The sequence below is a fragment of the Melanostigma gelatinosum genome (genome assembly GCF_949748355.1).
Source record: "Melanostigma gelatinosum genome assembly, chromosome: 8".
NCBI classification, from domain to species: domain Eukaryota; kingdom Metazoa; phylum Chordata; class Actinopteri; order Perciformes; family Zoarcidae; genus Melanostigma; species Melanostigma gelatinosum.
The window spans coordinates 7,306,831-7,378,919 of record NC_136641.1 but is presented as its reverse complement, the minus strand read 5'-3'; the positions used below and the strand labels follow the sequence as shown (position 1 = coordinate 7,378,919).

Genomic DNA, 72,089 nt, shown 5'->3' with positions numbered 1-72,089 from the left:
TGATGAAGATACTCTGGTGATGAGGATACTCTGGTGATGAAGATACTCTGGTGATGAGGATACTCTGGTGGTGAGGATACTCTGGTGATGAGGATACTCTGATGATGTGGATACTCTGATGATGAGGATCATCTGGTGATGAAGATACTCTGGTGATGAGGATACTCTGGTGATAAGGATACTCTGGTGGTGAGGATACTCTGGTGACGAGGATACTCTGGTGATGAAGATACTCTGGTGATGAGGATAGTCTGGTGGTGAGGATACTCTGGTGATGAGGATACTCTGATGATGAGGATACTCTGATGATGAGGATCATCTGGTGATGAGGATAGTCTGTTGATGAAGATACTCTGGTGATGAGGATACTCTGGTGATGAAGATACTGTGGTGATGAGGATACTCTGGTGGCGAGGATACTCTGGTGACGAGGATACTCTGGTGATGAAGATACTCTGTTGATGAGGATACTCTGGTGATGAAGATACTCTGGTGATGATGATACTCTGGTGATGAGGATACTCTGGTGATGAAGATACTCTGGTGATGAGGATACTCTGGTGGTGAGGATACTCTGTTGATGAGGATACTCTGGTGATAAAGATACTCTTGTGGTGAGGATACTCTGGTGATGAGGATACTCTGTTGATGAGGATACTCTGGTGATGAGGATACTCTGGTGATGAGGATACTCTGGTGATGATGATAATCTGGTGATGAGGATAATCTGGTGATAAAGAAATTCTGGTGATGAGGATACTCTGGTGATGAAGATACTCTGGTGAAGAGGATACTCTGGTGATGGGGATACTCTGGTGAAGAGGATACTCTGTTGATAAGGATACTGTGGTGATGAGGATACTCTGGTGATAAGGATACTCTGTTGATGAGGATACTCAGGTGATGAGGATACTCTGGTGATGAGGCTACTCTGGTGGTGAGGATACTCTGGTGATAAGGATACTCTGCTGAAAAGGATACTCTGGTGGCGATGATACTCTGGTGAAGAGGATACTCTGGTGGTGAGGATACTCTGGTGGTTAGGATACTCTGGTGGCGAGGATACTCTGGTGGTGAGGATACTCTGGTGATGAGGATACTCTGGTGGTGAGGATACTCTGGTGGTGAGGATACTGTGTGATGAAGATACTCTGGTGATGAAGATACTCTGGTGATGTAGATACTCTGGTGATGTAGATACTCTGGTGATGAGGATACTCTGGTGATGAAGATATTCTGGTGATGAGGATACTCTGGTGATGAAGATACTCTGGTGGTGAGGATACTCTGGTGGTGAGGATACTCTGGTGACGAGGATACTCTGGTGATGAAGATACTCTGGTGCTGAAGATACTCTGTTGATGAGGATACTCTGGTGAAGAGGATACTCTCTTGATGAGGATCCTCTGGTGATGAGGATACTCTGATGATGTGGATACTCTGATGATGAGGATCATCTAGTGATGAAGATACTCTGGTGATGAGGATACTCTGGTGATGAAGATACTCTGGTGATGAGGATACTCTGGTGATGAGGATACTCTGGTGATGAAGATACTCTGGTGATGAGGATACTCTGGTGATGAGGATACTCTGGTGATGAGGATTGTCTGGTGATGAGGATACTCTGTTGATGAAGATACTCTGGTGATAAGGATACTCTGGTGATGAAGAGACTCAGGTGATGAGGATACTCTGGTGATGTAGATACTCTGGTGATGAGGATACTCTGGTGATGAAGATACTCTGGTGATGAGGATACTCTGGTGGTGAGGATACTCTGGTGATGAAGACACTCTGTTGATGAAGATACTCTGGTGATGAGGATACTCTGGTGATGAAGATACTCTGGTGATGAGGATACTCTGGTGGTGAGGATACTCTGGTGACGAGGATGCTCTGGTGATGAAGATACTCTGTTGATGAGGATACGCTGCTGAAGAGGATACTCTGGTGGTGAGGATACTCTGGTGGTGAGGATACTCTGGTGATGAAGATACTCTGGTGATAAGGATACTCTGCTGATGAGGATACTCTGGTGATGAAGATACTCTGGTGATGAGGATACTCTGGTGATGAGGATACTCTGGTGATGAAGATACTCTGGTGATGAGGATACTCTGGTGATGAAGATACTCTTGTGGTGAGGATACTCTGTTGATGAAGATACTCTGGTGATGAAGATACTCTGGTGATGAGGATACTCTGTTGATGAAGATACTCTGGTGATTAGGATAATCTGGTGATAAAAGTATTATGGTGATGAGGATACTCTGGTGATGAAGATACTCTGGTGATGAGGATACTCTGGTGGTGAGGATACTGTGGTGATGAAGATACTCTGGTGATGAAGATACTCTGGTGATGTAGATACTCTGGTGATGAGGATACTCTGGTGATGAAGATATTCTGGTGATGAGGATACTCTGGTGATGAAGATACTCTGGTGGTGAGGATACTCTGGTGGTGAGGATACTCTGGTGACGAGGATACTCTGGTGATGAAGATACTCTGGTGCTGAAGATACTCTGTTGATGAGGATACTCTGGTGAAGAGGATACTCTCTTGATGAGGATACTCTGGTGAAGAGGATACTCTCTTGATGAGGATCCTCTGGTGATGAGGATACTCTGATGATGTGGATACTCTGGTGATGAGGATACTCTGGTGATGAAGATACTCTGGTGATGAGGATACTCTGGTGGTGAGGATACTCTGGTGATGAGGATACTCTGATGATGTGGATACTCTGATGATGAGGATCATCTGGTGATGAAGATACTCTGGTGATGAGGATACTCTGGTGATGAAGATACTCTGGTGATGAGGATACTCTGGTGGTGAGGATACTCTGGTGATGAAGATACTCTGGTGATGAGGATACTCTGGTGATAAGGATACTCTGTTGATGAGGATACTCTGGTGATAAGGATACACTGGTGATGAAGATACCCTGGTGATGAGGATACTCTGGTGGTGAGGATACTCTGGTGACGAGGATACTCTGGTGATGAAGATACTCTGTTGATGAGGATACTCTGGTGATGAAGATACTCTGTTAATAAGGATACTCTGGTGATGTCGATACTCTGGTGATGTAGATACTCTGGTCATGAGGATACTCTGGTGATGAGGATACTCTGGTGATGTCGATACTCTGGTGATGAAGATACTCTGGTGATGAGGATACTCTGGTGATGAAGATACTCTGGTGATTAGGATCATCTGGTGATACAAATATTATGGTGATGAGGATACTCTGGTGATAAAGATACTCTGGTGATGAGGATACTCTGGTGATGAGGATACTCTGGTGATGAAGATACTCTGGTGATGAGGATACTCTGGTGGTGAGGATACTCTGGTGATGAGGATACTCTGATGATGTGGATTCTCTGATGATGAGGATCATCTGGTGATGAAGATACTCTGGTGATGAGGATACTCTGGTGATGAAGATACTCTGGTGATGAGGATACTCTGGTGGTGAGGATACTCTGGTGATGAAGATACTCTGGTGATGAGGATACTCTGGTGATAAGGATACTCTGTTGATGAGGATACTCAGGTGATGAGGATACTCTGGTGATGAGGCTACTCTGGTGGTGAGGATACTCTGGTGATGAGGATACTCTGGTGATGAGGATACTCTGATGATGAGGATCATCTGGTGATGAGGATACTCTGTTGATGAAGATACTCTGGTGATAAGGATACTCTGCTGAAAAGGATACTCTGGTGGCGATGATACTCTGGTGAAGAGGATACTCTGGTGGTGAGGATACTCTGGTGGTTAGGATACTCTGGTGGCGAGGATACTCTGGTGGTGAGGATACTCTGGTGATGAGGATACTCTGGTGGTGAGGATACTCTGGTGATGAGGATACTCTGGTGGTGAGGATACTCTGATGATGAGGATACTCTGGTGGTGAGGATAATCTGGTGGTGAGGATAATCTGGTGATGAAGATACTCTGTTGATGAAGATACTCTGTTGATGAGGATACTCTGGTGATTTAGATACTCTGGTGATGTGGATACTCTGGTGATAAGGATACACTGGTGATGAAGATACCCTGGTGATGAGGATACTCTGGTGGTGAGGATACTCTGGTGACGAGGATACTCTGGTGATGAAGATACTCTGTTGATGAGGATACTCTGGTGATGAAGATACTCTGTTAATAAGGATACTCTGGTGATGTCGATACTCTGGTGATGTAGATACTCTGGTCATGAGGATACTCTGGTGATGAGGATACTCTGGTGATGTCGATACTCTGGTGATGAAGATACTCTGGTGATGAGGATACTCTGGTGATGAAGATACTCTGGTGATTAGGATCATCTGGTGATACAAATATTATGGTGATGAGGATACTCTGGTGATAAAGATACTCTGGTGATGAGGATACTCTGGTGATGAGGATACTCTGGTGATGAAGATACTCTGGTGATGAGGATACTCTGGTGGTGAGGATACTCTGGTGATGAGGATACTCTGATGATGTGGATTCTCTGATGATGAGGATCATCTGGTGATGAAGATACTCTGGTGATGAGGATACTCTGGTGATGAAGATACTCTGGTGATGAGGATACTCTGGTGGTGAGGATACTCTGGTGATGAAGATACTCTGGTGATGAGGATACTCTGGTGATAAGGATACTCTGTTGATGAGGATACTCAGGTGATGAGGATACTCTGGTGATGAGGCTACTCTGGTGGTGAGGATACTCTGGTGATGAGGATACTCTGGTGATGAGGATACTCTGATGATGAGGATCATCTGGTGATGAGGATACTCTGTTGATGAAGATACTCTGGTGATAAGGATACTCTGCTGAAAAGGATACTCTGGTGGCGATGATACTCTGGTGAAGAGGATACTCTGGTGGTGAGGATACTCTGGTGGTTAGGATACTCTGGTGGCGAGGATACTCTGGTGGTGAGGATACTCTGGTGATGAGGATACTCTGGTGGTGAGGATACTCTGGCGATGAGGATACTCTGGTGGTGAGGATACTCTGATGATGAAGATACTCTGTTGATGAAGATACTCTGTTGATGAGGATACTCTGGTGATTTAGATACTCTGGTGATGTGGATACTCTGGTGATGAGGATACTCTGGTGATGAGGATACTCTGATGATGAGGATCATCTGGTGATGAGGATACTCTGTTGATGAAGATACTCTGGTGATAAGGATACTCTGGTGATGAAGATACTCTGGTGATGAGGATACTCTGGTGGTGAGGATACTCTGGTGACGAGGATACTCTGGTGATGAAGATACTCTGTTGATGAGGATACTCTGGTGATGAAGATACTCTGTTAATAAGGATACTCTGGTGATGTCGATACTCTGGTGATGTACATAATCTGGTCATGAGGATACTCTGGTGATGAGGATACTCTGGTGATGAAGATACTCTGGTGATTAGGATCATCTGGTGATACAAATATTATGGTGATGAGAATACTCTGGTGATAAAGATACTCTGGTGATGAGGATACTCTGGTGATGAGGATACTCTGGTGATGAATATACTCTGGTGATGAGGATACTCTGGTGGTGAGGATACTCTGGTGATGAAGATACTCTGGTGATGTAGATACTCTGGTGATGTAGATACTCTGGTGATGAGGATAGTCTGGTGATGAAGATATTCTGGTGATGAGGATACTCTGGTGATGAAGATACTCTGGTGGTGAGGATACTCTGGTGGTGAGGATACTCTGGTGACGAGGATACTCTGGTGATGAAGATACTCTGGTGCTGAAGATACTCTGTTGATGAGGATACTCTGGTGAAGAGGATACTCTCTTGATGAGGATCCTCTGGTGATGAGGATACTCTGATGATGTGGATACTCTGATGATGAGGATCATCTGGTGATGAAGATACTCTGGTGATGAGGATACTCTGGTGATGAAGATACTCTGGTGATGAGGATACTCTGGTGATGAGGATACTCTGGTGATGAAGATACTCTGGTGATGAGGATACTCTGGTGATGAGGATACTCTGGTGATGAGGATTGTCTGGTGATGAGGATACTCTGTTGATGAAGATACTCTTGTGATAAGGATACTCTGGTGATGAAGAGACTCAGGTGATGAGGATACTCTGGTGATGTAGATACTCTGGTGATGAGGATACTCTGGTGATGAAGATACTCTGGTGATGAGGATACTCTGGTGGTGAGGATACTCTGGTGATGAAGACACTCTGTTGATGAAGATACTCTGGTGATGAGGATACTCTGGTGATGAAGATACTCTGGTGATGAGGATACTCTGGTGGTGAGGATACTCTGGTGACGAGGATGCTCTGGTGATGAAGATACTCTGTTGATGAGGATACACTGCTGAAGAGGATACTCTGGTGGTGAGGATACTCTGGTGGTGAGGATACTCTGGTGATGAAGATACTCTGGTGATAAGGATACTCTGCTGATGAGGATACTCTGGTGATGAAGATACTCTGGTGATGAGGATACTCTGGTGATGAGGATACTCTGGTGATGAAGATACTCTGGTGATGAGGATACTCTGGTGATGAAGATACTCTTGTGGTGAGGATACTCTGTTGATGAAGATACTCTGGTGATGAAGATACTCTGGTGATGAGGATACTCTGTTGATGAAGATACTCTGGTGATTAGGATAATCTGGTGATAAAAGTATTATGGTGATGAGGATACTCTGGTGATGAAGATACTCTGGTGATGAGGATACTCTGGTGGTGAGGATACTGTGGTGATGAAGATACTCTGGTGATGAAGATACTCTGGTGATGTAGATACTCTGGTGATGAGGATACTCTGGTGATGAAGATATTCTGGTGATGAGGATACTCTGGTGATGAAGATACTCTGGTGGTGAGGATACTCTGGTGGTGAGGATACTCTGGTGACGAGGATACTCTGGTGATGAAGATACTCTGGTGCTGAAGATACTCTGTTGATGAGGATACTCTGGTGAAGAGGATACTCTCTTGATGAGGATCCTCTGGTGATGAGGATACTCTGATGATGTGGATACTCTGGTGATGAGGATACTCTGGTGATGAAGATACTCTGGTGATGAGGATACTCTGGTGGTGAGGATACTCTGGTGATGAGGATACTCTGATGATGTGGATACTCTGATGATGAGGATCATCTGGTGATGAAGATACTCTGGTGATGAGGATACTCTGGTGATGAAGATACTCTGGTGATGAGGATACTCTGGTGGTGAGGATACTCTGGTGATGAAGATACTCTGGTGATGAGGATACTCTGGTGATAAGGATACTCTGTTGATGAGGATACTCAGGTGATGAGGATACTCTGGTGATGAGGCTACTCTGGTGGTGAGGATACTCTGGTGATGAGGATACTCTGATGATGAGGATCATCTGGTGATGAGGATACTCTGTTGATGAAGATACTCTGGTGATAAGGATACTCTGCTGAAAAGGATACTCTGGTGGCGATGATACTCTGGTGAAGAGGATACTCTGGTGGTGAGGATACTCTGGTGGTTAGGATACTCTGGTGGCGAGGATACTCTGGTGGTGAGGATACTCTGGTGATGAGGATACTCTGGTAATGAGGATACTCTGGTGATGAGGATCATCTGGTGATGAGGATACTCTGTTGATGAAGATACTCTGGTGATAAGGATACACTGGTGATGAAGATACCCTGGTGATGAGGATACTCTGGTGGTGAGGATACTCTGGTGACGAGGATACTCTGGTGATGAAGATACTCTGTTGATGAGGATACTCTGGTGATGAAGATACTCTGTTAATAAGGATACTCTGGTGATGTCGATACTCTGGTGATGTAGATACTCTGGTCATGAGGATACTCTGGTGATGAGGATACTCTGGTGATGTCGATACTCTGGTGATGAAGATACTCTGGTGATGAGGATACTCTGGTGATGAAGATACTCTGGTGATTAGGATCATCTGGTGATACAAATATTATGGTGATGAGGATACTCTGGTGATAAAGATACTCTGGTGATGAGGATACTCTGGTGATGAGGATACTCTGGTGATGAAGATACTCTGGTGATGAGGATACTCTGGTGGTGAGGATACTCTGGTGATGAGGATACTCTGATGATGTGGATACTCTGATGATGAGGATCATCTGGTGATGAAGATACTCTGGTGATGAGGATACTCTGGTGATAAGGATACTCTGGTGACGAGGATACTCTGGTGATGAAGATACTCTGGTGATGAGGATAGTCTGGTGGTGAGGATACTCTGGTGATGAGGATACTCTGATGATGAGGATACTCTGATGATGAGGATCATCTGGTGATGAGGATAGTCTGTTGATGAAGATACTCTGGTGATGAGGATACTCTGGTGATGAGCATACTCTGGTGATGAGGATACTCTGGTGGTGAGGATACTCTGGTGACGAGGATACTCTGGTGATGAAGATACTCTGTTGATGAGGATACTCTGGTGATGAAGATACTCTGGTGATGATGATACTCTGGTGATGAGGATACTCTGGTGATGAAGATACTCTGGTGATGAGGATACTCTGGTGATAAAGATACTCTTGTGGTGAGGATACTCTGGTGATGAGGATACTCTGTTGATGAGGATACTCTGGTGATGAGGATACTCTGGTGATGAGGATACTCTGGTGATGATGATAATCTGGTGATGAGGATAATCTGGTGATAAAGAAATTCTGGTGATGAGGATACTCTGGTGATGAAGATACTCTGGTGACGAGGATACTCTGGTGATGGGGATACTCTGGTGAAGAGGATACTCTGTTGATAAGGATACTCTGGTGGTGAGGATACTCTGGTGACGAGGATACTCTGGTGATGAAGATACTCTGGTGATGAGGATAGTCTGGTGGTGAGGATACTCTGGTGATGAGGATACTCTGATGATGAGGATACTCTGATGATGAGGATCATCTGGTGATGAGGATAGTCTGTTGATGAAGATACTGTGGTGATGAGGATACTCTGGTGATGAAGATACTCTGGTGATGAGGATACTCTGGTGGTGAGGATACTCTGGTGACGAGGATACTCTGGTGATGAAGATACTCTGTTGATGAGGATACTCTGGTGATGAAGATACTCTGGTGATGATGATACTCTGGTGATGAGGATACTTTGGTGATGAAGATACTCTGGTGATGAGGATACTCTGGTGGTGAGGATACTCTGTTGATGAGGATACTCTGGTGATAAAGATACTCTTGTGGTGAGGATACTCTGGTGATGAGGATACTCTGTTGATGAGGATACTCTGGTGATGAGGATACTCTGGTGATGAAGATACTCTGGTGATGAGGATACTCTGGTGATGATGATAATCTGGTGATGAGGATAATCTGGTGATAAAGAAATTCTGGTGATGAGGATACTCTGGTGATGAAGATACTCTGGTGAAGAGGATACTCTGGTGATGGGGATACTCTGGTGAAGAGGATACTCTGTTGATGAGGATACTCTGTTGATGAAGATACTCTGGTGATGAGGATACTCTGATGATGAGGATACTCTGATGATGAGGATCATCTGGTGATGAGGATAGTCTGTTGATGAAGATACTCTGGTGATGAGGATACTCTGGTGATGAAGATACTGTGGTGATGAGGATACTCTGGTGGTGAGGATACTCTGGTGACGAGGATACTCTGGTGATGAAGATACTCTGTTGATGAGGATACTCTGATGATGAGGATCATCTGGTGATGAGGATAGTCTGTTGATGAAGATACTCTGGTGATGAGGATACTCTGGTGATGAAGATACTGTGGTGATGAGGATACTCTGGTGGTGAGGATACTCTGGTGACGAGGATACTCTGGTGATGAAGATACTCTGGTGATGATGATACTCTGGTGATGAGGATACTCTGGTGATGAAGATACTCTGGTGATGAGGATACTCTGGTGGTGAGGATACTCTGTTGATGAGGATACTCTGGTGATAAAGATACTCTTGTGGTGAGGATACTCTGGTGATGAGGATACTCTGTTGATGAGGATACTCTGGTGATGAGGATACTCTGGTGATGAGGATACTCTGGTGATGAGGATACTCTGGTGATGATGATAATCTGGTGATGAGGATAATCTGGTGATAAAGAAATTCTGGTGATGAGGATACTCTGGTGATGAAGATACTCTGGTGATAAGGATACTCTGTTGATGAGGATACTCAGGTGATGAGGATACTCTGGTGATGAGGCTACTCTGGTGGTGAGGATACTCTGGTGATGAGGATACTCTGGTGATAAGGATACTCTGATGATGAGGATCATCTGGTGATGAGGATACTCTGTTGATGAAGATACTCTGGTGATAAGGATACTCTGCTGAAAAGGATACTCTGGTGGCGATGATACTCTGGTGAAGAGGATACTCTGGTGGTGAGGATACTCTGGTGGTTAGGATACTCTGGTGGCGAGGATACTCTGGTGGTGAGGATACTCTGGTGATGAGGATACTCTGGTGGTGAGGATACTCTGGTGGTGAGGATACTGTGGTGATGAAGATACTCTGGTGATGAAGATACTCTGGTGATGTAGATACTCTGGTGATGTAGATACTCTGGTGATGAGGATACTCTGGTGATGAAGATATTCTGGTGATGAGGATACTCTGGTGATGAAGATACTCTGGTGGTGAGGATACTCTGGTGGTGAGGATACTCTGGTGACGAGGATACTCTGGTGATGAAGATACTCTGGTGCTGAAGATACTCTGTTGATGAGGATACTCTGGTGAAGAGGATACTCTCTTGATGAGGATCCTCTGGTGATGAGGATACTCTGATGATGTGGATACTCTGATGATGAGGATCATCTGGTGATGAAGATACTCTGGTGATGAGGATACTCTGGTGATGAGGATACTCTGGTGATGAAGATACTCTGGTGATGAGGATACTCTGGTGATGAGGATACTCTGGTGATGAGGATTGTCTGGTGATGAGGATACTCTGTTGATGAAGATACTCTGGTGATAAGGATACTCTGGTGATGAAGAGACTCAGGTGATGAGGATACTCTGGTGATGTAGATACTCTGGTGATGAGGATACTCTGGTGATGAAGATACTCTGGTGATGAGGATACTCTGGTGGTGAGGATACTCTGGTGATGAAGACACTCTGTTGATGAAGATACTCTGGTGATGAGGATACTCTGGTGATGAAGATACTCTGGTGATGAGGATACTCTCGTGGTGAGGATACTCTGGTGACGAGGATGCTCTGGTGATGAAGATACTCTGTTGATGAGGATACGCTGCTGAAGAGGATACTCTGGTGAAGAGGATACTCTGGTGGCGAGGATACTCTGGTGAAGAGGATACTCTGGTGGTGAGGATACTCTGGTGGTGAGGATACTCTGGTGATGAAGATACTCTGGTGATAAGGATACTCTGCTGATGAGGATACTCTGGTGATGAAGATACTCTGGTGATGAGGATACTCTGGTGATGAGGATACTCTGGTGATGAAGATACTCTGGTGATGAGGATACTCTGGTGATGAAGATACTCTTGTGGTGAGGATACTCTGTTGATGAAGATACTCTGGTGATGAAGATACTCTGGTGATGAGGATACTCTGTTGATGAAGATACTCTGGTGATTAGGATAATCTGGTGATAAAAGTATTATGGTGATGAGGATGCTCTGGTGATGAAGATACTCTGGTGATGAGGATACTCTGGTGGTGAGGATACTGTGGTGATGAAGATACTCTGGTGATGAAGATACTCTGGTGATGTAGATACTCTGGTGATGAGGATACTCTGGTGATGAAGATATTCTGGTGATGAGGATACTCTGGTGATGAAGATACTCTGGTGGTGAGGATACTCTGGTGGTGAGGATACTCTGGTGACGAGGATACTCTGGTGATGAAGATACTCTGGTGCTGAAGATACTCTGTTGATGAGGATACTCTGGTGAAGAGGATACTCTCTTGATGAGGATCCTCTGGTGATGAGGATACTCTGATGATGTGGATACTCTGGTGATGAGGATACTCTGGTGATGAAGATACTCTGGTGATGAGGATACTCTGGTGGTGAGGATACTCTGGTGATGAGGATACTCTGATGATGTGGATACTCTGATGATGAGGATCATCTGGTGATGAAGATACTCTGGTGATGAGGATACTCTGGTGATGAAGATACTCTGGTGATGAGGATACTCTGGTGGTGAGGATACTCTGGTGATGAAGATACTCTGGTGATGAGGATACTCTGGTGATAAGGATACTCTGTTGATGAGGATACTCAGGTGATGAGGATACTCTGGTGATGAGGCTACTCTGGTGGTGAGGATACTCTGGTGATGAGGATACTCTGGTGATGAGGATACTCTGATGATGAGGATCATCTGGTGATGAGGATACTCTGTTGATGAAGATACTCTGGTGATAAGGATACTCTGCTGAAAAGGATACTCTGGTGGCGATGATACTCTGGTGAAGAGGATACTCTGGTGGTGAGGATACTCTGGTGGTTAGGATACTCTGGTGGCGAGGATACTCTGGTGGTGAGGATACTCTGGTGGCGAGGATACTCTGGTGGTGAGGATACTCTGGTGATGAGGATACTCTGGTAATGAGGATACTCTGGTGGTGAGGATACTCTGGTGATGAGGATACTCTGGTGATGAAGATACTCTGTTGATGAGGATACTCTGGTGATGAAGATACTCTGTTAATAAGGATACTCTGGTGATGTCGATACTCTGGTGATGTAGATACTCTGGTCATGAGGATACTCTGGTGATGAGGATACTCTGGTGATGTCGATACTCTGGTGATGTAGATACTCTGGTCATGAGGATACTCTGGTGATGAGGATACTCTGGTGATGAAGATACTCTGGTGATGAGGATACTCTGGTGATGAAGATACTCTGGTGATTAGGATCATCTGGTGATACAAATATTATGGTGATGAGGATACTCTGGTGATAAAGATACTCTGGTGATGAGGATACTCTGGTGATGAGGATACTCTGGTGATGAAGATACTCTGGTGATGAGGATACTCTGGTGGTGAGGATACTCTGGTGATGAGGATACTCTGATGATGTGGATACTCTGATGATGAGGATCATCTGGTGATGAAGATACTCTGGTGATGAGGATACTCTGGTGATGAAGATACTCTGGTGATGAGGATACTCTGGTGGTGAGGATACTCTGGTGATGAAGATACTCTGGTGATGAGGATACTCTGGTGATAAGGATACTCTGTTGATGAGGATACTCAGGTGATGAGGATACTCTGGTGATGAGGCTACTCTGGTGGTGAGGATACTCTGGTGATGAGGATACTCTGGTGATGAGGATACTCTGATGATGAGGATCATCTGGTGATGAGGATACTCTGTTGATGAAGATACTCTGGTGATAAGGATACTCTGCTGAAAAGGATACTCTGGTGGCGATGATACTCTGGTGAAGAGGATACTCTGGTGGTGAGGATACTCTGGTGGTTGGGATACTCTGGTGGCGAGGATACTCTGGTGGTGAGGATACTCTGGTGACGAGGATACTCTGGTGATGAAGATACTCTGGTGATGAGGATAGTCTGGTGGTGAGGATACTCTGGTGATGAGGATACTCTGATGATGAGGATACTCTGATGATGAGGATCATCTGGTGATGAGGATAGTCTGTTGATGAAGATACTGTGGTGATGAGGATACTCTGGTGATGAAGATACTCTGGTGATGAGGATACTCTGGTGGTGAGGATACTCTGGTGACGAGGATACTCTGGTGATGAAGATACTCTGTTGATGAGGATACTCTGGTGATGAAGATACTCTGGTGATGATGATACTCTGGTCATGAGGATACTTTGGTGATGAAGATACTCTGGTGATGAGGATACTCTGGTGGTGAGGATACTCTGTTGATGAGGATACTCTGGTGATAAAGATACTCTTGTGGTGAGGATACTCTGGTGATGAGGATAGTCTGTTGATGAGGATACTCTGGTGATGAGGATACTCTGGTGATGAAGATACTCTGGTGATGAGGATACTCTGGTGATGATGATAATCTGGTGATGAGGATAATCTGGTGATAAAGAAATTCTGGTGATGAGGATACTCTGGTGATGAAGATACTCTGGTGAAGAGGATACTCTGGTGATGGGGATACTCTGGTGAAGAGGATACTCTGTTGATGAGGATACTCTGTTGATGAAGATACTCTGGTGATGAGGATACTCTGATGATGAGGATACTCTGATGATGAGGATCATCTGGTGATGAGGATAGTCTGTTGATGAAGATACTCTGGTGATGAGGATACTCTGGTGATGAAGATACTGTGGTGATGAGGATACTCTGGTGGTGAGGATACTCTGGTGACGAGGATACTCTGGTGATGAAGATACTCTGTTGATGAGGATACTCTGGTGATGAAGATACTCTGGTGATGATGATACTCTGGTGATGAGGATACTCTGGTGATGAAGATACTCTGGTGATGAGGATACTCTGGTGGTGAGGATACTCTGTTGATGAGGATACTCTGGTGATAAAGATACTCTTGTGGTGAGGATACTCTGGTGATGAGGATACTCTGTTGATGAGGATACTCTGGTGATGAGGATACTCTGGTGATGAGGATACTCTGGTGATGAGGATACTCTGGTGATGATGATAATCTGGTGATGAGGATAATCTGGTGATAAAGAAATTCTGGTGATGAGGATACTCTGGTGATGAAGATACTCTGGTGATAAGGATACTCTGTTGATGAGGATACTCAGGTGATGAGGATACTCTGGTGATGAGGCTACTCTGGTGGTGAGGATACTCTGGTGATGAGGATACTCTGGTGATGAGGATACTCTGATGATGAGGATCATCTGGTGATGAGGATACTCTGTTGATGAAGATACTCTGGTGATAAGGATACTCTGCTGAAAAGGATACTCTGGTGGCGATGATACTCTGGTGAAGAGGATACTCTGGTGGTGAGGATACTCTGGTGGTTAGGATACTCTGGTGGCGAGGATACTCTGGTGGTGAGGATACTCTGGTGATGAGGATACTCTGGTGGTGAGGATACTCTGGTGGTGAGGATACTGTGGTGATGAAGATACTCTGGTGATGAAGATACTCTGGTGATGTAGATACTCTGGTGATGTAGATACTCTGGTGATGAGGATACTCTGGTGATGAAGATATTCTGGTGATGAGGATACTCTGGTGATGAAGATACTCTGGTGGTGAGGATACTCTGGTGGTGAGGATACTCTGGTGACGAGGATACTCTGGTGATGAAGATACTCTGGTGCTGAAGATACTCTGTTGATGAGGATACTCTGGTGAAGAGGATACTCTCTTGATGAGGATCCTCTGGTGATGAGGATACTCTGATGATGTGGATACTCTGATGATGAGGATCATCTGGTGATGAAGATACTCTGGTGATGAGGATACTCTGGTGATGAAGATACTCTGGTGATGAGGATACTCTGGTGATGAGGATACTCTGGTGATGAAGATACTCTGGTGATGAGGATACTCTGGTGATGAGGATACTCTGGTGATGAGGATTGTCTGGTGATGAGGATACTCTGTTGATGAAGATACTCTGGTGATAAGGATACTCTGGTGATGAAGAGACTCAGGTGATGAGGATACTCTGGTGATGTAGATACTCTGGTGATGAGGATACTCTGGTGATGAAGATACTCTGGTGATGAGGATACTCTGGTGGTGAGGATACTCTGGTGATGAAGACACTCTGTTGATGAAGATACTCTGGTGATGAGGATACTCTGGTGATGAAGATACTCTGGTGATGAGGATACTCTCGTGGTGAGGATACTCTGGTGACGAGGATGCTCTGGTGATGAAGATACTCTGTTGATGAGGATACGCTGCTGAAGAGGATACTCTGGTGAAGAGGATACTCTGGTGGCGAGGATACTCTGGTGAAGAGGATACTCTGGTGGTGAGGATACTCTGGTGGTGAGGATACTCTGGTGATGAAGATACTCTGGTGATAAGGATACTCTGCTGATGAGGATACTCTGGTGATGAAGATACTCTGGTGATGAGGATACTCTGGTGATGAGGATACTCTGGTGATGAAGATACTCTGGTGATGAGGATACTCTGGTGATGAAGATACTCTTGTGGTGAGGATACTCTGTTGATGAAGATACTCTGGTGATGAAGATACTCTGGTGATGAGGATACTCTGTTGATGAAGATACTCTGGTGATTAGGATAATCTGGTGATAAAAGTATTATGGTGATGAGGATGCTCTGGTGATGAAGATACTCTGGTGATGAGGATACTCTGGTGGTGAGGATACTGTGGTGATGAAGATACTCTGGTGATGAAGATACTCTGGTGATGTAGATACTCTGGTGATGAGGATACTCTGGTGATGAAGATATTCTGGTGATGAGGATACTCTGGTGATGAAGATACTCTGATGGTGAGGATACTCTGGTGGTGAGGATACTCTGGTGACGAGGATACTCTGGTGATGAAGATACTCTGGTGCTGAAGATACTCTGTTGATGAGGATACTCTGGTGAAGAGGATACTCTCTTGATGAGGATCCTCTGGTGATGAGGATACTCTGATGATGTGGATACTCTGGTGATGAGGATACTCTGGTGATGAAGATACTCTGGTGATGAGGATACTCTGGTGGTGAGGATACTCTGGTGATGAGGATACTCTGATGATGTGGATACTCTGATGATGAGGATCATCTGGTGATGAAGATACTCTGGTGATGAGGATACTCTGGTGATGAAGATACTCTGGTGATGAGGATACTCTGGTGGTGAGGATACTCTGGTGATGAAGATACTCTGGTGATGAGGATACTCTGGTGATAAGGATACTCTGTTGATGAGGATACTCAGGTGATGAGGATACTCTGGTGATGAGGCTACTCTGGTGGTGAGGATACTCTGGTGATGAGGATACTCTGGTGATGAGGATACTCTGATGATGAGGATCATCTGGTGATGAGGATACTCTGTTGATGAAGATACTCTGGTGATAAGGATACTCTGCTGAAAAGGATACTCTGGTGGCGATGATACTCTGGTGAAGAGGATACTCTGGTGGTGAGGATACTCTGGTGGTTAGGATACTCTGGTGGCGAGGATACTCTGGTGGTGAGGATACTCTGGTGGCGAGGATACTCTGGTGGTGAGGATACTCTGGTGATGAGGATACTCTGGTAATGAGGATACTCTGGTGGTGAGGATACTCTGGTGATGAGGATACTCTGGTGATGAAGATACTCTGTTGATGAGGATACTCTGGTGATGAAGATACTCTGTTAATAAGGATACTCTGGTGATGTCGATACTCTGGTGATGTAGATACTCTGGTCATGAGGATACTCTGGTGATGAGGATACTCTGGTGATGTCGATACTCTGGTGATGTAGATACTCTGGTCATGAGGATACTCTGGTGATGAGGATACTCTGGTGATGAAGATACTCTGGTGATGAGGATACTCTGGTGATGAAGATACTCTGGTGATTAGGATCATCTGGTGATACAAATATTATGGTGATGAGGATACTCTGGTGATAAAGATACTCTGGTGATGAGGATACTCTGGTGATGAGGATACTCTGGTGATGAAGATACTCTGGTGATGAGGATACTCTGGTGGTGAGGATACTCTGGTGATGAGGATACTCTGATGATGTGGATACTCTGATGATGAGGATCATCTGGTGATGAAGATACTCTGGTGATGAGGATACTCTGGTGATGAAGATACTCTGGTGATGAGGATACTCTGGTGGTGAGGATACTCTGGTGATGAAGATACTCTGGTGATGAGGATACTCTGGTGATAAGGATACTCTGTTGATGAGGATACTCAGGTGATGAGGATACTCTGGTGATGAGGCTACTCTGGTGGTGAGGATACTCTGGTGATGAGGATACTCTGGTGATGAGGATACTCTGATGATGAGGATCATCTGGTGATGAGGATACTCTGTTGATGAAGATACTCTGGTGATAAGGATACTCTGCTGAAAAGGATACTCTGGTGGCGATGATACTCTGGTGAAGAGGATACTCTGGTGGTGAGGATACTCTGGTGGTTGGGATACTCTGGTGGCGAGGATACTCTGGTGGTGAGGATACTCTGGTGATGAGGATACTCTGGTGGTGAGGATACTCTGGTGATGAGGATACTCTGGTGGTGAGGATACTCTGATGATGAGGATACTCTGGTGGTGAGGATACTCTGGTGGTGAGGATAATCTGGTGATGAAGATACTCTGTTGATGAAGATACTCTGTTGATGAGGATACTCTGGTGATTTAGATACTCTGGTGATGTGGATACTCTGGTGATGAGGATACTCTGGTGATGAGGATACTCTGATGATGAGGATCATCTGGTGATGAGGATACTCTGTTGATGAAGATACTCTGGTGATAAGGATACTCTGGTGATGAAGATACTCTGGTGATGAGGATACTCTGGTGGTGAGGATACTCTGGTGACGAGGATACTCTGGTGATGAAGATACTCTGTTGATGAGGATACTCTGGTGATGAAGATACTCTGTTAATAAGGATACTCTGGTGATGTCGATACTCTGGTGATGTACATAATCTGGTCATGAGGATACTCTGGTGATGAGGATACTCTGGTGATTAGGATCATCTGGTGATACAAATATTATGGTGATAAGAATACTCTGGTGATAAAGATACTCTGGTGATGAGGATACTCTGGTGATGAGGATACTCTGGTGATGAATATACTCTGGTGATGAGGATACTCTGGTGGTGAGGATACTCTGGTGATGAGGATACTCTGATGATGTGGATACTCTGATGATGAGGATCATCTGGTGATGAAGATACTCTGGTGATGAGGATACTCTGGTGATAAGGATACTCTGTTGATGAGGATACTCTGGTGATGTCGATACTCTGGTGATGTAGATACTCTGGTCATGAGGATACTCTGGTGATGAGGATACTCTGGTGATGAACATACTCTGGTGATTAGGATCATCTGGTGATACAAATATTATGGTGATGAGGATACTCTGGTGATGAAGATACTCTGGTGATGAGGATACTCTGGTGATGAAGATACTCTGGTGATGAGGATACTCTGGTGATGAAGATACTCTGGTGATGAGGATAGTCTGGTGGTGAGGATACTCTGGTGATGAGGATACTCTGGTGGTGAGGATACTCTGGTGACGAGGATACTCTGGTGATGAAGATACTCTGTTGATGAGGATACTCTGGTGGTGAGGATACTCTGGTGATGAGGATACTCTGTTGATGAGGATAATCTGGTGATGAGGATAATCTGGTGATAAAGAAATTCTGGTGATGAGGATACTCTGCTGATGAAGATACTCTGGTGAAGAGGATACTCTGGTGATGGGGATACTCTGGTGAAGAGGATACTCTGTTGATAAGGATACTCTGGTGGTGAGGATACTCTGGTGACGAGGATACTCTGGTGATGAAGATACTCTGGTGATGAGGATAGTCTGGTGGTGAGGATACTCTGGTGATGAGGATACTCTGATGATGAGGATACTCTGATGATGAGGATCATCTGGTGATGAGGATAGTCTGTTGATGAAGATACTCTGGTGATGATGATAATCTGGTGATGAGGATAATCTGGTGATAAAGAAATTCTGGTGATGAGGATACTCTGGTGATGAAGATACTCTGGTGAAGAGGATACTCTGGTGATGGGGATACTCTGGTGAAGAGGATACTCTGTTGATGAGGATACTCTGTTGATGAAGATACTCTGGTGATGAGGATACTCTGGTGATGAGGATCATCTGGTGATGAGGATACTCTGTTGATGAAGATACTCTGGTGATAAGGATACTATGGTGATGAAGATACTCAGGTGATGAGGATACTCTGGTGATGAAGATACTCTGTTGATGAGGATACTCTGGTGATGAAGATACTCTGTTGATGAGGATACGCTGCTGAAGAGGATACTCTGCTGAAGAGGATACTCTGGTGAAGAGGATACTCTGGTGTTGAAGATACTCTGTTGATGAGGATACTCTGGTGATGAAGATACTCTGTTGATGAGGATACGCTGCTGAAGAGGATACTCTGCTGAAGAGGATACTCTGGTGAAGAGGATACTCTGGTGGCGAGGATACTCTGGTGAAGAGGATACTCTGGTGGTGAGGATACTCTGGTGGTGAGGATACTCTGGTGGTGAGGATACTCCGGTGAAGAGGATACTCTGGTGGTGAGGATACTCTGGTGGTGAGGATACTCTGGTGGCGAGGATACTCTGGTGGCGAGGATACTCTGGTGATGAGGATACTCTGGTGGTGAGGATACTCTGGTGATGAGGATACTCTGGTGGTGAGGATACTCTGATGATGAGGATACTCTGGTGGTGAGGATACTCTGGTGATGAGGATACTCTGGTGATGAGGATACTCTGATGATGAGGATCATCTGGTGATGAGGATACTCTGTTGATGAAGATACTCTGGTGATAAGGATACTCTGGTGATGAAGATACTCTGGTGGCGAGCATACTCTGGTGATGAGAATACTCTGATGATGTGGATACTCTGATGATGAGGATACTCTGGTGGTGAGGGTACTCTGGTGACGAGGATACTCTGGTGATGAAGATACTCTGGTGACAAGGATACTCTGGTGGTGAGGATACTCTGGTGAAGAGTATACTCTGCTGAAGAGGATACTCTGGTGATGAAGATACTCTGTTGATGAGTATACTCTGGTGATGAAGATACTCTGGTGATGATGATACTCTGGTGATGAGGATACTCTGGTGATGAAGATACTCTGGTGATGAGGATACTCTGGTGGTGAGGATACTCTGTTGATGAGGATACTCTGGTGATAAAGATACTCTTGTGGTGAGGATACTCTGGTGATGAGGATACTCTGTTGATGAACATACTCTGGTGATGAGGATACTCTGGTGGTGAGGATACTCTGGTGACGAGGATACTCTGGTGATGAAGATACTCTGGTGATGAGGATAGTCTGGTGGTGAGGATACTTTGGTGATGAGGATACACTGATGATGAGGATACTCTGATGATGAGGATAATCTGGTGATGAGGATAGTCTGTTGATGAAGATACTCTGATGATGAGGATACTCTGGTGATGAAGATACTCTGGTGATGAGGATACTCTGGTGGTGAGGATACTCTGGTGACGAGGATACTCTGGTGATGAAGATACTCTGTTGATGAGGATACTCTGGTGATGAAGATACTCTGGTGATGATGATACTCTGGTGATGAGGATACTCTGGTGATGAAGATACTCTGGTGATGAGGATACTTTGGTGGTGAGGATACTCTGTTGATGAGGATACTCTGGTGATAAAGATACTCTTGTGGTGAGGATACTCTGGTGATGAGGATACTCTGGTGATGAACATACGCTGGTGATAAGGATACTCTGGTGATGAAGATACTCTGGTGATGAGGATACTCTGGTGATGAGGATACTCTGGTGAAGAGGATACTCTGATGATGAGGATACTCTGGTGAGGTAGATACTCTGGTGATGTAGATACTCTGGTGATGAGAATACTCTGATGATGTGGATACTCTGATGATGAGGATACTCTGGTGGTGAGGATACTCTGGTGACGAGGATACTCTGGTGATGAAGATACTCTGGTGACGAGGATACTCTGGTGGTGAGGATACTCTGGTGACTAGGATACTCTGGTGATGAAGATACTCTGTTGATGAAGATACTCTGGTGATGAGGATACTCTGGTGTTGAAGATACTCTGTTGATGAGGATACTCTGTTGATGACGATACTCTGGTGATGAGGATACTCTGATGATGAGGATCATCTGGTGATGAGGATACTCTGATGATGAGGATCATCTGGTGATGAAGAAACTCTGGTGATGAGGATACTCTGTTGATGAGGATACTCTGGTGAAGAGGATACTCTGTTGATGAGGATACTCTGTTGATGAAGATACTCTGGTGATGAGGATACTCTGATGATGAGGATACTCTGGTGAAGAGGATACTCTGCTGAAGAGGATACTCTGGTGAAGAGGATAATCTGGTGATGAAGATACTCTGTTGATGAAGATACTCTGTTGATGAGGATACTCTGGTGATGTAGATACTCTGGTGATGTAGATACTCTGGTGATGAGGATACTCTGGTGATGAAGATACTCTGGTGATAAGGATACTCTGGTGGTGAGGATACTCTGGTGATGAAGATACTCTGTTGATAAAGATACTCTGGTGATGAGGATACTCTGGTGATGAGGATACTCTGGTGGTGAGGATACTCTGGTGATGAAGATACTCTGTTGATGAAGATACTCTGGTGGTGAGGATACTCTGGTGACGAGGATACTCTGGTGATGAAGATACTCTGTTGATGAGGATACTCTGGTGAAGAGGATACTCTGCTGAAGAGGATACTCTGGTGAAGAGGATACTCTGGTGGCAAGGATACTCTGGTGAAGAGGATACTCTGGTGGTGAGGATACTCTGGTGGCAAGGATACTCTGGTGGTGAGGATACTCTGGTGATGAGGATACTCTGGTGGTGAGGATACTCTGGTGATGAGGATACTCTGGTGGCGAGGATACTCTGGTGGTGAGGATACTCTGGTGACGAGGATACTCTCGTGATGAGGATACTCTGGTGGTAAGGATACTCTGGTGACGAGGATACTCTGTTGCTGAAGATACTCTGTTGATGAGGATACTCTGGTGACGAGGATGCTCTGGTGTTGAAGATACTCTGTTGATGAGGATACTCTGGTGATGAAGATACTCTGTTGATGAGGATACGCTGCTGAAGAGGATACTCTGCTGAAGAGGATACTCTGGTGAAGAGGATACTCTGGTGGCGAGGATACTCTGGTGAAGAGGATACTCTGGTGGTGAGGATACTCTGGTGGTGAGGATACTCTGGTGGTGAGGATACTCTGGTGATGAGGCTACTCTGGTGGTGAGGATACTCCGGTGAAGAGGATACTCTGGTGGTGAGGATACTCTGGTGGTGAGGATACTCTGGTGGCGAGGATACTCTGGTGATGAGGATACTCTGGTGGTGAGGATACTCTGATGATGAGGATACTCTGGTGGTGAGGATACTCTGGTGATGAGGATACTCTGGTGATGAGGATACTCTGATGATGAGGATCATCTGGTGATGAGGATACTCTGTTGATGAAGATACTCTGGTGATAAGGATACTCTGGTGATGAAGATACTCTGGTGGTGAGCATACTCTGGTGATGAGAATACTCTGATGATGAGGATACTCTGATGATGAGGATAATCTGATGATGAGGATCATCTGGTGATGAAGAAACTCTGGTGATGAGGATACTCTGATGATGAGGATCATCTGGTGATGAGGATACTCTGTTGATGAAGATACGCTGGTGATAAGGATACTCTGGTGATGAAGATACTCTGGTGATGAGGATACTCTGGTGATGAGGATACTCTGGTGAAGAGGATACTCTGATGATGAGGATACTCTGGTGAGGTAGATACTCTGGTGATGTAGATACTCTGGTGATGAGAATACTCTGATGATGTGGATACTCTGATGATGAGGATACTCTGGTGGTGAGGATACTCTGGTGACGAGGATACTCTGGTGATGAAGATACTCTGGTGACGAGGATACTCTGGTGGTGAGGATACTCTGGTGACTAGGATACTCTGGTGATGAAGATACTCTGTTGATGAAGATACTCTGGTGATGAGGATACTCTGGTGTTGAAGATACTCTGTTGATGAGGATACTCTGTTGATGACGATACTCTGGTGATGAGGATACTCTGATGATGAGGATCATCTGGTGATGAGGATACTCTGATGATGAGGATCATCTGGTGATGAAGAAACTCTGGTGATGAGGATACTCTGTTGATGAGGATACTCTGGTGAAGAGGATACTCTGTTGATGAGGATACTCTGTTGATGAAGATACTCTGGTGATGAGGATACTCTGATGATGAGGATACTCTGGTGAAGAGGATACTCTGCTGAAGAGGATACTCTGGTGAAGAGGATAATCTGGTGATGAAGATACTCTGTTGATGAAGATACTCTGTTGATGAGGATACTCTGGTGATGTAGATACTCTGGTGATGTAGATACTCTGGTGATGAGGATACTCTGGTAATGAAGATACTCTGGTGATAAGGATACTCTGGTGGTGAGGATACTCTGGTGATGAAGATACTCTGTTGATAAAGATACTCTGGTGATGAGGATACTCTGGTGATGAGGATACTCTGGTGGTGAGGATACTCTGGTGATGAAGATACTCTGTTGATGAAGATACTCTGGTGGTGAGGATACTCTGGTGACGAGGATACTCTGGTGATGAAGATACTCTGTTGATGAGGATACTCTGGTGAAGAGGATACTCTGCTGAAGAGGATACTCTGGTGAAGAGGATACTCTGGTGGCGAGGATACTCTGGTGAAGAGGATACTCTGGTGGTGAGGATACTCTGGTGGCAAGGATACTCTGGTGGTGAGGATACTCTGGTGGCAAGGATACTCTGGTGGTGAGGATACTCTGGTGATGAGGATACTCTGGTGGTGAGGATACTCTGGTGATGAGGATACTCTGGTGGCGAGGATACTCTGGTGGTGAGGATACTCTGGTGATGAGGATACTCTCGTGATGAGGATACTCTGGTGGTAAGGATACTCTGGTGACGAGGATACTCTGTTGCTGAAGATACTCTGTTGATGAGGATGCTCTGGTGACGAGGATACTCTGTTGCTGAAGATACTCTGTTGATGAGGATACTCTGGTGATGAAGATACTCTGTTGATGAGGATACTCTGTTGATGAGGATACTCTGGTGATGAAGATACTCTGGTGATGATGATACTCTGGTGATGAGGATACTCTGGTGATGAAGATACTCTGGTGATGATGATACTCTGGTGGTGAGGATACTCTGTTGATGAGGATACTCTGGTGATAAAGATACTCTTGTGGTGAGGATACTCTGGTGATGAGGATACTCTGTTGATGAACATACTCTGGTGATGAGGATACTCTGGTGGTGAGGATACTCTGGTGATGAAGATACTCTGGTGAAGAGGATACTCTGGTGATGGGGATACTCTGGTGAAGAGGATACTCTGGTGGTGAGGATACTCTGGTGGTGAGGATACTCTGGTGGTGATGATACTCTGATGATGAGGATACTCTGATGATGAGGATACTCTGATGATGAGGATCATCTGGTGATGAGGATACTCTGTTGATGAAGATACTCTGTTGATAAGGATACTATGGTGATGAAGATACTCTGGTGATGAGGATACTCTGGTGATGAGGATACTCTGATGATGAGGATACTCTGGTGAAGAGGATACTCTGATGATGAGGATACTCTGGTGAGGTAGATACTCTGATGATGAGGATACTCTGGTGAGGTAGATACTCTGGTGATGTAGATACTCTGGTGATGAGAATACTCTGATGATGTGGATACTCTGATGATGAGGATACTCTGGTGGTGAGGATACTCTGGTGACGAGGATACTCTGGTGATGAAGATACTCTGGTGACGAGGATACTCTGGTGGTGAGGATACTCTGGTGACGAGGATACTCTGGTGATGAAGATACTCTGTTGATGAAGATACTCTGGTGATGAGGATACTCTGGTGATGAAGATACTCTGTTGATGAGGATACTCTGTTGATGACGATACTCTGGTGATGAGGATACTCTGATGATGAGGATCATCTGGTGATGAAGAAACTCTGGTGATGAGGATACTCTGTTGATGAGGATACTCTGGTGAAGAGGATACTCTGTTGATGAGGATACTCTGTTGATGAAGATACTCTGGTGATGAGGATACTCTGATGATGAGGATACTCTGGTGATGAAGATACTCTGTTGATAAAGATACTCTGGTGATGAGGATACTCTGGTGATGAGGATACTCTGGTGGTGAGGATACTCTGGTGATGAAGATACTCTGTTGATGAAGATACTCTGGTGGTGAGGATACTCTGGTGACGAGGATACTCTGGTGATGAAGATACTCTGTTGATGAGGATACTCTGGTGAAGAGGATACTCTGCTGAAGAGGATACTCTGGTGAAGAGGATACTCTGGTGCCGAGGATACTCTGGTGAAGAGGATACTCTGGTGGTGAGGATACTCTGGTGGCAAGGATACTCTGGTGGTGAGGATACTCTGGTGATGAGGATACTCTGGTGGTGAGGATACTCTGGTGATGAGGATACTCTGGTGGCGAGGATACTCTGGTGGTGAGGATACTCTGGTGAGGAGGATACTCTCGTGATGAGGATACTCTGGTGACGAGGATACTCTGGTGGTGAGGATACTCTGGTGATGAGGATACTCTGGTGGCGAGGATACTCTGGTGGTGAGGATACTCTGGTGACGAGGATACTCTGGTGATGAAGATACTCTGGTGACGAGGATACTCTGGTGGTGAGGATACTCTGGTGACGAGGATACTCTGGTGATGAAGATATTCTGTTGATGAAGATACTCTGGTGATGAGGATACTCTGGTGATGAAGATACTCTGTTGATGAGGATACTCTGTTGATGACGATACTCTGGTGATGAGGATACTCTGGTGGTGAGGATACTCTGGTGACGAGGATACTCTGGTGACGAGGATACTCTGGTGACGAAGATACTCTGGTGACGAGGATACTCTGGTGGTGAGGATACTCTGGTGACGAGGATACTCTGGTGAAGAGGATACTCTGTTGATGAGGACACTCTGTTGATGAAGATACTCTGGTGATGAGGATACTCTGATGATGAGGATACTCTGGTGAAGAGGATACTCTGCTGAAGAGGATACTCTGGTGAAGAGGATACTCTGGTGGCGAGGATACTCTAGTGAAGAGGATACTCTGGTTGTGAGGATAATCTGGTGATGAAGATACTCTGTTGATGAAGATACTCTGTTGATGAGGATACTCTGGTGATGTAGATACTCTGGTGATGTAGATACTCTGGTGATGAGGATACTCTGGTGATGAAGATACTCTGGTGATGAGGATACTCTGGTGGTGAGGATACTCTGGTGATGAAGATACTCTGTTGATAAAGATACTCTGGTGATGAGGATACTCTGGTGATGAGGATACTCTGGTGGTGAGGATACTCTGGTGATGAAGATACTCTGTTGATGAAGATACTCTGGTGGTGAGGATACTCTGGTGACGAGGATACTCTGGTGATGAAGATACTCTGTTGATGAGGATACTCTGGTGAAGAGGATACTCTGCTGAAGAGGATACTCTGGTGAAGAGGATACTCTGGTGCCGAGGATACTCTGGTGAAGAGGATACTCTGGTGGTGAGGATACTCTGGTGGCGAGGATACTCTGGTGGTGAGGATACTCTGGTGATGAGGATACTCTGATGATGAGGATCATCTGGTGATGAAGATACTCTGGTGATGAGGATACTCTGGTGATGAGGATACTCTGATGATGAGGATACTCTGGTGAAGAGGATACTCTGATGATGAGGATACTCTGGTGAGGTAGATACTCTGGTGATGTAGATACTCTGGTGATGAGAATACTCTGATGATGTGGATACTCTGGTGATGTAGATACTCTGGTGATGAGGATACTCTGGTGGCGAGGATACTCTGGTGGTGAGGATACTCTGGTGACGAGGATACTCTGGTGATGAAGATACTCTGGTGACGAGGATACTCTGGTGGTGAGGATACTCTGGTGACGAGGATACTCTGGTGATGAAGATATTCTGTTGATGAAGATACTCTGGTGATGAGGATACTCTGGTGATGAAGATACTCTGTTGATGAGGATACTCTGTTGATGACGATACTCTGGTGATGAGGATACTCTGGTGGTGAGGATACTCTGGTGACGAGGATACTCTGGTGACGAAGATACTCTGGTGACGAGGATACTCTGGTGGTGAGGATACTCTGGTGACGAGGATACTCTGGTGAAGAGGATACTCTGTTGATGAGGACACTCTGTTGATGAAGATACTCTGGTGATGAGGATACTCTGATGATGAGGATACTCTGGTGAAGAGGATACTCTGCTGAAGAGGATACTCTGGTGAAGAGGATACTCTGGTGGCGAGGATACTCTAGTGAAGAGGATACTCTGGTTGTGAGGATAATCTGGTGATGAAGATACTCTGTTGATGAAGATACTCTGGTGATGAGGATACTCTGGTGATGAGGATACTCTGATGATGAGGATACTCTGGTGAAGAGGATACTCTGATGATGAGGATACTCTGGTGAGGTAGATACTCTGGTGATGTAGATACTCTGGTGATGAGAATACTCTGATGATGTGGATACTCTGGTGATGTAGATACTCTGGTGATGAGGATACTCTGGTGGCGAGGATACTCTGGTGGTGAGGATACTCTGGTGACGAGGATACTCTGGTGATGAAGATACTCTGGTGACGAGGATACTCTGGTGGTGAGGATACTCTGGTGACGAGGATACTCTGGTGATGAAGATATTCTGTTGATGAAGATACTCTGGTGATGAGGATACTCTGGTGATGAAGATACTCTGTTGATGAGGATACTCTGTTGATGACGATACTCTGGTGATGAGGATACTCTGGTGGTGAGGATACTCTGGTGACGAGGATACTCTGGTGACGAAGATACTCTGGTGACGAGGATACTCTGGTGGTGAGGATACTCTGGTGACGAGGATACTCTGGTGAAGAGGATACTCTGTTGATGAGGACACTCTGTTGATGAAGATACTCTGGTGATGAGGATACTCTGATGATGAGGATACTCTGGTGAAGAGGATACTCTGCTGAAGAGGATACTCTGGTGAAGAGGATACTCTGGTGGCGAGGATACTCTAGTGAAGAGGATACTCTGGTTGTGAGGATAATCTGGTGATGAAGATACTCTGTTGATGAAGATACTCTGTTGATGAGGATACTCTGGTGATGTAGATACTCTGGTGATGTAGATACTCTGGTGATGAGGATACTCTGGTGATGAAGATACTCTGGTGATGAGGATACTCTGGTGGTGAGGATACTCTGGTGATGAAGATACTCTGTTGATAAAGATACTCTGGTGATGAGGATACTCTGGTGATGAGGATACTCTGGTGGTGAGGATACTCTGGTGATGAAGATACTCTGTTGATGAAGATACTCTGGTGGTGAGGATACTCTGGTGACGAGGATACTCTGGTGATGAAGATACTCTGTTGATGAGGATACTCTGGTGAAGAGGATACTCTGCTGAAGAGGATACTCTGGTGAAGAGGATACTCTGGTGAAGAGGATACTCTGGTGCCGAGGATACTCTGGTGAAGAGGATACTCTGGTGGTGAGGATACTCTGGTTGTGAGGATAATCTGGTGATGAAGATACTCTGTTGATGAAGATACTCTGTTGATGAGGATACTCTGGTGATGTAGATACTCTGGTGATGTAGATACTCTGGTGATGAGGATACTCTGGTGATGAAGATACTCTGTTGATAAAGATACTCTGGTGATGAGGATACTCTGGTGATGAGGATACTCTGGTGGTGAGGATACTCTGGTGATGAAGATACTCTGTTGATGAAGATACTCTGGTGGTGAGGATACTCTGGTGACGAGGATACTCTGGTGATGAAGATACTCTGTTGATGAGGATACTCTGGTGAAGAGGATACTCTGCTGAAGAGGATACTCTGGTGAAGAGGATACTCTGGTGCCGAGGATACTCTGGTGAAGAGGATACTCTGGTGGTGAGGATACTCTGGTGGCAAGGATACTCTGGTGGTGAGGATACTCTGGTGATGAGGATACTCTGGTGGTGAGGATACTCTGGTGATGAGGATACTCTGGTGGCGAGGATACTCTGGTGGTGAGGATACTCTGGTGAGGAGGATACTCTCGTGATGAGGATACTCTGGTGACGAGGATACTCTGGTGGTGAGGATACTCTGGTGATGAGGATACTCTGGTGGCGAGGATACTCTGGTGGTGAGGATACTCTGGTGACGAGGATACTCTGGTGATGAAGATACTCTGGTGACGAGGATACTCTGGTGGTGAGGATACTCTGGTGACGAGGATACTCTGGTGATGAAGATATTCTGTTGATGAAGATACTCTGGTGATGAGGATACTCTGGTGATGAAGATACTCTGTTGATGAGGATACTCTGTTGATGACGATACTCTGGTGATGAGGATACTCTGGTGGTGAGGATACTCTGGTGACGAGGATACTCTGGTGACGAAGATACTCTGGTGACGAGGATACTCTGGTGGTGAGGATACTCTGGTGACGAGGATACTCTGGTGAAGAGGATACTCTGTTGATGAGGACACTCTGTTGATGAAGATACTCTGGTGATGAGGATACTCTGATGATGAGGATACTCTGGTGAAGAGGATACTCTGCTGAAGAGGATACTCTGGTGAAGAGGATACTCTGGTGGCGAGGATACTCTAGTGAAGAGGATACTCTGGTTGTGAGGATAATCTGGTGATGAAGATACTCTGTTGATGAAGATACTCTGTTGATGAGGATACTCTGGTGATGTAGATACTCTGGTGATGTAGATACTCTGGTGATGAGGATACTCTGGTGATGAAGATACTCTGGTGATGAGGATACTCTGGTGGTGAGGATACTCTGGTGATGAAGATACTCTGTTGATAAAGATACTCTGGTGATGAGGATACTCTGGTGATGAGGATACTCTGGTGGTGAGGATACTCTGGTGATGAAGATACTCTGTTGATGAAGATACTCTGGTGGTGAGGATACTCTGGTGACGAGGATACTCTGGTGATGAAGATACTCTGTTGATGAGGATACTCTGGTGAAGAGGATACTCTGCTGAAGAGGATACTCTGGTGAAGAGGATACTCTGGTGAAGAGGATACTCTGGTGCAGAGGATACTCTGGTGAAGAGGATACTCTGGTGGTGAGGATACTCTGGTGGCAAGGATACTCTGGTGGTGAGGATACTCTGGTGATGAGGATACTCTGATGATGAGGATCATCTGGTGATGAAGATACTCTGGTGATGAGGATACTCTGGTGATGAGGATACTCTGATGATGAGGATACTCTGGTGAAGAGGATACTCTGATGATGAGGATACTCTGGTGAGGTAGATACTCTGGTGATGTAGATACTCTGGTGATGAGAATACTCTGATGATGTGGATACTCTGGTGATGTAGATACTCTGGTGATGAGAATACTCTGATGATGTGGATACTCTGATGATGAGGATACTCTGGTGGTGAGGATACTCTGGTGACGAGGATACTCTGGTGATGAAGATACTCTGGTGACGAGGATACTCTGGTGGTGAGGATACTCTGGTGACGAGGATACTCTGGTGATGAAGTTATTCTGTTGATGAAGATACTCTGGTGATGAGGATACTCTGGTGATGAAGATACTCTGTTGATGAGGATACTCTGTTGATGACGATACTCTGGTGATGAGGATACTCTGGTGGTGAGGATACTCTGGTGACGAGGATACTCTGGTGATGAAGATACTCTGGTGACGAGGATACTCTGGTGGTGAGGATACTCTGGTGACGAGGATACTCTGGTGAAGAGGATACTCTGTTGATGAGGACACTCTGTTGATGAAGATACTCTGGTGATGAGGATACTCTGATGATGAGGATACTCTGGTGAAGAGGATACTCTGCTGAAGAGGATACTCTGGTGAAGAGGATACTCTGGTGGCGAGGATACTCTAGTGAAGAGGATACTCTGGTTGTGAGGATAATCTGGTGATGAAGATACTCTGTTGATGAAGATACTCTGTTGATGAGGATACTCTGGTGATGTAGATACTCTGGTGATGTAGATACTCTGGTGATGAGGATACTCTGGTGATGAAGATACTCTGGTGATGAGGATACTCTGGTGGTGAGGATACTCTGGTGATGAAGATACTCTGTTGATAAAGATACTCTGGTGATGAGGATACTCTGGTGATGAGGATACTCTGGTGGTGAGGATACTCTGGTGATGAAGATACTCTGTTGATGAAGATACTCTGGTGGTGAGGATACTCTGGTGACGAGGATACTCTGGTGATGAAGATACTCTGTTGATGAGGATACTCTGGTGAAGAGGATACTCTGCTGAAGAGGATACTCTGGTGAAGAGGATACTCTGGTGAAGAGGATACTCTGGTGCCGAGGATACTCTGGTGAAGAGGATACTCTGGTGGTGAGGATACTCTGGTGGCAAGGATACTCTGGTGGTGAGGATACTCTGGTGATGAGGATACTCTGGTGGTGAGGATACTCTGGTGATGAGGATACTCTGGTGGCGAGGATACTCTGGTGGTGAGGATACTCTGGTGACGAGGATACTCTCGTGATGAGGATACTCTGGTGGTAAGGATACTCTGGTGACGAGGATACTCTGTTGCTGAAGATACTCTGTTGATGAGGATACTCTGGTGATGAAGATACTCTATTGATGAGGATACTCTGGTGAAGAGGATACTCTGCTGAAGAGGATACTCTGGTGAAGAGGATACTCTGGTGGTGAGGATACTCTGGTGACGAGGATACTCTGGTGATGAAGATACTCTGCTGAAGAGGATACTCTGGTGGTGAGGATACTCTGGTGACGAGGATACTCTGGTGATGAAGATACTCTGTTGATGAGGATACTCTGGTGATGATGATAATCTGGTGATGAGGATAATCTGGTGATGAAGATACTCTGGTGAAGAGGATACTCTGGTGATGGGGATACTCTGGTGAAGAGGATACTCTGTTGATGAGGATACTCTGTTGATGAAGATACTCTGGTGATGAGGATACTCTGGTGATGAAGATACTCTGGTGATGAGGATCATCTGGTGATGAGGATACTCTGATGATGAGGATCATCTGGTGATGAAGAAACTCTGGTGATGAGGATACTCTGCTGATGAGGATACTCTGGTGAAGAGGATACTCTGTTGATGAGGATACTCTGTTGATGAAGATACTCTGGTGATGAGGATACTCTGATGATGAGGATACTCTGGTGAAGAGGATACTCTGCTGAAGAGGATACTCTGGTGAAGAGGATACTCTGGTGGCGAGGATACTCTAGTGAAGAGGATACTCTGGTTGTGAGGATAATCTGGTGATGAAGATACTCTGTTGATGAAGATACTCTGTTGATGAGGATACTCTGGTGATGTAGATACTCTGGTGATGTAGATACTCTGGTGATGAGGATACTCTGGTGATGAAGATACTCTGGTGATGAGGATACTCTGGTGGTGAGGATACTCTGGTGATGAAGATACTCTGTTGATAAAGATACTCTGGTGATGAGGATACTCTGGTGATGAGGATACTCTGGTGGTGAGGATACTCTGGTGATGAAGATACTCTGTTGATGAAGATACTCTGGTGGTGAGGATACTCTGGTGACGAGGATACTCTGGTGATGAAGATACTCTGTTGATGAGGATACTCTGGTGAAGAGGATACTCTGGTGAAGAGGATACTCTGGTGGCGAGGATACTCTGGTGAAGAGGATACTCTGGTGGTGAGGATACTCTGGTGGCAAGGATACTCTGGTGGTGAGGATACTCTGATGATGAGGAGACTCTGGTGGTGAGGATACTCTGGTGATGAGGATACTCTGGTGGCGAGGATACTCTGGTGGTGAGGATACTCTGGTGACGAGGATACTCTCGTGCTGAGGATACTCTGGTGGTAAGGATACTCTGGTGACGAGGATACTCTGTTGCTGAAGATACTCTGTTGATGAGGATACTCTGGTGATGAAGATACTCTGTTGATGAGGATACTCTGGTGAAGAGGATACTCTGGTGAAGAGGATACTCTGGTGGTGAGGATACTCTGGTGACGAGGATACTCTGGTGATGAAGATACTCTGCTGAAGAGGATACTCTGGTGGTGAGGATACTCTGGTGACGAGGATACTCTGGTGATGAAGATACTCTGTTGATGAGGATACTCTGGTGATGAAGATACTCTGTTGATGAGGATACTCTGGTGATGATGATAATCTGGTGATGAGGATAATCTGGTGATGAAGATACTCTGGTGAAGAGGATACTCTGGTGATGGGGATACTCTGGTGAAGAGGATACTCTGTTGATGAGGATACTCTGTTGATGAAGATACTCTGGTGATGAGGATACTCTGGTGATGAAGATACTCTGGTGATGAGGATCATCTGGTGATGAGGATACTCTGTTGATGAAGAGACTCTGGTGATAAGGATACTCTGGTGATGAAGATACTCTGGTGATGAGGATACTCTGGTGATGAGGATACTCTGGTGGTGAGGATACTCTGGTGATGAGGATACTCTGGTGGTGAGGATACTCTGGTGATGAAGATACTCTTGTGGTGAGGATACTCTGTTGATGAAGATACTCTGGTGACGAGGATACTCTGGTGATGAAGATACTCTGGTGATGAGGATGCTCTGCTGGTGAAGATACTCTGGTGATGAGAATACTCTGCTGATGAAGATACTCTGGTGATGAGGATACTCTGGTGATGAGGATACTCTGGTGATGAAGATACTCTGGTGATGAGGATACTCTGGTGATGAAGATACTCTTGTAGTGAGGATACTCTGTTGATGAAGATACTCTGGTGACGAGGATACTCTGGTGATGAAGATACTCTGGTGATGAGGATACTCTGATGATGAGGATACTCTGGTGAAGAGGATACTCTGCTGAAGAGGATACTCTGGTGAAGAGGATACTCTGGTGGCGTGGATACTCTAGTGAAGAGGATACTCTGGTGGTGAGGATAATCTGGTGATGAGGATACTCTGGTGAAGAGGATACTCTGTTGATAAAGATACTCTGGTGATGAGGATACTCTGGTGATGAGGATACTCTGGTGGTGAGGATACTCTGGTGATGAAGATACTCTGTTGATGAAGATACTCTGGTGGTGAGGATACTCTGGTGACGAGGATACTCTGGTGATGAAGATACTCTGTTGATGAGGATACTCTGGTGAAGAGGATACTCTGCTGAAGAGGATACTCTGGTGAAGAGGATACTCTGGTGATGAGGATACTCTGGTGCCGAGGATACTCTGGTGGTGAGGATACTCTGGTGGCAAGGATACTCTGGTGGTGAGGATACTCTGGTGATGAGGATACTCTGGTGGTGAGGATACTCTGGTGATGAGGATACTCTGGTGGCGAGGATACTCTGGTGGTGAGGATACTCTGGTGACGAGGATACTCTCGTGATGAGGATACTCTGGTGGTAAGGATACTCTGGTGACGAGGATACTCTGTTGCTGAAGATACTCTGTTGATGAGGATACTCTGGTGATGAAGATACTCTGTTGATGAGGATACTCTGGTGAAGAGGATACTCTGCTGAAGAGGATACTCTGGTGAAGAGGATACTCTGGTGGTGAGGATACTCTGTTGATGAGGATACTCTGGTGAAGAGGATACTCTGCTGAAGAGGATACTCTGGTGAAGAGGATACTCTGGTGAAGAGGATACTCTGGTGGTGAGGATACTCTGGTGACGAGGATACTCTGGTGATGAAGATACTCTGCTGAAGAGGATACTCTGGTGGTGAGGATACTCTGGTGACGAGGATACTCTGGTGATGAAGATACTCTGTTGATGAGGATACTCTGGTGATGATGATAATCTGGTGATGAGGATAATCTGGTGATGAAGATACTCTGGTGAAGAGGATACTCTGGTGATGGGGATACTCTGGTGAAGAGGATACTCTGTTGATGAGGATACTGTGTTGATGAAGATACTCTGGTGATGAGGATACTCTGGTGATGAGGATCATCTGGTGATGAGGATACTCTGATGATGAGGATCATCTGGTGATGAAGAAACTCTGGTGATGAGGATACTCTGTTGATGAGGATACTCTGGTGAAGAGGATACTCTGTTGATGAGGATACTCTGTTGATGAGGATACTCTGTTGATGAAGATACTCTGGTGATGAGGATACTCTGATGATGAGGATACTCTGGTGAAGAGGATACTCTGCTGAAGAGGATACTCTGGTGAAGAGGATACTCTGGTGGCGAGGATACTCTAGTGAAGAGGATACTCTGGTTGTGAGGATAATCTGGTGATGAAGATATATATGTATGTTGTATGTTGTATGTATGTTGTATGTTGTATGTATGTTGTATGTATGTTGTATGTATGTTGTATGTTGTATGTTATATGTATGTTGTATGTATGTTGTATGTTGTATGTATGTTGTATGTTGTATGTTGTATGTTATATGTATGTTGTATGTTGTATGTTGTATGTTATATGTATGTTGTATGTTGTATGTTATATGTATGTTGTATGTTGTATGTTGTATGCATGTTGTATGTTATATGTATGTTGTATGTTATATGTATGTTGTATGTTATATGTATGTTGTATGTTATATGTATGTTATATGTATGTTGTATGTTATATGTATGTTGTATGTTATATGTATGTTGTATGTTATATGTATGTTATATGTATGTTGTATGTTATATGTATGTTGTATGTTATATGTATGTTGTATGTTATATGTATGTTGTATGTTATATGTTATATGTATGCTGTATGTTATATGTATGCTGTATGGTATATGTTGTATGTTATATGTATGTTGTATGTTATATGCATGTTGTATGTTATATGCATGTTGTATGTTATATGTATGTTGTATGTTGTATGTATGTTGTATGTTGTATGTATGTTGTATGTTGTATGTTATATGTATGTTGTATGCATGTTGTATGCGTGTTGTATGTATGTTGTATGTTGTATGAAGGTTGTATGTATGTTGTATGTTGTATGAAGGTTGTATGTATGTTGTATGTTGTATGAAGGTTGTATGTATGTTGTATGTTGTATGAAGGTTGTATGTATGTTGTATGTTGTATGAAGGTTGTATGTATGTTGTATGTTGTATGAAGGTTGTATGTATGTTGTATGTTGTATGAAGGTTGTATGTATGTTGTATGTTGTATGAAGGTTGTATGTATGTTGTATGTATGTTGTATGTATGTTGTATGTATGTTGTATGTATGTTGTATGTTGTATGAAGGTTGTATGTATGTTGTATGTTTTATGAAGGTTGTATGTATGTTGTATGAAGGTTGTATGTATGTTGTATGTTGTATGAAGGTTGTATGTATGTTGTATGTTGTATGTATGTTGTATGTATGTATGTTGTATGTATGTTGTATGTATGTTGTATGTATGTTGTATGTATGTTGTATGTATGTTGTATGAAGGTTGTATGAAGGTTGTATGTATGTTGTATGTTGTATGTTGTATGTTGTATGAAGGTTGTATGTTGGTTGAATGTTGTATGTTGGTTGAATGTTGTATGTTGTATGTTGGCTGAATGTTTTATGTTGTATGTTGGTTGAATGTTGTATGTATGTTGTATGTTGGTTGAATGTTGTATGTATGTTGTATGTAGGTTGTATGTTGGTTGAATGTTGTATGTTGTATGAATGTTGTATGTTGGTTGAATGTTGTATGTTGGTTGTATGTTGGTTGTATGTTGGTTGTATGTTGGTTGTATGTTGGTTGTATGCATGTTGTATGTATGTTGTATGTATGTTGTATGTATGCTGTATGTATGCTGTATGTATGCTGTATGTATGTTGTATGTATGTTGTATGTATGTTGTATGTATGTTGTATGTATGTTGTATGTTGTATGTTATATGTTATATGAATGTTGTATGTTGTATGTTGTATGTATGTATGTTGTATGTATGTGTGTTGTATGTATGTGTGTTGTATGCTGTATGTATGTTGTATGTTGTATGTTATATGTATGTTGTATGTGTGTTGTATGTTGTATGCTGTATGTATGTTGTATGTTGTATGTTATATGTATGTTGTATGTTGTATGTTATATGTTATATGTTATATGTTGTATGTATGTTGTATGTTGTATGTATGTTGTATGTATGTAGTATGTTATATGTTATATGTGTGTTGTATGTTGTATGTTGTATGTATGTTGTATGTATGTTGTATGTATGTTGTATGTATGAATGTTGTATGTTATATGTATGTTGTATGTATGTTGTATGTTGTATGTATGTTGTATGTTGTATGTGTGTTGTATGTATGTGTGTTGTATGTATGTGTGTTGTATGTATGTGTGTTGTATGTATGTGTGTTGTATGTATGTGTGTTGTATGTATGCTGTATGTTGTATGTATGCTGTATGTAGTATGTATGCTGTATGTAGTATGTATGTTGTATGTTGTATGTATGTTGTATGTAGTATGTATGTAGTATGCATGTTGTATGTAGTATGCATGTTGTATGTAGTATGCATGTTGTATGTAGTATGCATGTTGTATGTAGTATGCATGTTGTATGTAGTATGCATGTTGTATGTAGTATGCATGTTGTATGTTGTATGTATGTTGTATGTTGTATGTAGTATGTAGTATGTAGTATGTATGTAGTATGTATGTTGTATGTTGTATGTATGTTGTATGTAGTATGTAGTATGTTGTATGTAGTATGTATGTTGTATGTTGTATGTTGTATGTATGTTGTATGTATGTTGTATGTAGTATGTATGTTGTATGTATGTAGTATGTAGTATGTATGTTGTATGTAGTATGTATGTTGTATGTTGTATGTATGTTGTATGTTGTATGTAGTATGTATGTTGTATGTAGTATGTATGTTGTATGTAGTATGTATGTTGTATGTATGTTGTATGTATGTTGTATGTTGTATGTATGTTGTATGTATGTTGTATGTATGTTGTATGTAGTATGTATGTTGTATGCTGTATGTAGTATGTAGTATGTATGTTGTATGTAGTATGTAGTATGTATGTTGTATGTATGTTGTATGTATGTTGTATGTTATATGTATGTTGTATGTTATATGTATGTTGTATGTTGTATGTATGTTGTATGTTGTATGTATGTAGTATGTATGTTGTATGTTGTATGTATGCTGTATGTTGTATGTATGTTGTATGTTGTATGTTGTATGTTATATGTATGTTGTCTGTTGTATGTTGTATGTTATATGTATGTTGTATGTTGTCTGTTGTATGTATGTTGTATGTTGTATGTATGTTATATGTATGTTATATGTATGTTGTATGTTATATGTATGTTATATGTATGTTATATGCTATATGTTATATGTATGTTATATGCTATATGTTATATGTATGTTATATGTTATATGTTATATGTATGTTATATGTTATATGTATGTTATATGTTATATGTTATATGTATGTTATATGTTATATGTATGTTATATGTTATATGTATGTTATATGTTATATGTATGTTATATGTTGTATGTTGTATGTGTGTTGTATGTATGTGTGTTGTATGTATGTGTGTTGTATGTATGTGTGTTGTATGTATGTGTGTTGTATGTATGTGTGTTGTATGTATGTGTGTTGTATGTATGTGTGATGTGTGTTGTATGTGTGTGTGTGTTGGGTGTGTGTGTGTTGGGTGTGTGTGTGTGTGTGTTGGGTGTGTGTGTGTGTGTGTTGGGTGTGTGTGTGTGTGTTGGGTGTGTGTGTGTGTTGGGTGTGTGTGTGTTGGGTGTGTGTGTTGGGTGTGTGTTGTGTGTGTGTGTTGGGTGTGTGTGTGTGTTGGGTGTGTGTGTGTGTTGTGTGTGTGTGTGTGTGTGTGTGGGTGTGTGTGTGTGTGTTGGGTGTGTGTGTGTTGTGTGTGTGGGTGTGTTGGGTGTGTGTGTGTGTTGTGTGTGTGGTGGGTGTGTGTGTGTGGTGTGTGTGTTGGGTGTGTGTGTTGGGTGTGTTGGGTGTGTGTTGGGTGTGTGTGTGTTGGGTGTGTGATGCGCGTGTGTGTGTGATGCGCGTGTGTGTGTGTGATGCGCGTGTGTGTGTGTGATGCGCGTGTGTGTGTATGTAATGTGTGTATGTGTGTATGTAATGTGTGTATGTGTGTATGTGTAATGTGTGTGTGATGTGTGTGTGTGTATGTGTAATGTGTGTATGTGTATATATGTGTGTGTGGCTTGAAATTTGACATGGTCGGTGTGAACAGGGTTCTATTGAAAATTTCAGCAGAGCGGTGATTATGAATGTATGTTATTTGAGCAGACTTTCCTTTTCATATGACCAGTAGTAGAGCAGGGTCGTCCTTCAGTCAGAGGATCGGCGCTTCGATCCCCGACTCCGCTGGTCCATGTCATTGTATCCTTGGGCAAGACACTAAAATTGTTCCTGCAGTGTATGATTAGATAGTCCTGATGGGCAGGTGGCCCCTGTCAGTGTATGAATGGGTACATGTAGTTTTAAAGCGCTTCGAGTGGTCGAAGGACGAGCAAAGCGCTACACAAGTCCAGTTACCGAAACTTTGTGATAAGAGAAAACAAACAAAATACCACACACTCAGAACTGCAGTTTAGGGATTGTATTTGTAAGAACTTCACGGTAACCCGCCATCACATTCACAGCTTTGTGGCATAAGTAAACTGGTGCATAAGAGATTCTTTCAGATTGTGCTCGGTTTGCTGTTGCACAATGACTCACCAGGTCACAGGTAGGTCTGACTAGCTGTTTTATTCACAGCAGCGTCTGGGCATGTGATTGGGATGGATATACGTTTGAAAGAACCAGCTGCTTGTTATTTGTATTCTGTATTTTCCAGCAAAGAAAGAAAAGGTCACATATTTTGCTCGGCGTCATGAAGGGTGTGATCGGGTTTTGGCAAGTCTCATCTGCTTGCAAATTATGGCTTGAATCAGAGACCGCTCCTAAGGGAGCATTAAAATGAAAACCCTGTAATCCACAGCAGCATTGATGGAAAAGAGAAAAATAAAATGTGGCGAAAGCATGATGGGACAAATGTAAGGCTTCAATAAGAGGAAATCACTTTTAAAGACAGCTTTTTAGCACATTACAGATACTCACACACATATTGCACTTGTCAAAGCATTACTACAAACAAAGAAAGCGTGTCACTCTGACGTTCAGCAAGAGGACATTTTATACAAACTAAATAGGAGATGAGACGATTAGACAGTTCCATGCAACTTGAAAAAAAGAGTGACGTTCTCAAACTACACACAATTAGGTTGCAGATTTGACAGTTTCAATTGAAATTATGGAAATCTATTAGATTTCACACCTAGTTTCAATAATTGACTTAAGAGTACTCAACCGATTTACCATCACTCGATGTGCAGTTTAAAAGATATCTTCAGTCTTAATTCCACGCATTCTTCTTTGTCCAAACTTGGCCTACATTACCCACTCAACTGCCAAGCGAGTCAGGGCCGTGTTGGTGTGTCGTAGAGACTAAAGTAACCTCAAGCCATTGCCTTAACCAGAGGAGAGAGCTACAAAGGTCTGGTTAGATCACTTCTTTCTAACTTAAAGTATTCAATATTCAGTCCCAACCTACCCTGGCTCAAGTGCAATCTACCAGATGTTTTGCAGCTCCCTCTGGAACCACAAAAGGCTTTATAAAGCTCTTTCACATATACGGCAGGACTCCCCAAGACCTGTAAACAGACTGATGTGTAAAATCCCCTTTAAAACCTGTATAAAGACATTTGTTAAAACTGACACTTTCACACTACAGGCCATTAGTAAACATTTTCCGACATCAACCTCTAATATAAAATTCCCAACACATTTGCTGAACAAGGCTCTGCAGTGGCGATGCCCGACGGTGGATTAACCCCTCCATGTGCCTGCATTTACGCTAACAAGGGGAGCGCTGGGCTGGACCGAGCCCCGACCACAGCTATGTGGTTGTTTGTTCAGCCGACCTGCCCAGAGCTAAATACAGACTGATAGAGGGGATGGCAACGAGCCTCCACTGGAATTAAGAAGTGACTGCAAATTTTCCCTGGAAATGACTCTCGGTTATACATTTAAGATAATGTCAGCGAGTGCTGTGACAAGTTTAATAAGACAAGCCCAGGCAAGGGTTTTTGAGTTAAGGTTATAGGGTAGGATGTGAAGATTTCTTGATATTGTCTAGCATTTGTATTTGGAATGAGTTTGTGCAAAAGCCAACAGCGCAAGAAACTTTCCATGTGAAGGAGAAAAAGAAAAAGAGCAACACCTGTCTTTCATATAGAATTAATTTTCACAAAAACATGACTAAATCCTTACTCACACAATATAACAACACATAATGCACTGACATACATAAATAAATGCCATCCAGAGATATGCTTTTGTGCTTTGATTGAATCTGCTGTCAGCACATTCAGCTGTATACCGATGCACAAGGAGAACCTGCTCCTCACAAGTGTGACTTTAATGTATGGCTCATTAGTTCTCAAAAGAACAAGGGAAGACTGTTACTGTAGTAGGCATGGCAGAGATGTTGGTAAGGCATATTTACACTAACACGACAACGTGTAACAGACAGCAAAACTAAGTCTAAGAAAGTTTGGTTTAATTTGACAGTCATTTCTAGGTGAGAAATGGTAAAATCAATAAAAAATAAATACTGAGTTCTAAGGTAACCTAAAACAGGTAACGTGTCAACTGCATTTCCAAACTGCTAAATGTAAAAAAAGGCGCCATTTTTGGTGTTTTTGTTGGAGGGTCATAGTGACGAGTCGGTGCTCGTGATGGACCACTCTGCGCATGCATGGAAATTGTCCATGGCAACCAAAAAGTGCAAAATGATCATCACTAACAGGAAACCATCACATATCCATGGCTCTGATGTCAATCCTCTCTTCTCTGCCCCTCATCGAGTCCTGAGGTACTCTGGTGTGGAGTAGTTGAAGAGCAGGAAGTCCATTCGGTACAGGTTGAACAGTTTCTTCTGGTAGAAAGGACTGATGTGCTTGAAGAAGCGTGCTGCCATGTTGCCATCAGTTCTGGTGCTTTTACCAGATGTTGGAAATTGAAGTGTCCCCTCCACTCCAGCCAACCTGAGCACAGCCTGAGCGTCTGGCTCCAGAGTCTCGTACTTCCCCACGACATCATAGTGGATGAGACAGGGGTGGCAGAGGGAGTGCACCCGCTCCCAGTGCTCATTGAACGGTTCCTCCCGTTGGGTCCGAGGGTCTACGAGATACTGCACAAACTCGGGGAAAGAAACGTCATTCCCTTTCTTCAGTGCCTCGGGCTCCGGATCGGGCCGGTTCCGGCGGATGATCTTGGTTCCGTAACGCTTGTGGAAAGCAGTGTTGTAGCTGCGGGTGAACTTGTTACGGTAGGCGGACACCAGGCGCTCGAAGGGCTCCCGCACGAAGATGAACTTGAGGTAGCTGCGAAGGCGTTGATTGATCTCGGAGACCGTGAACTCAGAAAGTGTGCGGAGGTTACCCGCTACGTGAGCTTCGTTTGCAGGGATGGCAAGGGGGTTGATGTAGCGGCCGTCACTGGAGAGGACCATAAGGACACGCTTCCAATTAGTGCAGGCTACCTGGAAGTGAGAAAAGTGAGGAAATACACAAACATATTCATAAATACTGGTGCTTTTATACACTGTAAGAAACATGCATATCAACAGTCTAGTCTATAAATGCATCAACTGAATAAGAAGAATATTCTCGTCTTGGTGTAACAGAGTTTTTTAAAGTCTGACACTGTTGCCCGCCCCCCCAAAAAAGACACAAACTGCACTCCTCACCCCCCTCCTTGTCAACAGGAATTTAGATTTTTCCAGTGAGTCAACAAATCAGCAGGCCAAACTTGCAACTCTACCCCTGCAGAGGTGCACCTCTTAATCTCATTGTAACCAACCTTGGGTACGTAGCAGTAAATAAGGCTGTGTTTATCGTCCACAATGAGGTGTTTGAGATCCTCAGGTGAAAGCACTTGGCGCTTCCTTGTGTGGCTCAGACACGCCTGCCCCAACAGCTCCCTGCGGCCTTGGAGGGACCTCTGAGCTGCCAACAGCTCCAGCTTCTTGTAGGGATGTGATCAGGGCGATGCAGGACAAATGGACGAGAGGGAGGAAGAAGCAGAAATAGAAAAATGGAATTGAATTACACTGTTTCAAGAACAATATACAGCACAAAAACAAGGACAACAGAGTTTGGCAAACGTATGTTGTATTTGTGCGTTTTCACCTGGTCTCCATTGTAGAGGGTCTGCAGTGGACTTCTCCTGCTTTTCCCTGGTCTGCTGTCTGTCCTCTCAGCAGGTTCTACAGTTAGAAAGAAAAATCCATGTGATAACAGCTGCACTTACTGATTGCCTATGTAGCAAAAAATAAAACACTATTTAATAGAGGAATTCTGCTTCTATTTTCTTTCCATCGCTCCGGTTCCTTTCTAGCTTTACAGGATTTATGTGAAAATGTGAAATCAACTTATACAGTGAACATTTTAAAATCTTTTCATAAGCCTATATGTAATGTAATGAGAAACACCTTTTCACACCGTGTCATGCGTTTGACCAGAGGTTTAAATTACTCTAAAGATGTCCATATATTGGGAAGATCAGTCAGAGCCAACTTTCCGACACTCTTCTGGTTCTGCCTTTGTCATGACGTGATCCTCCTTTCATTTATAGATTCCATAGGAACAGAGTGTTCCTTCCAAACTCTCTGTAACGCTTACGTAACTTACATTTCTCCTTTTAGGTCTCTCTTTGCTCCCGCTGCACTTTTCTTTTACTTAATCGGTTCTTATTCAATTTGACTTTTACCCTTTTCGGAAATCTATCCACAGCAAATTAACTGGAGGACACAGTACAACAGAAAAGTGATTTGGAGAACACCCATTACCAATTTATTTACATAACACAACCAAACAATGATAAATATGCATCCCTGATTGGCTGTGGGTATGAACCACGCCTGGCTGCATAACATGCACTTATAATGATGGAGCTGCTGGAGGCTCCAAGCGTTCCAGAAAGTTGAGATATCTGGTGGTAGAGACCTTGTTATCGCCTCTCCTCCCTCCTCTATAAACACATCTGCCTTCTACTTCCATCCCCCTCCCTCTCCAACCTGGGCCTGATGGCAGTCAGTGTTTGGGTCTGCAGCTAATGGTACCGAGTGAGAAAAGTGATTTATTTTGCACATGTGGCTCAAAAATGCAGTGGGTTGCTTTACATTTAGCAGTGCTGGAATGGTGCATGTGAAGTGTGTCATGTGCTTCATGTATGAGGGATGAGGGAATCTACTTGAAAGAGAACATATGGATTGATGGTGAAATACCAAACCATCATATGGAAAGCATATCAGTTAGCAAAACCCAATCAAGTTGACAGGCTATGCTGTAAGTATAGACCCCAGAAAGAGACTGAGCCTTATTCTCCCACTGGTGCCGCTGGGTTCACATTAAGCAAATAAGTCTGAACTTTCACTGTTTTGAAATGTCACCCAAATGTAATAAATCTTTGTCAACTTGGGACTCTACTCTCATAAAAAACACACAAACCACAATATTTTTTTTTTACAAACTCTTAAATCATATCTGCTTCCTGTAATTTTGAGGAAACAGAAAACAAACAAAAAAAAGGAGAAGAGCAGCTGTACTGGTGACTGAGCAACTGCTGCAAATATAGTAAAACGTGTGGTAGATGAGGATCCGAGATAGACCGTAAGACTGAGAATGCAGTGATGAAGCCTCTTCCTGTCCTTCCTCTTTGCCTAAGCTCACATGGATCATCAAAATCCTCAACTTCCTCTGGGTGCATGTGTGCCACATCATCTGATCGCGCAGAGATCGACATCCAAGTCTTGCTGGACCATGTTGAAAGCTGAGCTTAATGTTGGGGGTGGAACGGTACGTGCTCGTCCCTCCATGGTTATAGGACGTTCGGTTCAGTATGCGACATCCTTTGGGCACGCCCTGTTACTGTCAAAATAGTCTATTGATGTCTACTACACGCACACAAGGAGCATTGGTTACCAAAAACCTTTTGGCAGCACACCAGTTATTGTCTTATCAGCTGTAGCACGCTAGTCGGAATAGCCTGGCAAGTGGAAAACAATGGACAACAATTTGTGCCAAAATGTATGAGTCAGGTTTACCTGTGGATGCACCTCAAACATTGAATTTTCTATGGCATCACCTGAAGGTGTCAATTAGCAGAATGAAACAAAGATAAAGTGTACGGCAACCTACAACAGCAGTGCAGTTCACATCTTAACAAGCTAAGATGTCCACAAACAAGGGACGCTTCCTCGGGAAGTTGGAAAGTAGGTCAAGAGACACTTAGAGGCTCTGCTCATGTTCATGGTTTATTGTCTGTTTTCAAGTATAAACACTGCAGGATGGAGCGGAAACATGGGTGCAGGTGAGTATTCTTTATCGACAAAACTCTGGTTTCACTGGTGTCCGGGTTGTGTATACAAAATGAATACAAAGGGCCAAGTAACTTTATATTTGCCCCTAGAAAGTGCAGGGTAAAGATAATTAGCTAAAAACAGCAAAAAAAGAGATTTACACCATTTGCCACGGCTTACCATAATAAGCAGTGGCATAGTGGGTATGATAATGTGTGATGCTGCTGTGGTATAGGAGAGTGGAACGGTGCTAGGAATTGACATGCCACTAGAAAGAGTCCCACCCTTTTCAATCTCTGCGTCACTCCACATCTTTCTCAGCTTTTGTGCTCATGCTTTTTTAATTTAAGGTTTTTAATAACTTAGCATAGCACAAAGAGGCTAAATGTATTGATGTTAGAACATCTTCTACTTGATTTTCTTCGTACGTATGCTTTAAAACTGGTGAAACAGTGATCATTTGTGAATATGATTGGCTTTTTAATTCCTGTGGGGCTGCAGCAAAAAGACACAACAATCATCTGGCTGGTGGGTTTAACCAGAGAATGTCACAAGGTTTTTATACAGACATGTTTATAGCTATTGCTCGCAGCATGACTCTAGGGATGGTTGGGCGATCCCACCACATTGATCCAGACCGTTATCTCAACAGTAATTGGATGGATTTCTGAGACATATTGTACAGACATTCTCTGTCCCCCTAAAGAAGAAGCCTACTGACTCCGGTAATCGCCTGCCCTTTCATATATCACCATTACCAGTTTCGCCAAGACAAAATGACATTCACACCCGCCTCAGTTGTGCTGCGTTTAGTGCTACTTTGCTGATGTTAGCAACCTCACATGCTAAACTCAGATGGTGACCGTGATGAATATTATACCAGCTAAACATCCCGTGTCAACATTGTGATTTTAGAACGCTGATGCTAGAAAAGAGCTCAAAGCACCACTGTGTCTGAGTACAGTCTCACACAGCAGTTACATAATTATGGACTCAACCTCTCAATGTGTGAGTGCATACATGGGTGTTAACCGGTAAGCATGTTGAGGGGTGGAGGGTGTCCTCGTATCTTGCTGTTTTAAAGAAATGTGATTCTTTTCCCCCCTGACATGCCACTTGATTTGTAGGTCTGTACCTCTATAAACTTTACAACTATGCAGTTAAATCATCCTACTGATCCTTTTCCTTTCATTTAAAAGAGCCTATAAAAAGGTATTTGTGTCTGCTGGCACCACAAGACATGAGCCAGCCTAGATGTTCTCTTCCATTAACAGAGATATCTTTTGCTGCGTATAAAAAGTTAAACTGAGGAATGCTTTTCCTATCCTGTATAATGCATCAAAGCTTTAACTTGCTCTCCAACCATCAATGTTTTCTTTGTACAATAACAAGTACATTCAGAGGCTACTTCACTCTTATCATTATAAGCCACATCTTTCTTTCTGTGCTCTATCACATGCACCAGAAATACCCACTTCCTCTCAGACCCAGGAAGTGACACAATGCTGACAGTTAGTTAGTTAGAAGAGCGGAAAAGGCCCCAGTCTTACTGCGCACACCAAGCAGCCCCATGTTGGACTTGTGTCTGTCAGGTTTAACAGCCTGTCAGCAGTGTGAATCATATTTTCCTGTGAACGGTCATTAGTCAGGAGTAGGCTGGGTAGTGGCATAGCCTAAGGTCCTAGCTGGATTAGCTTAGCTTCCATCTCGGCTCTCCTCCTGAGGCGGTCGACTCCGCTTTTCGTTCTCCGCTTCTGTTTTCCTGAAAAAAACTCTTCCCCTCTTTGATCATGATGAAAAGCACATGACTATAATACTATATGTACTTAAAGAGGTGAAATTACACTTCATTGTACTTGAAATAAATGCTCGTCTTTATGAGGGCCACGTAATGGAAGTTTCCATGAGCTGACCACAATCTATTTTGCTTTCATTGGGTTGTATAAAAGTCTGTTTCAATGTAAAATGGAAAGTGACAGAAGATAGGATGTCACAAATGAAAACAACTGATGGCAGGAAAAGACAATGGGGTTGTCAGGAGTTACAGGGCTGCCAGACTTTCAGTGTAGCTTGATTGAAAGGCGTAACACCATCCACGTGCTAAGAGCGGCACAGGGTGGTAATTAGACCAACAACATGAGGTGCCTTTACGATCAGTGATATCCTTTATAGTGGGGATGGCAGCTCCTTTTGATCTCACTCTTGTGCTACATCCACACTACCAAGTTTCCGTTTGAAACGAAAACGATCTACGTCCACATGCGCGTTTCAGCATCGTTTGACAAATGATTTCCGTCCGAACCAGCACGCCAGAAAAGGAAAATCGCATAACTATTCACGTACACTGGGCTTGCGGATGCCAGTATAAACAGGAAGTACATTGGTTGGTTAGTTTGTAAGAAATTTGAGCAAAAAAACTGTAGTTAGTAGATATAATAAAAGTGTTTAATAATTCATAATTAATAATTCATAATTAGTCATAATCATAAGGGTTTTGGGAATGCATAATTAAGATAAACATAAAGTGATGTAGGAATAGTAGCTAAAAGACATGAAGCTTCTGCCAAGTTGCAGAAGTTTAACTTTCACACTGAAGGATTATTATAGAAGGGATTAAAACGTAACTGACGGTCATTGAATGTGTTAGTAGACTCAGGGACAGAAAGGCGGACAGGCGAATACACTCCTGGAAGTTAGCCAATAGGAATCGGGATAAACGGAAGAGGAGGTGTTTCGAACAGATGTGGGTGGTTTAATTTCAAGTCTTTTTTTCTCTCTCCCGTGAATGCTCGCAGAGGACAGACGTGTTTTATACCTGAGGAGCTGAGTAGAGTTTTTTGCAAATGGGGTTTTATTGTTTTAATATTTCATAGGAGTATGTACTCCAATGTTTAACTGTAATCGTACTTGCATCAGTGGAATTAAATTCCTTATAATTGTAAATCAGTTTCGGTAACGTTTTTAGCGCCGTGTGACTGAAAAGCTATCAGTCCACGTGTGCTGGCCTGCTCCACTTTCATTGTGAGGAGATTTTTCCCTCCACAAGTTACAGAAAATACGACAGAGTATAATCGTACTCTTTAATGAAGAGAAATTTGGTGTTGTCTGTTCTCGCACTCGTAGCGCTGCATTGATAAGAAGAGGAAAGTCCTCCGTTTGGTGTCCATTGCCCTCCTCAAAGGCGCAAACCATGACTTCAAAAGTCCGCTCCGTAGGGGCCGATCGTGCCGCTGGACACGCCGCTCGCTAATCGCTCCAATAAGAGCTTGCTTTCTCCGCATGCAGGCAGTAGTAGCATTATAAAATGCAGAAATGAATGGCACAACAGCTGCTAGTTTAGACAACAAGGTCAGCAACTGGTAGTCGATCGGTAATCAAGGCTGTTTTTGTTTATTTTCACACGTCGTGACTGCAAAACCCAATTAAGTAGCGAACATCATCACAGTATCTACATCATCGTTTTCAAAAGTTCCCCGTTACCCAGTCCACACCACGACTCAACCTCGAAGTTTCTCCGTTTTTGGAGGTTTAAACCTCCGGGGTAGTATAGACGCTAGGCATAAACGTAGTAAAATATATGCGTTTTTAAATGGAAACGTAGTAGTGTGGATGTAGCCTTAGTCTTCATTTAAAGTTTTTTCAAACAAATAAAACAACAAACATTCCAGCAACAGATTTGCATGTTAGGGCCAGTATGATTAAGTGATCCTAGCACATCATTCTTGCAGATTTAGAGGTGGGAGATATTGAAAAAAGGATGGAGAAAATATTTTATCATGATTCTTTTTTTTTTGTATCAGCAAATACTCACACTATAAATCAAGGCACTATTTCTGTTATCAAATATTCTCTTAAGCTTTAAAATTCCGCAGCAGTACCATAGATTGAAGTGAAAAAGACTGCAAACAGAAAATCTGTTGAAATAAATTATACGAAAACAATAAATCCAATATAAATATTTATAGCCCGGAAGCATGCTTCTTGGGTCTGTTATATTAACCCATCTGTCTTTTGTTATTAAAAAAGCAATAGTATGTGTGATACACCACCAGTCTGTTTCATGTTGGACTTTAAGTAGCCTCCCATGTTTGCCCACCCTGTGGCCAAACAGGTCTTCAAGCAAAGTATCAGTGTTGTATGAGATATTTATCCACAGTCAGAGGATTACCTACTGTAGATGTCGGCCAGTTTGTAACACAAGAGCAAAGCAATACACTGCTGTGTAGAGGGTCATCAGCAGATTGCATTTTAGCCAACAAAAAACAACAACAATGATCCGTTTCAGTGTACGCTTTCAAACAGCCCATTCAGATGGTGAGCTAAACTGAAAGTGAAACCAGAAAACGATTTAGAAGACAGAGCACGGTAGGGATCGAAAGAAACTTTCAATTAAACCACACAGATTGTGGCAGAATAAATAGCCAGCAGGTGTAGCACAGCATGTGGTTGTCAGCATTGTGGGATGACCTCAATGGCAACACAACACGCTGTGTTCGTCTCACAACAGCGGCAGGTGATGTCCGAGTCAGATGATAAGCGGCAACGCCCAGAAAATTAAGTATAAATGTTGGAGACGGGGAATGTCGAGCAAACATGAACACAGACTACGTACATTTAGAAATGAGTCTACCAAGAGTAAACCCGTAGCCATGTGGTATCATAAAGTTATTGATCGTATCACAAGTATGACCATATGCTGCGTGTACAGGTTGATTAAACATGTATTTCGTTAGTTAAGCAGTGCTATATCATTAGCACAAGTGTGGATTTCCCTTACCTTGTACACGCTGGCAAGATCACACGCTGTGCAACAGCCTTCCATGCTGGGCTAAGATACTTGGCTTTGGAGCACGTACACTCAAACGACACGCACAACCTTGCTGAGTCAATGCAACCACATAAAAGGGAGACTAAGAAGAAATAGAAACTGGGTATTCATCTCTATTTTTGTTCAAATTACGATGTATCTAATAAGAGAGCCTGACTGGAAAAAGCACATGCTAGGGGATTTTACTCAGTATCTCTCAAGGGTTTGTACACTGGCTGGAGGGAAGATTTTTAGAGGAAATGAAACAATTAGGTTGTGATGGGAATGTTTCTAGAATCACTCAGCAAGCCTATTATTTCCCAAAATGCAGCTGTTACGTATCTGGCACATTGCAATTTATTGTTGATGAATTCAAATAAACCCTTGTAAAGCCTAAAGAAAGCAAGACATGTTAAATATCTTAACGGGGATGAAAAGGGGGAGAATCACTTTTCCAACAAAGAAAGATCTGAAAATTCCATGTTTCGCATGATTTCCTCTTGCCCATCGGCTATAACTGTGTCAAAAGCCCACAGCAGGGGTCTATATTCATAACTTTAAATCCATGCATGAACAGATCCTGCTGTGATGCTGATTGATCCTTTAATGGGTGATGTGTTGGCCTGTACCACTGATACAGCCTGAATCTGTCAAAAGTCAAAATCAAACAAAGCTCTCCAAGTTTCAATACACAGCAGTGAGTGGGGACTTAATTATCTGTCAAATTCTGACATTCGTTCATGGATTAAGTAATCCTGGCAGTCGAGGGACCTCAACAATTCAAATCACATGATTAAAATGACTTACATAACGTTACCTGTGGTATGTTAGTTTACCAGAGATATACACACTGGGACTCAAACTGATGACCATAGACTGTAAATTGCATTAGTCTTGGTCATTTTAGATGGGTGATTGATACTATCAGATTAAATGTTCATTAAAGTTAAAACAAAAACCTGTGAAGTTCTACGACTAAACCTTGTACACTCACGCCATACACATGGCTGTACCAGAGTATGCTCAAGTCTAGCATTGGTTTAGCTTTCAGCACCATGCTACACATCGTTTATCTAGCCTCGTTGTCAATGAGCACAGCATCTTTAACACCAATGATCTCATCTCAACAAAACATGAGGAAGAAGTTAAACTATCTCGCCCACAGGAACTGCAACTTCAGCTCAAAATCTGGCGACATACCTGAACTTAACCAACTCAAATTCCGAAATAAATGAAAAGTTAATAGAGCAACAAATCTGACACGACTCAACTAATGGGTTTCTAATAGCACACTGGATAGCACACATTTTGCTGAGTGCCAAAACCAAGGGAGTTGGCAGAGGAAGTCTGACAATACAAGCAGAACAAGAATATGCACCGATTCGTCGGTGCTTCACATACAAGAGTGTATATTACTTTGTAACTCACGAGACTGACAGTTAACACAGTGCTACAATAATATAACACCAACCACAGGGTTGTTATCTTCAATCCTAACCAATCTCTCCATCAACGATCAGGTGACGCTACTGGAATAAAACACATTTCTCATCCCCTATATTCTGGTTATTGGGTAAACATCAAACCACCACCATGCTAAATCACCCTTCTGATCACAGCTGTGCAGAGATCACAACTGTGTGGAAAAGTTGGTATATGAACACACTATGAAACACTATTAAAATCTTAACTACCGGTGCTACACACTTAAAGGAAATGGATGTGATCACGCAGTTTAGGCTGCGATATCACGTCACGGTCAATCTATTTCCATGAAGTGTGAATATGAGGTGTTGATACAAGTTCTCTATAAAAAGTCATCCTGGGGTTGTAATGTTTTTTTAATTTTAGTATCTGATCAGGGACAGTTTGTTCTTAAACCACATTCACCACCATCATCTATCCTTAGACCAGGTAGAACTGTTATACAGGAAGTTTGGACAGAAACTGATCTGAATCTCAAATCTGATGAATGTTACATCTCATGAATAACTCTCGCAAATGGTTGAAATGTAATTTAAAACGAATACACAGAGTAGTGACACATGCTGTGACAGGTTATTCTAGTTGAGGACCAGCTGGTTCCTTCTGTCTGTGCTCCAATCCGACCGAAACAGAGTAGAAGTGGCAAATGAGAGGGAAGGGAAATAACCGGGATTGTACAGAACTAGACATTTGGTGGCGTTTTTAAAATCGTCTCTGACTAGAGACACAATAATTAAGGAAGCCCTGTGCTTTGTTGCCATCCTCTGAATTAGTCCTCTAGTGTGTGGCTCCTACATGCTTTTCATGTGGCCCGCACGTCTACTAGACGGACTGTAGAGAAGACAAGCCCGAACAGGTCATATACACCTAGCTGGTGGAGGGGAGTCAATGCGAGTGCTCGTGTATTTTTTTTTTTTTTTAACTGTAGCTTTGGCAACATGTGGCTTGTGTGTCTGCCACTAAAAGCCTTACATATATTCCACGTGTGGTGATCTATAAAGAATTTACTACTTTGGTTGTGAACTGTTCCATCATGGGGAGTGTGCTGAGGCAATCCAGCTGTGCAATGGTGCTTTTTTAATGTTTTACTATTTCTTAATCATTATATTTCATAAACCATGACACCGGCAGATGCTCAATTATATATGCCTTGACATGCATCACGCCAAAGGTGTGGAAAGTCACCCAGTTCACCTCAACAAAAAGCCACATTGATCTCTACCTCTCTTTTCTCCCCCTTTCCCGCTGACTCCTCTCCCTGGGGGTCTGAAGTCCCCTGTGGGCCAATGTGCCAGTCAACGCCTAGAAGAGGCTAAGCAGAGGAGAGGAGAGGAGGGTTAAAGCAGAGGAATGCCTGATTTGGGGGGGGGGGGGCTGTCAAAACATTACACTGCTCACAGTGAGCTGATTCATACTTCATTTCATTCTCTGCACATGCTCTCCGTTTCACAAGCACACACGTGTACCAATGATGCCAGTTTTGTCAAATGGTTGAAGTACCACGTGGACCTATTTAAAAGCCATGATGCTGCATTAAAGGGGCACAAGACCACCACACTGCCGTCCACAAGTTTAGTTTACTCCTACTTTTCCATTTCTTTTGATAACCATGAATCCAAAGTGCCATTTTTCACTGCCATTATCAACATTCATGATAGAAGTCTATAAAACACAACACCAACGCCGCATACCCTTACAACACGGTTAGTGTCGTGTGAGTGGGGTCTTACCTGGCTTGGTGATGCTCTGAAAGTAAAGCACGAGTACGAAGAGCGAGCCAAGGCACGTCCCCAGGAGCAGGCGTCCTCCTCGGGGCATCCCCATCTTGAAGCCCGGCTCTGCTGGCGGAGCCTCGACCCCTCGGAGCTGCTTCGACACGGTTCATGCGAAATCAGCGAGCGGAGGATGCGAGACTCTCCAATGAATTAATAGCCTGTTCATTAATAGCGAGAAAAAGACAACAGCCCATCCAGGAGGAAAAACAAAAAAACCTTAGCTCAACTGTTGAACGACAGAGCAATCAGCCGTTCATTTGAACGTGAACCGCCCGCTCTGGTCTTTTGCCAGTTTTGTTTGGATAACGCTAACGTAATAATGATGAATAATTAAGTACGGTCATCTTAGATAACAATTAATGTTCCGTTGATATGACAAACCCTGAAGCAAAATGAGTTATGCTTCCCCTAAGCTCCAGTTAGTTGTTGGTGGCGGCTAGAGTTTGTCGAAACGACTGTCGACAGCAACACAAACTTTTTCTTCGCCAAACATGGACGGGGCACCGTGCCATGACGTCACACCCACCGCTCTCTCTCTCTCCCTCTCTTGAGCCCTCTCCGCGATTGCTGCATGCTGCCTTCGAGGACTGTCGTAATATTAACAACGGGCTGAGAAAGTCGCATTTTCAATGTGATGTACGCTCAGCGGCCAGGTGTTGTCTATAGCAAAGCACAAGCACCACTTTGTGGTTTAAAAAATGTAGTCACATTTCAAATGATAAAAAAACGGTACCTTGTACTTAGGCTGCATTTTGCTGACGGTACTCTCAGCAGCATGGGCTTACGAGGAGTACTTGAAAGAAGCATAACAGTCGTTCACAGAGATTTCAACATTGAATACTGTAAGTACAGCATGTCCTATCTCATGAAACAACCCACAGTTCAATTACGCTGGCATACATGTTTTATGAAATAAATGGAGAAAAACGCAAGAAATAAATTGCAGCCACATGAAACTTCCGGAACCCAGACTAATACACATTTACAAAAATAGGCAGAAAATAAACAAACAAAACACACACAATATGGACAACAATTTGAGCTTACCTTACCTGCTGTGAAACACGAGTCAAATATTTGTGGTCCATGTGTTTTTTCCAGTCCCATCTGAACTTGCTATTTGCAAACCTAGAAGCTGCAGGGAAAAGCAGTGTGCTTCTGTTGTGTCATTGTTAGAAACTTAATATGGCTGCAGTACTAACCCAGTTCTTCTTGATTTGTGCACCATCATGCAGTATGAGAAAATAGGCCTACTCACAATCACACAGCACAATCCATCCATTTTAATTTAATTGTACTGAAGATGTTTAATTCCAAAACATTTCACATCATGTAAAATAACAGGAGGCTACATTAGCAATTGCATATCATGTAGTTTATATGTATGCAAGACTGAAAAACCTTTCTTTTCTTTTCTTTAATAGTATTCTTCAACCTTTTTTTATGACATTCTTCAACTGAACCGTCTGGACTTGATCAAAATACACTCTGCTCGACTTTCTAGACAAATTGCATTTTGCCTCCAGTTGTTTTCAAACTCAAATCCCCTTCTGAACAAGAGCACATATGCACACCAGGTCTCTGAAGAGTAGTGCAGCATTGAACTCAAGCAAGGCTTTCAATCACATGCCATAAGGGGGGAAAGGTAAAAAAACTACAACTTTTTGGTTTTTCATTTGTCTAACAGACAAGTAAAGCCTTTATTGTTTGTTTGCTAAAATGATCCAATCAACTCAATGGTCAATATAATAAACATTTACATATCTACCAGACTGAGAGTGAGAAAGTTGAGTACTTTATTAATGTTCTCACTGTCCTCAAGGACCTTGAACTGACACTAGAGCTCTGAAAAAGAGCCATTAAAGTGAATCATTTGGAAATGATTAAGAAACAAATGTCCTGATGTTGACAGGCTATCAAAATCTAGGCTTTTTTTTTTTGGCTTCCAACAGAAGTCATGAATATATATGTATACTATTCTTGTCCCAAAAAGTGCCATGAATATATGTTCCTCTCGGAATATTTAGTCAACAATCTTTTGGATTTTGAATTTCTTTAATCCTGTCACTGTGTTAATTATAATGTGAACCCTTACGAATAACTACTATCTTCCAACTAACAAACTAGGATCCTAAATATTTTTCAACTCTCATTACCAAACAACAAAGGGCAGGGCCAAAATCACCATATCACCATATCAGCTAGAAATTTAAATGAACAAATCATAGCGAATGATTTTGTCATTCAGGAGCATCAATTGCAGGTAAATTAATCCAAGCTGGAAGGAATCATGACAATTGTTGTCATGTTTTCAAATGGGTACGTGTGTTGTTGGTCAAAGTGTCTCATAACAGAACGATCTATTGAACACAGAGTCAAACTGGCTACGATTGTAGATTTTAATGAGGTTATGCTCGCTGTAATTTACCACACAGCATTTTGTCACATCATGTGCTTTACTTTGTTGCACACTGACTTGGGTTTATTTTATCTCACATGCGTGTTGTAGTGCAGAGTTGTGGAAACCAGCATCTCCTCTTTTAGTGGATTTGTTGGTCAACTCCCAAAGCACCAACATAAAAGCTCATTTGTGTTGCATTCTTTTACGAAACACTGATCAGTTCAGTGGTTTAGTGAAGGTTTATGTATGTGTGTTCCAATAGCCATACCTCCATTCTATTCATATGCCAGAAAAATATCTAGTATATCCTAATACATAGCATATCAAATGCAGTTTGCCACAAATACCAGGGTGTACTGCGTCTGGTCGCATTTTGCAGCACGCAAACAACTGGTGATGTCTTCGATGCCGTATTTAATTCTGAGGAGAAAACACTGACTGGACAGATTGTTTTGTGTCTCCAATTCTGTGGTCCTGTGGGTCTAACTTCAAAGGAGTCAGATCCAAATATCGAATCCAGCTTCAAGTCTTTGACCCAACCACTGCTTCAGCAATAGATTCCAATTCCACGTATTGATCATCTCTCCATTGTTTGCAGTTTTGTCTTTGTCATTGCCTCAACACATGCTGTTATTGCCATTTAGATATTGACAACTATGCTTTGATTGATTTGTGTTCCTGACAGCACAACAGTGTTCCTTTGACTTCCCTTTGCTCTTCCTCCTGAATTTATGATGAGCCGTGACAAATTACATTACAAGGGATTGCGCAGATAATTAATTGATGGGTTGATTGAATTGATTGATGGGTTGATTGATTCAGTCATTTACATGGTGCACACCCAGAGGCCAAAACACCTTGAAGTAAAGAAATATACGAGCAGATCATTTCATTGGAACCCATTGAAGACTAGTCACCACAACCTCATTAGGAATGTTTAATTTGACTCTGTCTTTAGTTAGTTAGAGTTAAAAAACCTCCTGACCCCCCTCTTATACCTTGAATATTTGAATTCCGAGATGAAACACGGTGCAAAGTCATCAAACTGCCAGAAATGCTGTTGGAGGAAAGTAGATGATGCAAAAGCCATAATGTGAACAAGACGCACGAGACATTCTGTTTCTGTATTAGCCGGGGATAGAGGACTCTCCATTCTAGATTGATGTGGTCCTTCGTGGTGAAAGCCAAAAGACTGCCCAACTGAGTCATCACACAGGCACAACTGAGTAAACAATCAGTAAAGATTACAATTGTTTATGATTTAATATTATATTAATATTATGAGTATCAATACTTAACAGTACTAACAGTAATGCCTTTGAGTCAAATAAAAATGACAAAGATAATAAATTATCATTATTATTAACAATATTTATTGTAGATTAATTGTCATACGATGTCAGATTTTTGAATTATATCAGAAATATTATGATGTTGTTTCTAATACAAACACATTTATTTGTATTTTGTATACAGTACATACAGTTTACATGAACATACTGTGTTCTATGTGACAAATTAAATACAAAACAGAAACAGAAAAATGCTAAAATAAATCTAAAAGTTGTCTTACCTGCACGGTTATCGTCCAACTCACAGCCCGCTCCCCTCAGCAGGTGCTCCTCCTCGGTCATCAGATGACTGAGGCTCTTCTGTGTCCACGATCGCAGTGATGCAGTAGTTTAGTTCGCCAAAAGATTCGTATCCAGTATGTTCTCTCAAGCAGTTCAAAACTCAAACAGTTTGGATTCACAAGAGGTGTTCAGCTCGTGTTGAAGTCCAAGTGCAAAGTGAGGAATCAGAAAGTTCTGAGGCCTTAAGTAACCTCGTCGGGTCTGTTTCCATGGCATTTAGTGACGAGCATGCGTGCGATTGAGCAATACAGAGAGAGAGAGAAATATTAATTATTTTCTCATGAGTATTTTGCTCCTTTTGTTTTGTGGTGTGAAATAAAACTAACTCTACATTTAGTTTTCTTATAGGGGGCCAGGAGCAAACGGCTCAGTTCATCAAGATGAGGGGGAAGAATGACGGCCTCTTCACCAGCGACAAACATTCAGCAACTCTAGCTTGGAATTAAGATATTAGTCCTTTTGTAATATCTCCATTTGACCATCCTGTACTTAAGGCTATACAGTTGCATTAGCTCATATCCTATATAAAGCCTTTACTAATAGGACAACCAGAGAGGACAATACACGTCTGATTTGTTATTGTTGCTGTCACAGAGATGACAGTTGTGACTGTATGTGTATTTAAACCCACAATAAGACATCCATGGAAATGATTTCTGTGTGAATTTGTGTATATTCTGCTGTGTACAATTTGTCAATCTTCTAAGTTTGCATACTTGTGTTAACATTATTGATAACGGTTTGTCTTTTCATAATGTATATACACTATATATATACTGTATATGTCTGTATATAATATATATATATATATATATATAAACAGGTAAACAGGAAGTCCTCTGTAGATCAGACCGTCTCATTTCGGAGACCGCTCGGTCCGGCCTTCGCGGTCCTCAAAGGATGCGGCCGACGTGGACCGCGAAGGCCGGGTCCTCCGAAGGATGCAGCCGCTGGATTGGGACAGAGCTATTGTCTTAAAATGTGTGACTGATAGAACTTCAGGGAAGTTAACGTTTGCAGTTTTTTCTTCTAACGTGTGCTGTAAGACCTGCAGTTAGCGGTTAACTTCATTACCATTCTTTGATCTCAAAATGGTTTTCTGTTTGTGGTGTTGGGATGGGCTGGAATGCCTGGCTCTAGTGTGGAGACATGCCATATACAACTGAAAGACAATGATAGGGCCCTAAAACACGCTACACAACATGAAGAGACCTTTTCTGGACATGAAGTCTTAATCATAAGCCTGCAAGGCCAGCCTATAATACACCAAATGTATAACATAAGCTTGTTTCAGAAGACCATATCAAATGAATTGCATCAGGTGACATTGGAGGAAAAAAAAATATTCTAAAACATTTATCTAATTTGTCATTATACAGTACACCGTCTGCTGACCATGCTTTTCTGTCACATCTTAATCACATCTCTCTCAAAGGGCTACACAATGCTAACATTACAACATTACAACAACTGAAAATGACCCTCCCTCAATCTGCCCAAAAGTGAGAACAAGAAAAAAACCTCCCATAAAAACCTCATGACGTGAACAACCTGGCTTGTACTTTCATGTTCACTGTGTAATGAGTACGCTCCTTTTAAATGCATTCAACCCACTAATCTAGGAAACATCAATGCAACCAAAAGATTCCACCTATGTAAACTTCTTACATGTAAGGTTTCTGTGCTGCACATGTTACCATGATGGCCTGGGTTCAAACACAATCTGCCTAAAGAGGGTTCAAAATCCTCCACAAACCTCGAAAACAAACACATGTCAATATACACGACTGCAGGCAATGTATATATACGGTGCACAGCAGTTCAGTTCAAGAGTGGTTTTCCGAGCGATACAGGGATTTGACTGTGCCCTAAATTGGGATACTTTTTTCAAATTAACATGAGTCTGTTACTTCAGCACGTAACGTATTATAATGCATCAACTTCATTTATATTTTTTACCATATTCTGAAATTAGTGGAGACACTATTACGTTTAACGTGTGTTCCTACTGAAGTTCATTGCCGAGCTCCTGCAGGAAGTGATGAGTAACAGCAGTAGCTCAACCCGTCAAAATTAGCTCACATCAGCAAATGAACAGAATTGGTCACATTTGGCTGATACCCGATCTGCTTAATGAAGTCAGTGTCGATCCAATTCACTTCTCAAATTACTTTATTTCCCCCCTAATAATCATCATGTGACACTTAGATTCATCTTGCAACCATTTGTTTGGGCCACGACTCCCAAGTTAGGAACCGCTGCTTCAGCAAACACTGCTGTGACATTTGATCTCGGTTCCATCTAATGAGCCTGCAGAGATCATTGGACTGTGAAAGCACTTTTACGAAACCATTACTCGCACCATGGGGCGCATGGATCGCTATGTGTGTGAGTGTGTGTGCACACATTCATTTACTTTCAGCTGTCATGGGTGTAATGGTACACGTTAAACACAGCAGAAGAAAGAAATTAGGAAAACGGCACCCTGGACGCTGCTGCTAAGAAAGCCGAGGGATTTTCTCTAAAAGGCTTCACAAACTCATGTGTTAATGGCATACAGGTAATTGTCAAAATAAAACTGACCGGCACTACGTGTCTTAATAGGGTGTTTTTCTTTCAAAAGATGCCAAAACACCTTCAATATATGTCTGGAACTCAGTTGGGGAGGTGCAACGCCATCCCTCCTCAAACCATGACGTCAAACAATGCTTCAATGATGATGCTGGAAAATACCGTCCCTCACATGGCACCAGGGTTTCCACATGTGTATTGCAGCCCACCGTCAAAAGATAGGCCTACTTGCCACCGGGCCTATAACAACTTTCTGGTGGTAACCGTGGGCACACCAGTCTCTCCCTTTTGTTTTCATGGTCATCAAACCATTTGTTGACCATTTGTGGCCCCCGCAGATTAGGGGCAAGAGTCGAGGTGCTTAGTGTGAAAGCACACTGGCCCCGTGGTTCCTTGTCCTTTGAAGAGCTGACAATATGCATGTAGGAGGATTTGATCTCATTTTGGTAAGTCTGATACACTGACTGCGTGTAAGACTGTGTGAAGGTGCCAGAGGCAAATGTTCCCAATTAAATCCAAGGAGTCACTCTTCAAGGTTTATTAGAGCAAACAAAGCAAGACAGCATGAACTATTTGATTTTGTTGTTTTAAATTTGCACTTGTTATTTTTAATTTAAATTCATGATTTCAACCTGACAAGCTTGTTTCCTTGACATAACACAATCACATCACAAAGAAGCAGGTTGTCTTTTTTTATCTTGTGGTGATCACGAGACATAATTAAACCGTCTTCTTCAGCTCTCCATACATGTTTACATATGTTGGGGAGGAAACAGTTCCCACCTCACCAGTTATTTTAGGTCTGCAGTATTTTTGACTACAAAAGCTTGATTATATTCTTTCCAATGAAATTCATAAGGGTTCAAAGATATACATTTCAAAGATATACATTTAAACTTATTGAAAGAACACAAGTCCAACATGTATGTGTATGACAGTGCATTGTTAATGACTGCTGATCAGAGATGGATTCTTTGCCTTTCAGGATAGATCTAATTGGATGGACAGCAGCCAAAGGCACAGCATTCCTGTCACAGTAAGCAGGGCACTGGCTCAAACATGATAATCTAAACAAATGCTTCCCCTCCCAGATCAATTCACAGTCGGCAAAACACTGATCCAATGTCACAAAGAAGTGGTATATTGCAAATACAAGAAGCAGCCCCGTACATTTGTAAGGGCTGGACAATAAGTTAACACGTTTTTTTAAAAGTTATTCTCTAAATTAGCTGTTGAAGTTAGTAGAGTTATATGAACTGAAGTCCAGCACAGCAAAAGGTGTGTGCAGAATGCCGCAAAGGCAGGTACAATAAGCCAGCGTTGAGTTTCACAGACACCTTTTGATGTAAGGGAATGAGTTCAGCAGGTCCATCCTGTCTGATATGCAGACAAGGGGCCCATCCAGCAACTCTGCGACTTGTAATCTTCAAGAATCATTGAAGAGAAGACATCAACCTGATAAACAATTGACAATTTTGTGAATGGTTAGAGGGGCGTGCTAATTGTGTAATCCACACAGTGCTACTGTAGCTCCACTACTGTCAAATAAAGCGGGCATGGCTGAGCTAAAGCCTACTGCATTCTTCACAGATGTATCTGATGCACTTCTACAAAGCCAGATATATGCTGCCACTAAAGCTGATTTGGAACGTTGATATTGGATGTTTTTGCAAAACCCCAGAATACATTCACTGACAATTGGACTCATACAAGAAACATTTAAATGTTCCTTTCCTAAACCTCTCACTTTTTGTATTATTTGCATATTTGACGCACCTAGGCTAAAATTGCCATAGAATGAAACCTCATCTGCTCCTATTGTGTGCACATTTCATTCACAAAAATGTTTTTCATACTGCAGATCTTCTAGTTCTGCGTTTTGAAATCAGCAGACAGGCTCATTAAACCCAACCTCCAAACCCTTACTTTCAGTTCCGCTCGAAACCGGGCACACTACGACCAGCATTGGCTCTGAACGCTGGCACGTGAATCCTGAGGTGTGGAGTCGTCCCATTTGGACACAACTTCTATGGATATTGGGCTACACCATTTCTGCCACAGGCAGCATGTGATCGTCATTTACTGTATATGTATCTTTGTTGTCTTCTACCAAAGCAACATCTGTTAAGATGATTACGTTTACCACACCTTCAATGTGGTAGGAGTTGGTATTCAAGGCCGCCTTCCCCTTCCAGGAGGCTGAGTGTGTCCTGGTGGACTGATTAGTCTGACTTCGCTCGACATCAAATGTCATCCTCTTCTTCAGCCTGGTGTGGTCTGGCCTACAGCGGGTCTGGGATAAACCATGCGTTACAAATTCTACATTGATCAAAGCTGAATACATTTTTCAACAACAGCAAAGGAAGATTCCCAACACAAGTGAGTCAAGAACTTGTCAGCTGTGGTCTCTTCTGCACTGTTCTTTCAAGACCGCGTGCACCGTTGACCATCAGTCCGTCCTGTGCTGCCAGTACTGTTCTTTGTTCCCCTTGACGCCTGACCTGCAGTGTTGACTTAAAATACATGGCATTTGAATTTGCATTTGGTTACTTGATTGATCTGAACTTTAGAGTGCAATCACATAGTAGGTTGATATGAAAAGGAGCAAAGGACAAAACAAGTTGGAAAGATACATTGTGAAAAAGACAAATCCGGCCAAAGGCAGAAATTACACTCTGTTATACATAAATCAAGTGCAAATGTGAGCCCAATCCTCCCTTGAATGAACCATATGCCATCTTTTGGATTTAGGCACTGGTTCTCTGGTGAAGACAGCAAGATGATTTGTTGACTTTCACAACCATTAGAAAACCATCAGAACCACACAATTGCAGTTTAAAATGCATACACACCGATACGAGCATATTTTGGAAAAATGGTCAGAGACCATGATTGGCTACTGCATTACCCAGCAAGGCCATGCTATTTTCTATGAGTTTGCATTTCTATTATAAGATGCAACTTTCTTGATCTAGTTTAAAAAATAAAATAAAATAAATTGTTCAATTAGCTTAGATGCTTAGTGCACAACAACCCTACCAGGGCATCTTGATGAATACTTAATGGGTGTACTAAACTGTTTTCCGAGCTATGAATAGCTTTTTGTGGGTTGCTTGGGAACTCTTTATTTTCCGTGGCAATGCTGATGTAAAAATGTTTTATATGTGCTGCACGTAAAAGTTGGGTTACACTTGTATTCCTCAAATACAATAATTTAGGATTTGTAAGGTATTTAAAAGACTTTAAGTACACAAACTGATGCAATCATGCATAATATGATTTAATGTTATGACTGTATTTAACTGTATCGGGGAAAAGTCTGTAATATTCCACAGATCCCGTACTTCACTTCAACAAACATTACCACAGAAAATAAATACAATTTCACAGACTGGCCAAGCATGTGGTATTTAACAGCTTTCTCAAACCAGGAAACCTGCATTTGCCAAATGACTTCAACATTTTACGGGCTTGTGTTCCTAGTGCAGACTGTTATGATGCTAGATTAAACTATTAACACTTCTTCCCCAAAGATGCAACTAACAATGAAATATATTAAAGAACAATACTGTAATAGTCTGTATGGCAAGAAAGGGAAAATAATTTATATATATATCTATATATATTTTTTTTTTACCACAAAAGCAGCTTAAAAATACGGATACCAATACGGGTACCTCTATATTATTAATATGGAAATTTGACTATTATTTCTCACAACTAATACTGTGGCCCTTTGCACATCCCTTAGAATAGATACTGTATTTGCACATTGTTGACTTATATTTGAAAATTCCTGTTACATTGTACATGTTTTTAAACCGTCAATTGTTAACAATGTTATTGAATTTTTTTCTATTCTATATTTGCACCAGTACACCCAAGCAAATTCCTTTCTATGTGAAAACCTCATTGGCAATGAACAGCATTCCGATACAGATATTGTCAACAAATTCCCATCTGTGGCTTTCATCCCAAAGCCCATTTGTTCCTGCTGAAGATCTAACTCCTAAAAAAAGCATCACAGCTATATAGTCTCATCTTTTTTTACAAGACTAAAACAATCCTTAAAAACGCTGGGCACTAGGTTTTTACAAAGGTTCTTAACAAAGAAGTAACCAGTGCGTTTGTTGGGGACTATTATCAGATGCTGATTGATATGCATTCGGTGGTATTGTTGGTGGGATCGATTCGTTCATAGAAATTATATTGAGTAAATCTCTGCTACCCAACACAACTTTGAGTATCTCTTTCGTAGTAATTGCTGTTTTCTCCAACAATGGTTGGTCTTGACTTTAATGTGAAGGGCCGAGCCTCGGCATGTCCTGCGTACATTCTATGATGCCACATCAATAGCAGTACATGGGGTTTGCCATTAAATTGATCTTGTCAAGTTTCAGAGATTACAAGAAGCAGACAAGAGGGAAGTAGAAGCTGTGCAGACAGACAAGCCTGGTGACTTGGCCATCATCCACACTGACACAGCAAATTATTGTTGAGCTCATACCTTTCCAACTGTTTGGGGGGAGCTCATGGCTGTGTAATGCCTCTGCATTTCATCCATACAGCTTCAGCTTATTCTGCTTCACTCCAGCTGGAAGGTATCAGTGCACCGAGTATACTGCAAATGCGGGTTGTCTAACCACAGTGAAACCACTTGAATAAGTCCCAAAGTATACAACCTCACTCACGTGGCACTAAGCAAGCCGAGCTGAGGTCGAGCCACTTCAAACACAAGTAGCTTAATTAGAAATAGAAGAAATATTGAATTTTCTTTAAATGGGAAGGAGTGACCACAAAGGACGGACTGATTACAAACTGACATTATTCTGCTTGGGTACTTTCCAAACGCTCAAGGGAAAAACTTCTTCTTCAGAGGAGGAGTATGTAATATAAGCTTTGAAGGAACAGTTCGACAATATTGGAATTTTTGAAATGGCTTGCTGGGCTTGTTTGTCTTGTTGAACTTGGTAGCAAACAGTTGGATATTTACACATCCAACAGGCGAAAAGCTAATCAGTTACTTGCTCTAACTTCATATTTAACACACAGACATAAGAGTAGTATTCATCTTCTCATCTCAGTCTCGGCAAGAAGGTGAATACGTTATATGTTTCCCAAAATGTCTACACTATTTCTTCAACTCTAATCTTGTCAGCCCTACATGACTCGAGTTCTTTCTTGGTGATAAAGAAAAAGAGGAGCCACAAAGTGAAGTTCTCTGCTCTGATTGTAATGTATGATGTGTTTCGATGTATGATTTTGTGTTAAGCATCCTTATTTCTTAAAAGGCTAGAACTCCGACATACATTGCTTCAATTGGACTTCATTTAAATATGACTGCCGATTTATTTAAAGATTTTTTAAAATTCTAGATAAACGAGATATAAAGTATGATTCAGGGACAGACTTTGCTTTGCCATGAATTTCAGCTTTGACACAATTTAATAAATACATATGAAATGAAATGTAAGGATTGTCACTCTCTAATCATATTCATCAACATGAATCCCATTACTTTATGACTGTATGGAAATAATAGTTAAACCTGTGCAAGATAAGCATGTCGTTTGTTTTCATGGACGGCCAAATGGTGCGTCACTTTAATACTTCCGGGTCATGTCACTCAGTTAGGAACCTTCCAAACAAAAAGGAATATTCGACCGCAGCATATGTGAGCACAAATGAAATGAAGCACAGCTCGAACAAGAGCTCAACCACGAGGCGGCACTGTTGTTCCTCCCACAGACATATCACCATCAGACTGAGAAGACAGGAGTGAGATGAAAGAGGTGCAAGTGACAGAGAGGGAAACAGAAAGAGTGACAGACAATGGAAAAAATAAATGATGAGGAAACCTTACTAAGCTTTTTTCGAAGGTATCTGCAGTCAGTGCTGTTGTATTATGTGCCAGCTGGGCATCAAACGTACCAGCACATTATGGGCCAGCTTAGTATTTTCCTGGTGCACCTATACTGCGTCAAACACACATATACACTCACACAATAACCCATTCAACGAGGACTTAAATACTCATTCATTAAAATGTCCTGGAATTATCCCTGATCAGCGTATGCCATTATTACACAATATGTTCAACATGACTTTGGACAGAGTTTATCTAAAGCAAAAGGCTGCTGCTAGTGAATTAAGAGGAGAAGCCACAGCTTGATCCATGTGGCCTTGAGAATCTGTCAGAACAGGGATCTGTGCATACCTCACGTCACCTTCCCACTGATACACAGCTCACCAGTCTCACTCCCTCTGTTTCAAAGGCATCGGACAATCCAAACAACTGTCAAAAAACCCAAACTAAAACTAAACGTCATTTGCAAAATGCAATTCAATATCTGCTTATTAGAGGGTAATAGAAACGGTCTGTACCTACAGGGAAACCTGATTTATGTGGCAGGAAACATGTGCTCCTAACATGCTGCCCAATCTTTTATGAACTAAAGTCTACTTAAATACAACTACAGTCTTCAAAGGCACACATGCAGTGTAACAGAGAACTTAATATGATTTCAATAAAGATGAAGTGAACAATGAAAGAAGCTGGTGACTCTTTCTGGAGTCCTTGTGGATTTGCAGCACACAGTATTTAAGATACAGGAAGACAACTTTCTAATGTACGAGACATGAGCAGAATCAAATCGCCCCAAGAAATGGTTTGATTGTTTCAATCTGGTCAAATATGATTGCACTGTGCAAAACTTAGTAAAAAAGCCCTAGAGGGAGCGGGTTCTCTTCATGGAGTCCACCATGTTGCGCCGCCATGTTTCTCGAATGGAAAAACCAAACACTGGCTCAAGAGAGAGACTTCTACGTTTCTATGTTACCTGAAGGCCACAGTAGCTCTCTGACGCGCTTGCAAAGAGAGGGGTGAGCCGAGCTCCATGTACAGCAATAGAAGGGCCAAATGATAACACTTGCTTTTTTCATAGTTAGGAAGTTAAAGTGTGTCCACATAAAAAATAAAAATAACAATGCAGATGTAGCTTTTTAGGTCATGTATTACCTGTATTTTGCTATTTTCTGCTATATACACACTGCACTTGGCAGAAGCCCTTGCTTTCATAGAGGTACCTGGAGCAGTTTGTGGTTCAGTGTCATGCTCAGTGGCACTTGTACAATATTAGTGGGCTACAATTTGGAACCTATAGTATAGTAACATTTTCATGTGGTGTTTATGTGAAAACTAGGAATCAAATGAAGAGCGACATTCATTCCATGAATGGTATAACAGTAAAATGGTTTTGGAGCAGCCTGGCAGTATGGTAGTACTGTTTTTCACATGAGTATTATTGAAAACCTTCAATGCCACTGCTTTTTTCATTTGATACATTTATTTTTCACACATGACGACCGAGGATAAGTTAGGATTTCTTGGTTCAAAGTACTTCTGAAGCTTTTCAGGGCTCACGATTCTTGTGGCTGTTTTATCTGTATTTTGGAAAATTGTTGCTCCAGGCTCCACCAGTAATTTCAACTACGAGTGTTCAAAGTCTGACGCTGTTGCTGGCTGGTGCCATAACCATCAGCCTCTCAGTCCGCCATTGCACACAGTCTGAAGAGACGCAGTGCATGTCGGGGCCGTTGAATATGTCCAGATAGCTCACATTGCATGTTCTGGAATTCTTTCTAATTTAGTAGACCCGAGCATTTCTCGCGTACGTAAAATCAGCATGCTATACGGTTAGTTGGAACGCGCTACATACTAAACTTTACATCAGACCTGTTTTTGTGCTATTTTGAACAGAAACAACAACTTAGTTCATGTTTTTAGAATGCATGCATGCACCTGTCCATTTCACCCCAAGCAGTAACTTTGTCTCCCGTCTCTCGATCCACAACCCCTTTAACTCGGCTCTTTGGAGGCACAGCTCACAGTTTAAAACAGAGAGTTGAAGGTACTTTCCATTTTCACATGTGCAGCTTATTTATAATGTCGTGTATCATCAACTGTGTTTTCTAACACATTTGGTAATGAGAGCAAAGACACATCTGTGACAAACAGCCCTATCTTTGATTTCTGCATGCTTCCAGGGTTGCAAAGGAATCAAACCGAACTGATGCAACCTTGACTGAAAATCTAGTTCGCTGTCCTGCACAACAAAATAAGAGTCAAAGCGGTTGCTTAGCAACAGATATATCAACCCGGCCATCCTCCAGCAGCAGATGCTGTCGGAGGATGTTTTTCAACCCGTGACAGAAAATCACAAGTTGACATGACGCAGGTTAGCGCTCTCCAGTCAACACAATTATATACCATATATTGATGCCTGTGAGATATGTGCATTATCATTTTGACGGCCAGGGTCAAAAGTTGCATGTTATTATAGATGTAGAGCAGGTGAAAATGCAGTGTCTTCTTCAGACTTTTAAACAGGGATTATTTCATTGTCAGAGCAAGATGGTTGGCGCCTAAACTGCCATTAGCTCTTATTTGATGTAAAAACAAAAGTCAATGTCTAACTAGAGCCGTGCATTAATTCCACCAGTCTTATTTTCTCCATCTCCTGTGGTTTCATCTTCTATTCAAACAGATCATCAGACAGCTCGGTCTGTACCTCTGCTGTCCATACGATGGTGCCATTGCTTCACGTTAGAGATGTCCTTTGTGCTCAGAACCTCTCACAGGTGAACCGCTTCGCGGCACATATGGGTAAAAATAACTCGGTATGGTAATGATGGGAGTTTACAAATACAGGCTTCAATATGTACCCTCACACTGTGGCATGATCACTCAGGCTATAGTTGATCATTTGATGTCCCAGAAATAGGCTTGGCAGCAGGTATCATTCGGGCTTTAGAGAGGGAGCTGGAGAGTATGTTCTCCATTAAAGCGTGCATGCTCCTCTTTGGAATGGGAACACTGGATGAGAGCTGCGCTGAAGGAGTCTAGTCATGACTTTTCATGTTTTAAAAGCAACAGTTCAAGTATATCAAAAAGGATATGTTACATGTACAATCAATTAACCGGATTTGCACAAAGCCCCTGTTGTAAATAGGGAACGCATGCTCGTCATGTTGAGGCACTCAAAGCACTTAAGGTTAGGGAAAGGCTGTCATATTGGTTTGATAGACTGCAGTGACTTGAAACACGAGACATGATGCGGTTGCTATTTTTAACTGACTTATAATTCAGCAACTGAAACTTAACCAAAAGTGCGTCAAAAGTGTGTCTCAGCACGCTAACCCCATGTCTCTGGTACCAAATTATAATCATCAAACAGATGGAATACATATGCAGTGGTTCCTTCCCTGGAAAAAGGTTGCATATGAACATGATTCAGGCAACCTAACATGGGAAACAATTGATTTCCAGATTTAACGTTTAAAGAAGTCAACTTGGGCTTTGCAGACTTGTACCAGACCAGGGCCACTGTTTAAAAAAAAACCCATTTCATGCAGTGAATTGACGAATTCACTTAACATTTGATAAGTGTATTGCCCTAATATCAACATCATGTTGATTTGCCTATTGGTAGACACCAAACGTAGATGTGTGTGGTAACCATTTTAAACATATAAACCTGAGGGAGATTGTGATTGTGATTGAAATGGCTATTCAAATAAATGTGTCGTTTGGAGTGGGTGTGCAGGCATTACTCTTTTCATTGATTACCTCATACTTTGACAAATATGAGGTAATACATTACATGTATCGTCACTTTGGCAACAACTTAATTTCCACTGTGATGAATTGCACAAGCCATGAAACGTTGAAAAATCTGATAATTCATTTTCATTTCATACAGAAAAGTATGGAAGGCTGCAAGAAATACACAACAAACTGTCCATACAAGAGCATGATGTACTAACGTGTCAGCTGTAATATATGTAAAGTCTGCGATATCAAATGTGCTCTTGATACATTTACTCAAGCACTGTATGTTGGTGCAATAATAAATTTACTTGAGTCATTCCATTTTTACAACTGCATATGGACATTTTCAATGTTTATACATTAATAAGCTTGCAGGATAGCAGAACAAAATATTTTCAAACTTTATACCACACACTACTGATTGACATTAGGGAGCTATGGCTATCTAACACATGCCATTCCAGAAATTCCAGAACAAAACTGAAGCTATAGAAGTAATAACAGTAACTCACAGACGACCCAAAGTTAACTCTATAGAGTGAGATATGACCTGTGTGTGTGTGTGTGTGTGTGTGTTCATGACCATCAGCAGGCAATACCAGTTCAACATGGAGGAGCCCTCTGTAAGAAACATTTGCATACACTGTATTACAGGATATTCTGGATATTATATCAGTAAAGTGTGTGAACACCCATTTACCATCAAAATACACAAGACACTACATATATGCCATATGTATTACATGTATTAACATTAGTGCAAAAACTCTGATGACTGTGTAAACAGGCAAAGCTTCACTCACAATGACGTCATCTCAATACAGGATTTAATACGTTTGTTATTACATTATTTACTTGCCATACACCAGGGGTGCTCACACTTTTTCAGCATGAGAGCTACTTATAAAATGATCAAGTCAAAATGATCTACCTACTACAAAAAATGCAAAACATATATTTATTTATAAATATATTGAGGATTCTTTATATCGCATGAGCCAATATTGCACAACACAACACAATTAACTATGTACATTTTTTGTCATTACCCGAGTTTACTCTGATGACTTGCACTGAATTGAATCAGCCAGGGATGCATAGTCCGGACGGTAACTGCTGACAGCCAGCCTCAAGCACACTTCCAAATGTTCATCAGTCATGGTGGAACGGTACTTGGACTTGATGATCTTCATGTGGGAAAAGGCTGACTCACATAAATATGTGGAGCCGAATAATGCTGTCAAGGAGGTAGCACATTTCCTCATGTTGGGGTACTTTACCTCTGTGAGTAAGTTCCAGAACTGTCCATGAGCTCTGGACTTCAGCTCAATGTCAGCTTGTAGTGTCAAAATCTCATCTTCCACTACAGAAGAGTTCAGGTGAAACAGTGTTGCAATTTTTGATGCGAGTGAATCAACCTCAGCATCTTCCCGAAAAGGATAGCACATGAATGTAGCGACTGGCTCGAGCAAAGAAAAGTCTTGAAAGCGTTTGTCAAACTC

The 72,089-nt window shown here is 42.5% G+C and overlaps 1 protein-coding gene across 2 annotated transcripts; it reads right to left on the bottom strand.

The window, feature by feature from the left end:
* Positions 1-40,956: 40,956 nt before the first annotated feature.
* On the bottom strand, positions 40,957-54,807 carry LOC306781442 (carbohydrate sulfotransferase 11-like). 2 transcript variants are annotated; one of them, XM_079274303.1, is made up of 4 exons: positions 54,327-54,807; positions 44,134-44,210; positions 43,805-43,969; positions 40,957-43,484 (listed from the first exon to the last, which is right to left on the bottom strand). In XM_079274303.1, the coding sequence occupies exons 1-4, from the start codon at positions 54,418-54,420 to the stop codon at positions 42,801-42,803; spliced, it is 1,020 nt and encodes a 339-aa protein (XP_079130429.1). In that variant the 5' UTR covers positions 54,421-54,807; the 3' UTR covers positions 40,957-42,800. The 2 variants fall into 2 exon arrangements, with proteins under 2 accessions (XP_079130429.1, XP_079130430.1); XM_079274304.1 differs by having other exon boundaries at positions 43,805-43,966.
* Positions 54,808-72,089: the final 17,282 nt, after the last annotated feature.

Excerpts from the sequence above, each read along its gene's own strand:
- LOC306781442 (XM_079274303.1), bottom strand. The coding sequence starts at position 54,420 with ATGGGGATGCCCCGAGGAGGACGCCTGCTCCTGGGGACGTGCCTTGGC. Across the intron at positions 44,211-54,326 it reads TCAGAGCATCACCAAGCCAG|AACCTGCTGAGAGGACAGAC; the intron begins GTAAGACCCCAC and ends TTCTAACTGTAG. Across the intron at positions 43,485-43,804 it reads TTTACTGCTACGTACCCAAG|GTAGCCTGCACTAATTGGAA; the intron begins GTTGGTTACAAT and ends TCTCACTTCCAG.